Here is a 72089-nt window from a genome sequence, read left to right as displayed (position 1 = left end):
CCATGTGACATTATACACTATTGATTTTGTGTCAAATTAAGCATATTCATGGAAAGCCACAGAAATATTCTCAGAACTTCCATATCCCATCAGTCACTGAGAAACTATGTATTAGGTGCCATTTTAAGACTTATTATTTAGATTATTATTACTAATTGTCAACACATACATAACTCTCCATTTATAGATCCTATGCAGTGTTATGCTCAAGTCACGTAGGACAAACTAACTAAAAATATTCTGTACACATTGCAGCCATGAATAAGAATTATAAAACTTAGATAAAATCATGTTCCAGGAGTTACAGATGCTATTGATATACATAACAACTTGAACAATGATTTTTGTCGTAAATCATTTATATTATTCCTGTAGTACAAGACAGTCGTTTGCTTCATTTATATGCTTTATCAAAGCTCTGACACTTTAATAAAAGCATGTTATTATTTGGTCCTATTTTTGGAAGATTACAGTTTAGGTTCATATTTCACATACTACTTTTTAGAACGGATAAACAGAGTTGTAAGGATGGAGATATCATTAATAAAATTAAAACTGGTTCCCCTCAAAGTCCTGGACAAAAATAATTAGATACAAAACTAAATAACTAATTACAGTCATTTAAAGTTGAGCAAGTTCTTATAAAACATGCCATGCAATGGTTAATGGAGACTTGATCTATGATTATCACTTTTAAATACAAAAAGAAATCTGACCCTGTCAGATTAAGACAGCTGGTTAATTTGTCAACTTTATAATTGATTTTTTTCAAGAGAAAATTACTCATCGGATCGCGTGTGTCATACAAAATTAAGAAATTATAAATAATTTGTGGAGACTGCTATCTGAAGTATTAGTTCATTTTGTGGTTTTTGTATGACTTAGAGGAGGTATTGCAGTAAAATAAGGGTTTCCTTTTAAGACATTATTCCATGTCACATTAGATTTATTTTCCTCTTTTGGAGAATCTTATGATAACATGAGTTAGCTGAATGGAAAAAACTATGAAACGTGTGGGACTTAAAATGATTTTAATAATGTGATAAATGTACAGTACTGACATGTTTTCCGCAAAATATAGTATTATTGTCATTGAATGTACAGTGTGCTATGAGATGTATGGGTTCAGTCATAATGTTTGAGCAGCAATTGTGATTAAAATTTTGTGTGCCCAAAAGCTACTTTGTTTTATTATGGTGTTAATAATAAGTAAATCTTATAAAGTTAGATTTATATAACAAAATACCACTATAAAAAGCACATCATAAACACAAATATAATCCAAGGTATTCATAAGTATTTTATTGTAGGAAACAATTTTTGGGACATAAAATCCATTTTGTTCTGCATCATGGTGTAACTTGAATTAGAAAAAACGAAAAGAAAAGAAAATATATACATGTATTACAAATACACATTTTATTTTTGTTTCAAGGGTTGCCCGAAGGACTTCAATGAATATGTTGTCTATGAAAACAGGCGGGTGATGGTAGAGTACATCATATCATTTGAAGTTGATGAGGAAATGCAAAAGCTGGTAATGCCAATGGTGGATTCGTTCAGTCAGGAGGTTATGGAGCAGAAGACGTCTAGTGGAAATGGTTAGTTTTACTGCAACTTTGCCTGCTCATTAATATAGTAGTTTATGTAAAATGAGATATGTATTAAGGAACAAGTTCCAAAAAACACTGAGTGAATTCTCAGTCTTTAATAAGCATTTAATTAAAATATATAAAGAATTTCCATGTTATGTCACAGATAATTTGTGTTTGTTTTATGGTGGCAGTCGTGAAAGTGTCAGAGTTGCTCTGGCATGGCAGTTGTCAAATTTTCATGGTGGCTGTACTTACATAATACTCAGTCCTAGCTAGCGATTACAGTGCTAGTGGTAAGCGTAGCATTACTTGTTGTCATATGTTGACATTTGAGTGACCTGAGTGCAAAATCATTGATTTATCAATTGGCCCTTGATGGCCTATGCTTGTTGACAAACTATTACATACTAGGGGCTTAAACTATGTACAAGATAAGGTAAAACCCAACAAGCATTCAATTTTCCAGAATACAAATTTATTTCCTTAAAATATCAAATAAAAAAGTGAAAGAATTATCCTAAATGTAATATCAATTTCACAGTATTCTGGAAACTATCCAAAAGGTACTCTGAATGATGGTTTCAATTTGATTATGTGCTATGCAAGTTCCACCGAAGAAACACCATTCTAATATTCACATGTTTACACTTCAAGGTGAATTCTACTAAAGTAGAATGTCACAAATGTTCTTGACTATGTCACATAATCGAACAGAAATGAAATATCCAAGTTCTTGAATATCTCACTTAATCAAATAGAATTTATTTATTAAATATTCAAAGCCTTTGAATAGTTTCATAATAGTTCAGCAAGATGCTGTCTGTTTAAAATAAAGTTTTCTGCTCTGAACAAGTTATAAATAAATCAGATTTCTCTCATGACTCTTACAAGATTGAATATAAGTAAAGAATTATAATATTGCTCTAAGTATTTTACATAGTCACCTAATGTGTATCTAATAAACAAATCTGAATCACTGGAAAAGATTCCCAAACATGGATATCATCTGATTCTGAAATATGTTATCAGTTATGTTCTGGCATATTTTAGTTATTGAGCCAATCAGCAACTAGGGCATCAGTGCTCAAAGAATTTTTCTTTAGGCACAGGCCATGTGGCTTGTGACTTAAATAAACTCACAAGCCCTGACTGACATTCCACAAGTATGGACAGTTCATACCTGTCATCTCTCAAGTTGGGAGAAAAACCTCCCAATTTTGGGGGTGTTTCCACACCTACCTCCTGATCTCATAATAATCCCCAATTTTTCATAGAGAACTCCCAATTATTACATTATATCCATCAATTTTCATTTCTCAGAGGAAAACCCCCATACATAAATAGATATATCGTATGCAATTCACATATGCCATATTGTATTTTATCACTTGTGAATAATGTTGTGACAAAATAATTTATATCGCACAAGAAAGTTTTTTTTCTTCAGTAAATATAATGCTATGAATAAAGATTATTCATGTAAATTTCAGATATTTAAAATCTCTACAACAGTACTATAGTAATAAAAAAAATTTTTTAAAAATTAAAAAAATGGCACCAATGAGTTTCGTGCCCATGAATGAACACTATGAATGCTGTGTAGATTTTTCTGCAAACAAAATTGTATCTCCCTTTCTGCCAAAGAAACTTGTCCAGTTAACACCTGACATTCCTCTACGTGTATGTAACCTTTAATTACCATGATTAAATTTAAAAAAGGAATAAAACAAAATATACCACATCAGTATATGTGCCCCATAAAAAAAACTAATTCAGAGTAAAAATTGGATTTAGTAAACAGTGTTACATGCCTTAAGAGTTAAACCTAAGGAAATAAGGTGGGATATAAAACATAGACTGTTAAAATGAAGTCCTAGCCATCATAAGTTACAACAGAATAGGGCATTGTTTATTTGTCAATTCATTGCTGGTGCTTATATGCACACACTATATATATCATAATCTGCTTATGCTGATGTCTGGCTTTAGTACTCTATGCTTTAATATAACCCAAATAGTCATGCTACCTGATTAGCTACAATTGACCACCTCTGAAATCGCGAACGGTAATAATTACAGTCTACCAGATGATGGTAATATTTTTCCTTTCTGAAAAATGTACCAGAAATAATAGCCTTGCTGAAACTTCAAAGGAAACTGATTACCTTTGAGGTATTGATCATTCTATATATGATGTACTAAGCAAATGAAAAATAAAAGTTCTGTCTCCGTCAATGTTTTACAATTAGTTGATTTTGCCGAAGCAATAACAAACGGGCATTTGTTTGGTCCTTCAAAGAGCACCTTCAGCGGCGCCTTCAGTAACAGGTGAACCTTCATTAAAGCAAGCTGAAGAACTTTAATCAATCAAAAGTGGCAACAAACTTAAATAAAAGCATTGTTTCATTTCCATTAGTGATTGGAACATTTATTGTGCTGTGAAAGTTTCCTATTTGCAACAAAAATTTTTTTTATCCATTTTAAAATGGTTCCAGAGTTTTCTAAACTAACTTCTGACCATCTGCAACCCTGTTCTTCACTTTCCATTTTTTTATGGAAACCATAGAACACGGACCTTCATCAATGGCTCGTTGTATTATTTCTCATAAAATATTGATGACACTGGCCCTACATGATTTTGCTATAAAATTTTAATTGCTGATGACCCAACATTGTTTTCATAAAATGTTTCAAGACCAATGACCCAACAATTTTCAACATAAAACTAATGACCTAAGAATTTATACAATTTTAAGTCTTATTATTTGTAAAAATGTAAAAATAAAATAAAATTAGCTGTAAAATGAATTTATCATAAATGAACTTGTAAAACATACCTCTTTTAAAACCAGTGAATTATGATTAAACATGCCACTCACAAAGTGACGGGAGGCCACTATTCAGCAAGCAGAGCGATGCACCCAGCTTTTTGATACAGTGTTGAAATGCAGTAGCATATGGCTTTTCAAATTATTTGTAGACCATACACGTTACACATACACACACACTTGATATGTATTAATTTTTCGTGACCTAATCTTTAACAAGTATCCATATTAAACAATTAAAATTATGCACCATCTTTATTGATTTCAAATTAATGGCATCCAATCAGCCATCTAGTTAATTGCAGTTTTAGAAACACATGTCTTGGGTACAATGCATACAGTTTGCTACTGACCAAAACTAACAATATATTTAATTTGTGTTGTATGCTTGCCTTTTGTTTATGATTTTTCGCTGTGTGATAGGACTTAATTCCATAACTGAGGGTAGGAGTTTGGGCCTACCTGACTAATGTATTTTGAATTATAAACAACACATTACATAGGTGTTTTTAAGACTGTACATTATATATATATATTAAGATAATTAACACTTGTAGGTAAAGTGTTTATCTGGTCGTTTTACCTTTAACGTTTCTAGAAGTGATCTTATTTATTAATTTAATCAGAAAATGACACTCATCCTGGTTCTGCTGTTATGTCTTAGATTTTTATATTCAGTTTTGTGTAAATCAGAATTACTCATTTCTATCTTAACAGCCAAAGAAGAATCATTGTTTTAGCTGTGTTCAATTTTGAGAGGATTTATTTATGTCATTAACTGGAATTACAAAGTGTTCATTACTACTTTCGGGCTAAATTACTATTTTAGGATAATTAATTGTGAATTCGTTCAGAGACATTTTGGATCGTATCACTGTAAAACATTAAGATTTTTAGCTCATCAACACTACTCAAGGCTCTCTGGTACAGTAGCATATTTAGCAGTGGAATTCATTTAGAACACCACTGGAATTCATTCGGAATACTCCATATATTTGGACTTATGATATAACTTTTAGGACTCATTGGGATAATTTGCAATATAAGTTCTTTCTAATTTTCAGATTGTATTTTAGGAACATAAATTATATGTTGAATTTTACCTAAACGTATTGGTTTTCAATCTTTTCTGTTACTTAGTTGAAGACCATAGTATTGACGCTATGACAAAGCAACAAGTAAACAATAACGTTAGAAATTAGTAATATAAATTCCAGGTTTTTCTAAATACTGCTACCAGGTTAGAGATAATGTGTCCATACAAATACTATCAGGTTGCGCGTTGCATGATATTCACATACTTAACTGGGTTGACTTCAATACTGTCTGTAACTCAATATAAATGAAGGTCAGTGTGACCTCTGTTCCACCTTTACTGGTTTTTGTTCAGCTGGTTATGTTTTCTCATGAACATGTAGGTTGTGATATGCTAAAAATAAACTTTGCCACCTAGACTAATGAAATTTGATTAAGAAATGCATCTCAATAAATTTTTCACCTCACCTCATAAGGAAAAAGAAAGATTTATAAAGTTTTTTTACACATGTTATTTAAATATACATATGATACTCTAATAATTAAAATTACATAGGCTGATATCTGATGAATATCATTAGATATACAGACAAATAAAGCAGTGTAGTACTTCTATGCACTTGAAAGTGCATCTGTATTTAGATTACCTTTTTTCTTGATGTGCCTAATACCAGTGAAAAATCTGCAACATCAAATTTAACCTTAACACTCTGATATTTGATTTTCATTTTGTTAATGAAAGTTAAGGGGGTTGCGATCACTGAATACAATAATCGGAGGCGCTGAACTAATACACACCTAAAAATGTTGCAATGCCAATATCAAAGCCAAACATTCCTTCTTGATAGTTGAATAATTTCTCTGGTGTTTGTTAAAAAAAAATTTATAGAAAAATAATACACTGGCTGATCCACATCATTTTTTGTCTTCTTGAACAAATTCTCCACCAACCCCTACATCACTTTCATCAACAGACATTTTAATTTATTGACTGAAATTTATAACTGAACAGACCGTATGACGTTTAATTTATCAAAAGCCACCTGATGTACCAAGACTGAGCGGATGGTGTTATGTGGTTTTTGGATGACATTAACTGCATGCTTACAGAAGATTTTTTTGTAGTCTTTCAGAGCATCCTCCAATATATGGTAAAGGGCCACTTACACATCTTTCTCATTTTTCCATCTGCTGTTTTTCCCTTCTCTGATATTTTTCTGGAATCGCAAACATCTGGTCTTGTCAACCATTTGTCCCGAGTGCGTAGCTTTTGTTCAACCATCATCTAAAATGTCAACACAGATATCCCAAAAAGACAACTTCTCATCTTCTTATACTTCATAAGTGTTGAATAAAATTAATGTAACATATTTTGAAACAGAGCACAGATTCAGCGTCTCAGTGTAGTCACATGACTGATGTATGTTACTATCCTATGATGGAATGTGTAGTATGTACATGAAGACCTAATAAATGTTGTTTTGCTCTGAGAACAATGTCTGGTTTTATCTGCCTGTGAAGCAGCTCACTAGTATATCCCCTACTAGTGGACATATCAACAGTAAGTAAACTGAATTAAATATTTTCATCAATGGAATTGAGATGCTCCATGATGAAATATTCAGTAAGGAGGAAAATAAGGGAAGTCATTGAAATCATGGAGGGGCAGCCAGTGTTGAACTATATGTCTAAAACATTTTGCTACAGAAAGGTATAAAGATTTTAGTTTCTTACATTTAAACTAATATTTTGTCTCTCATATATGACTCAACTTATGATATGGAGAGGAATGCAGACCATCTAACCAAGTTATAATTCTTTCGTGAATATTTGTAATGCCTCTTAAAGTTGCGTTATAAATAACGAAAATGTCATCATTAGTCTTGTAAGAGGATGTCGTCATGGGATCCTTTTGCGCCTTATTTGTTTATTATGTGTTGAGATTTTAGCTATAAATTTGATGTCCGGGGTCTCGTTTTTGATGTGAGTGAGTATAAATTAGGTTATTATGCTGATGATGCTAGTAGTATATGGGGCCACCCTAGCGACAATGGGAATTAGCATTACAGAACCCCTTAGGCCACTCTAGCGACAAGGGAAATTTAACATGGAGAAAAACCCTGGGTCACTCTAGCGACAAGGGGAATTGAACATGGAAATTGAACATGGGAATGTCACCTGGGAATCAGTGGGAATTAAACATTGGTAACGTCAAAGGTTTATAGGGTCAAAACCTTTTATAGGGTGAAATGTATTTGTAGGGACAAAGGGTTGATAGGGACAAACATAGACATACAGAAACAAACAAATACACATTGAAACACACAGAAAAGAGGACAGAAATATTCTAAAGAAAGACTCACAGATAGAATAGAGACTCGATAAAGAAAAGTCTGTTGTATGGGTTCAAAACATTTATTCAAGTACATATATACATGGGCTCTCTGGCCTGTGCTTTGGTCTAAGCACTATCCATTAAATACATAAACATTTGAACATAAAAGAAACATATTTACGAGTTGTTTAGTTATTGACTCTAGTAAACTAATGTTTAAAATTAACGTTCACTCCTTTCTAAAATCACTTCATATGCAACGAATTTACATTAAATGTTCGTTTATAAGAAAAAGTTAAAACAAAACAAGTAACAAACAATCAAATAAGAGAAAGTTCGTGTTCGTCTCTCTATCCGTTACACACGTTGTTTAAAATCTGGTCAGCTACCACTTGTGTCCCAGCATAGATGTTTCCGATCTCGTATTCCCTGTCAGTCGTAAATCTGCTGTTACGTCCATCGTGCTAGGTACACTTATCGGTAAGCAGATCAAGAGCAGTGATCGTCTTCTTCCCATGGAGGTACAACATATGCCATATGAATAGTCACTTTTCCATCGGTGATGTCAAATTTTTCTCTCACCGACCGCACGTCTTCAATAGCCCTCAAAAGTTTGGAAGAAGTTATTTCTGCAGGTGTGCCAAATCCGAGACATACAGGCGAGTTCAAACTGTCGTGATACATAGATAGGCTCAAACGACCTTCATCTTTGACTTGGCAATGACATTTGAGTTCCTCTAACAGTGAGTCAAGTAGATCCGTAATGAAACCTGATACTTCCTCGGCTGGAACGTCAGACGCGAAGTCTTTAAATTTCACCGTGTAGGTGTAAGTTGTCGTTCTAAATTTTCTCGAGGTCGCTGTCTGGGTCATTTGGATGCTAAAATACTCCTTTAGGTCTATTGAATCCTTTCCCTTCTTGAACGCACTTTGCTGTGACGGTATGGTGGTGAAAGAGGTCAATGATGTTTGTTCCTTCTCTTTTTTCTTCTGCGTAGAGTTATTCATCTTTCTCGTCGCTTGTCCTCGCAATGAAGTGTCGTTCTTGGAAGTCGTCCCTTTTTATACTGGGTGATATCAGCATGTCCATAAGGTAAAGTTTTGTGGTCTGGAAGTTTCACTGGTTGCACGTAGTTTGTCATGGCATTAGTACATAACAACTAAGATGTGGTATTGCATTGGTGATGTGATCGTGAGGCATAGAATCACACCCGAGTTTCTCGTTGGACTTGAGTCTTACGCTCTATACTTGCTGTTTGAAAGGATTCATTTTTGTCGATTGGTCATGGTAGTGACAATGAACTATTGGTCTTGGACGTTGTCCCTTTTTATATGCTGACCAATATCGATGTGACCGTACGGCAACGTAGTGATTGGAAAGTCTCACTCGCTTCTGGTACACGATTTGATAGATTTTTTCCAGGGGTCGACTGACGATGTGGTGAGTGGGTAAACGTACAATCTTGTTCGGTTGGTGAGTGGTCACTATAAAGTTTCCATCCTCTCCCGATTGCAAGGCTTCTTTCAATACCCCAAAGTTGACCACTCGACTGATACGATAATTCAGAGTCAGTCCTTTCACTTTGCACTCAGTGTGCACTTCTCCTTGTTTGTCCCGGTATTGGTAGCCGTAATTTTTAGGACCGCCACTCGCGAAACTTAGAATCTTGTCGTCGGGGTGTTCGTCTGTCCAGGCTCCTAAACGGTTTTCTTCGATGTTAGGGTGTTGCTGACCCGGTCGATCGATGTAGATGCAACTGTCCGTGTCAAAGTACAGGACGCGTTCCCCTAACAGTTCTAAAGCTTCGTACAATTTTAAGCGAGCATGAGCTGTCACGTAAGCCGCAATGATGACATTTCCAAAAGGGTCGTCTTGTACAAACTCCAGATCTTCTTCGTAATTGACCAAGATCAAATTCTCTCGAACGACGTCCACGTGTTTCATGTATTTGGTTTTGTCGTGAATCATCTGGAAGTAGCGGGAAGGTTCTGTCAAATATTCCGTCTTGGGTAAACACGGTCGTTGTGCCATTTTACCCCACAAGCAATTTAACATCACTTTGGCAAACGATCGCCTGCCTTCGTTTTTCTCGATGTGGTCTAAAGAGATGCCTTCTTGTTCATAGTATTTCTCTTTGAATTGTATTTGGTCTTCGGGAGTGTGACACCAGGAAGGATAGCCGCTGGCTTCTTGTTTCAGTTTCAAAAAGCCATCCACGTAGTCAGCGAAAATGCCTTTCTGACTGGGATCACCCTTGTGGTATTGTTGTGTCTTGGGAAAGTGGCAAATTTCGTACACTTCTAACAGTTGGTATCCCATGTCCAGAGCTTTGAACAATTCTACGCTGACCCAGGTTCCCGTCAAGGCACGTTCTTCCTGGGTGTGCTGACAAGGTTGGTCTTGGTTGCACGTTTCGTCACAAGTACGGCACAATGGAAACATCAGTTTGCCTTGACAATGGTGAGGTAAGACGGGATGGTATAGGTTCGTGGGAGGCAAAACTTTACACTTGATCAAGCCTTCGTATTGTCGAATGTTTTTCAGGTCGATGTGTTCCGTTAACAATTGCGGGTGCCCTACAGGAAAGCGACAATATTTGCACACGTAGGGATACAGCGAACACACGTCCAAGTATTTCATTTCTTCTCCTTTCTCTTCGTCGGCTTGGTACAGCAAACAGGTGGCATTGGTCTTTCCTCCGTACAAACTATCCCTCGGGTTCAGCGGGTCCATGAACTGGTAACTTTCCACGAGGCGTTTAAACTCGGGATCGGTTTTCATACGGTGATCGTACTCGTGTTCCGACATTTCCACCACTTGGTGTCCTTCCTGTTCCAACTTTAGGCGCCGCTGACAAGTGTCCTGGTACAAGTCTTCCATGGTTCGTTGTAAAAACTGATTTTTAGTGCTACGATCAGGGTAACAGACGGGACATCCGTGAAATAAGCAACCGTTAAACTCGTACACGATCTTTGGGTTTTCTAAGTCCCAGCCATCTACCGAATACGTTCCGATGGTCTTTTCACCCCCTCCGTTGCGGGCATGCTGAATCCATTTGTTTTCCTTGTCGCACAAGTAATGTAACCAACGTAGGGCTTTGACCGAGTATTGACGTTTGACAAAGTTGGTCGTTTGAGGGCTGATGACAGCCACGGTGTTTTCAGGCATGAATCGTTGTCGATACACTAAGGAACACGCTTTGGCAATGGTGCAAGCTTCTTTCAAAGGATCGACCCCTCCGTGTTCCATGAACAGTTCTCGAAATTTTCCACAGCAACGCCGTAAAATGTCCACGTCGGAACGACAATACTTTAACATTTCTTCCTGAAAGTCGAAAGGGTCCGAGGCGTGAGCCTGGTACCAAGAGTAGAAAGCTTCTCGTTGTTCGGTACGCATGTTGTCAGGGTCGTAATAGTGAGCCTCAGGTAAATGGGTTAGAACGGCGTGTTGATTGGCTTCCGTCTTGAAAAAGTGTGGAAAGTACCCTTTAGCCATTTCTGTCATTCCAAACGTTTTAGGCATTCGACTCAAAGGCATGGCCAAATAGCTCATCGAATCTTTAAACTGTACTTGTCCCACTTGCATGAAAATGATTTTGGCTCCGTTCAAAGTCACTTTAGGACGTTCGGTGCCATGTTCCGTATAGTATCTGAGAAGAAACTGTCCATTGTATCCGGAGAAATTGTGAGCCATCACCGTGGCATGACGATGACAATCTCCGTAACGTTCCATGTCCTCTTGGTTCCACGTCTTGTCGATGGGGTCTAAGACCCATCGAGCGAAATCGGCTAGCGTGTTCGGTCCCCGACAGATTTTTTCACGTCCTCCAGGAATCTTGCTGCAGTGAGGGCAATGACTGAAGATAGGTTCTTGAATGCACTTCTCGCACGCTCGATGAGCCACGCAGAAATTAGGAATGTGAATGCCAGTCTCTTGCATGCATTCGAAATCGAAAAAGATGAAATTGCTTTTCTTCTTGTGACCATCCTCTTTCTCTGGTTGGGGTTGGTATTTTTGCACGTAGCATTGGTGTTTCAAGTCCACGATGTGATGACAAATGTGACCTTTTTTTTTCCTGAACATACGTGTGCCTTGGTACTATTGGTACGCATGCCTTGTCCACACGTAGGGCACAATCTCAGGAGTTGACAAGCACATTTCTGCTGTGAACCTTGCGTCTTCAGATGTTGTTGGTAACAGGCAGGGCTGACAAACGTGCGCAGACAAGCAGGACAATGCAATGGTTTTTGCCCTTCGCTCAGACAGGGTGGAGAGGCCAAACATCCTCGGCATTTCGATCCACAATGTTTGTGTTGCTCTCGATTATTATAACCACGGTCACATTTCTCACAGTAATATCTGTATCCCAGGAATCCGGGGATGGCGGTAATGGTATCGAAATGTTCATCGTGATAATAGACATGAATGTATTTTCCGTCCTTAAAGTCTTGGCCTCGAAACAACAGAGGTCCGCGCACTTCTTGAGGGTGCACTTTCAATGTGTATCGTGGAGCTAGGGCATCTTGCAATTTTTGCATCTCATGAATGCCACAGGGTGTGTCTTTGGACAGTCCGGCTTGTTGTAACAGGAGTTCTGCTTCATTTCGTTGTTTGGCTCGATCGGATCGTTGAATAGTTTTCCAGGTTCTTTTCCATTCTACCGTGTCGTTCTTGTTGGCATAGGTTCGTCCCACCACGATGGCACGGGCTAAACACATCTGGTCTTGAGGGTTGTTAATTCGGACGAGACTTGTTTTGGTGTTGCGAAGGTCGTCCACCAAAAAGACCTTTTTGCGTCCAGTCCCTTGAGGAGGAGAGACGTGGGCCATTTTCAGTGTGGCTTTACCATCGGTGATGTCAAACTGATCATTAGATTGTTGTACGTGTTGAATCTTGTCCATGACTTTGGAAGGGGTTAGTTCTGCGGGTCTGCTAAACTCGATCCAAACAGGGGATTTCAAGCTGTCGTGATCTATGGATAGTGTCAAGAAATCGTCTTCTTTGGGTTGACATTGTCGCTTTAGTGTGGTGAGCAAAGAATCCCACATCTCGGTGATAAACCCTTCTGCTTTCTCCAATGGTACGTCGGACTTGAAATCTTTAAACTTCACCGTGTAGGTGTAAGTCGTGGTTCTAAATTTTCTAGAGGGTCGCTTTTCCGTCTCTCGAATGTGATAGTACTTTTCAGGGTTAACTGGTGGACTTTGGTTTGGAGTGGGCTCTCTATGTCTGGTCGCAGACGTGGAAGGTGTTGGTTCAGGTTTGCTCATGTCTTCGTTTTGAGCGAACACTTCTTTTCGTGTGTGAGGCGATACGTCACTTCGCTGCCTCTTACGTTCTTCTTCTCTCTCACTGAAATCGTGCGATCATTTCATCTCGATTGCTGATTCAGAAATGATTTAACCAAGTTCATTCTCTCCATATATGCCCTCTCTACCTCTTGTTGTCACAATGACTTGGTATATTTCACAAGGGCAAGTGAAAGCCAAGCATATAGGAGCCCAACGACAGCGGTGCGTCTTAAACACCTCATGCATCTTGATGACCCTTCGATTCAAACCCTACCACGAAAGAAAAAAGTTGCAAGAAGAAAACCCAGACTGTTGGCGTCTTCAAGAGAGCTAGAGACGCCGGCACTGTGTCGCTGGGACACGTACGTACTCCAGAAAACTACGCCACTCGACAACGTTGTCGCCTTCTCTCAGTCACTTCTACTTTGTCGCTGAATACATTCTACCAACCCTGTTTTAACACACGTTTCTTCATCTGATATTTTTAAAAAAATATACTAAACGCATTTTTAAAAGAACTACCCTTTTTCGACAGCAGTGACGGCGTCTCCTCCTGCTGTTACCACTGTTGCTGCACAAAGATGATCTTTCCTTAAGATCAAAATATGAGACAGAGCAAGTAAGTTGTGAAGTTGAGCGGAGGTGTCTAAACAACAACTGTCAAGCCCCTATGTTCCATTTCTGTTTGTGATAATAACTTGTGATACTTCACATTTTCTAAAGTGGAAATCTTTACAAACCGTACAAACGTTATATGACTTTGGCTTCTGACAGTTGTACAGACTCTTCACTTTATAAGTGTCACGAGAAAATAGTGTATCCAAGTTTTACCATTTTCCAAAACACCCACACACTTGCAACGTGACCAGAATCTGTACTTCTTTATTTGTGGATATCCAACAGACCCGTCCCAGCATATATAGCTGGTTAAGAACTGTAGGAATATCACCTCATTTTTTTCAGAAATATCAAAGCTTTTATGTGTATCTTCCCTGTTCCACCCTTTATTAGTGCTTAGGTATATTCCCTAAAAAACACAAACAATTTGGAACAAAATTAAATTTTGAATTAAGGTTTCTCTCTGTTTATACATTTTTTTTCAAGTTGTTGGTACATGGCATATGACATCCAAATACTTTCTCAAACTGAGAGGCATTTCTACACATGTCATTGCCTTTGTTAAATTCGGTTTTGTTGGTTAGTCATCGTTAATCTTTAATTCTATTTTTATGATGTATTTCTTTTTTGCTAGAAGATTTAATTTATTTATGTTGTTTAGTCTGTTGCTGCAAAAAAGAAAATGCATATATCTATAGCAAAGTGTTTAAGTTTGTTCAGTTTTTTATTTCAAGCTCTACAAAAGGTACCAAGTTTGTCTTGCAAGGGGATTGAAACTTTAAGTTACGCGGACGTGAAGGAAAACATACCTTTGTTACTACAATTTGCTGTCTTTGTGTTCGTTCTAATCATGCTTGCCTTATATCTTTTTGTTTTAGGATCATATTTCTTCTGATGTAAATACATACATCAATGGATAGACAGCTTGGGTTATCATCCTTGAGGTTCACTGTACTTTTAGTTTCTTTACTTCATACAAACCCCAAAATCACTAGCTTGAAGGGAAAAAAATAACAAAAAACTGACACCTGGTACTGTAACACATCTGTCTCTGTTGATGTGAGTGTGCTTGACAAAATGTTTGAGTAAGATTAAAAATGTTTGTCAGTTTCAAAACTCGAACCAGTACTGTGGCCGTTTAATATTTTCATGTGGCAAGAAGAAATGGTACAATACGCAACAAAGGAATTGTACATTTACACTCCAATCTGTCTGCACTGCAACGGTAACAACGCTCTTGCGTTGACATTATTTTGCCACACTACCTAAGAAAAAACAATTCATCACTCATCATAAACGATTTCATTGGCTATACATATTTTCTTACCGCTTTCGCTTCGAATTGACTTCAGTACCTTTTCGCACAGTGACAAGATCGAACGTGTTTTTTGCTTTTTGTTTTTTTCTGCGGCTGGTCGCTACACTACTTGCTCTGAATTTACAACCAAACATTGTGTTACGCATTGTAAGTGACTTCATTGGGCCAACCGATATTTTACACTTCTGTCTCTATTCATGTGGGTGTGCTTGTCAAAATGTTTGAGTAAGATTAAAAATGTTTGTCAGTTTCAAAACGCGAACCAGTACTGTGGCCGTTTAGTATTTGATCTGGCAAGAAGAAATGGTACAATACGCAACAAAGGGTTTGTACGTTTACACTCTCCAATCTGTCTGCACTGCAATGGTAACAACGCTCTTGCGTTGGCATTATTTTGCCACACTACCTAAGAAAAAAACAATGCATCACTCATCATAAACGATTTCATTGGCTATACTTATTTTCTTACCGCTTTCGCTTCGAATTGACTTCAGTACCGTTTCGCACAGTGACAAGATCGGACGTGTTTTTTTTTTTTGTTTTTTTTTTTTTATTTATTCTGCGGCTGGTCGCTACTCTACTTGTCCTGAATTTACAACCAAACAATGTGTTGCACATTGTAAGTGACTTCATTGGTCAGTCGATATTTTCCACCGCCTTAGCTTCAAATTGGTTTCACTTGTTATTCGCACCGCGAGATGATCAGACGCGTTTTTCTGTACCTGACCATTAGTCACTTCACAAACAATAAAACTAACACACAAATGATCACGCCATGGGCGACTCATGGAAATTATGTTAGTCATGTTACGAAATATATCACGACTTGTTTGGATGTACTTTTCTGTGGTCACTCTTTAATCACATGCGTCTTCAGTTCACTCTTGTGATATTTTTTAAAGGGTGTATTTTTTCTATGGATGTGATTGTTATGTTCTATATGTTCTTTTATGTTTTCAGTGATTTTACTTTATATCTGTATTTTAATTTAGATGTATAGACTATGTAGTCTGAAATAAAGAATTCTTATCTTATCTTATGTAAGTGGAATGAGAGAGAGAGAGAGAGAGAGAGAAAGCATGTATTCCTACTTTAAAAATATCACGACACGTACGTTTGTTTTTTTACGTTATATTTTCCTTATGAAAGTTTCAAAGAAACACTCATTCAACTTACATAAGAAAAAATACACCCTTTAAAAAATATCACAAGAGTGAACTGAAGACGCATGTGATTAAAGAGTGACCACAGAAAAGTACATCCAAACAAGTCGTGATATATTTCGTAACATGACTAACATAATTTCCAGGAGTCGCCCATGGCGTGATCATTTGTGTGTTAGTTTTATTGTTTGTGAAATGACTAATGGTCAGGTACAGAAAAACGCGTCTGATCATCTCGCGGTGCGAATAACAAGTGAAACCAATTTGAAGCTAAGGCGGTGGAAAATATCGACTGACCAATGAAGTCACTTACAATGTGCAACACATTGTTTGGTTGTAAATTCAGGACAAGTAGAGTAGCGACCAGCCGCAGAATAAATAAAAAAAAAAACAAAAAAAAAAAACACGTCCGATCTTGTCACTGTGCGAAACGGTACTGAAGTCAATTCGAAGCGAAAGCGGTAAGAAAATAAGTATAGCCAATGAAATCGTTTATGATGAGTGATGCATTGTTTTTTTCTTAGGTAGTGTGGCAAAATACTGCCAACGCAAGAGCGTTGTTACCATTGCAGTGCAGACAGATTGGAGAGTGTAAACGTACAAACCCTTTGTTGCGTATTGTACCATTTCTTCTTGCCAGATCAAATACTAAACGGCCACAGTACTGGTTCGCGTTTTGAAACTGACAAACATTTTTAATCTTACTCAAACATTTTGACAAGCACACCCACATGAATAGAGACAGAAGTGTAAAATATCGGTTGGCCCAATGAAGTCACTTACAATGCGTAACACAATGTTTGGTTGTAAATTCAGAGCAAGTAGTGTAGCGACCAGCCGCAGAATAAAACAAAAAGCAAAAAACACGTCCGATCTTGTCACTGTGCGAAAAGGTACTGAAGTCAATTCGAAGCGAAAGCGGTAAGAAAATATGTATAGCCAATGAAATCGTTTATGATGAGTGATGAATTGTTTTTTCTTAGGTAGTGTGGCAAAATAATGTCAACGCAAGAGCGTTGTTACCATTGCAGTGCAGACAGATTGGAGTGTAAATGTAAATCCCTTTGTTGCGTATTGTACCATTTCTTCTTGCCACATGAAAATATTAAACGGCCACAGTACTGGTTCGAGTTTTGAAACTGACAAACATTTTTAATCTTACTCAAACATTTTGTCAAGCACACTCACATCAACAGAGACAGATGTGTTACAGTACCAGGTGTCAGTTTTTTATTTTTTTCCCTTCAAGCTAGTGATTTTGGGGTTTGTATGAAGTAAAGAAACTAAAAGTACAGTGAACCTCAAGGATGATAACCCAAGCTGTCTATCCATTGATGTATGTATTTACATCAGAAGAAATATGATCCTAAAACAAAAAGATATAAGGCAAGCATGATTAGAACGAACACAAAGACAGCAAATTGTAGTAACAAAGGTATGTTTTCCTTCACGTCCGCGTAACTTAAAGTTTCAATCCCCTTGCAAAACAAACTTGGTACCTTTTGTAGAGCTTGAAATAAAAAAACTGAACAAACTTAAACACTTTGCTATAGATATATGCATTTTCTTTTTTGCAGCAACAGACTAAACAACATAAATAAATTAAATCTTCTAGCAAAAAAGAAATACATCATAAAAATAGAATTAAAGATTAACGATGACTAACCAACAAAACCGAATTTAACAAAGGCAATGACATGTGTAGAAATGCCTCTCAGTTTGAGAAAGTATTTGGATGTCATATGCCATGTACCAACAACTTGAAAAAAAATGTATAAACAGAGAGAAACCTTAATTCAAAATTTAATTTTGTTCCAAATTGTTTGTGTTTTTTAGGGAATATACCTAAGCACTAATAAAGGGTGGAACAGGGAAGATACACATAAAAGCTTTGATATTTCTGAAAAAAATGAGGTGATATTCCTACAGTTCTTAACCAGCTATATATGCTGGGACGGGTCTGTTGGATATCCACAAATAAAGAAGTACAGATTCTGGTCACGTTGCAAGTGTGTGGGTGTTTTGGAAAATGGTAAAACTTGGATACACTATTTTCTCGTGACACTTATAAAGTGAAGAGTCTGTACAACTGTCAGAAGCCAAAGTCATATAACGTTTGTACGGTTTGTAAAGATTTCCACTTTAGAAAATGTGAAGTATCACAAGTTATTATCACAAACAGAAATGGAACATAGGGGCTTGACAGTTGTTGTTTAGACACCTCCGCTCAACTTCACAACTTACTTGCTCTGTCTCATATTTTGATCTTAAGGAAAGATCATCTTTGTGCAGCAACAGTGGTAACAGCAGGAGGAGACGCCGTCACTGCTGTCGAAAAAGGGTAGTTCTTTTAAAAATGCGTTTAGTATATTTTTTAAAAATATCAGATGAAGAAACGTGTGTTAAAACAGGGTTGGTAGAATGTATTCAGCGACAAAGTAGAAGTGACTGAGAGAAGGCGACAACGTTGTCGAGTGGCGTAGTTTTCTGGAGTACGTACGTGTCCCAGCGACACAGTGCCGGCGTCTCTAGCTCTCTTGAAGACACCAACAGTCTGGGTTTTCTTCTTGCAACTTTTTTCTTTCGTGGTAGGGTTTGAATCGAAGGGTCATCAAGATGCATGAGGTGTTTAAGACGCACCGCTGTCGTTGGGCTCCTATATGCTTGGCCTTCACTTGCCCTTGTGAAATATACCAAGTCATTGTGACAACAAGAGGTAGAGAGGGTATATATGGAGAGAATGAACTTGGTTAAATCATTTCTGAATCAGCAATCGAGATGAAACGATCGCACGATTTCAGTGAGAGAGAAGAAGAACGTAAGAGGCAGCGAAGTGACGTATCGCCTCACACACGAAAAGAAGTGTTCGCTCAAAACGAAGACATGAGCAAACCTGAACCAACACCTTCCACGTCTGCGACCAGACATAGAGAGCCCACTCCAAACCAAAGTCCACCAGTTAACCCTGAAAAGTACTATCACATTCGAGAGACGGAAAAGCGACCCTCTAGAAAATTTAGAACCACGACTTACACCTACACGGTGAAGTTTAAAGATTTCAAGTCCGACGTACCATTGGAGAAAGCAGAAGGGTTTATCATCGAGATGTGGGATTCTTTGCTCACCACACTAAAGCGACAATGTCAACCCAAAGAAGACGATTTCTTGACACTATCCATAGATCACGACAGCTTGAAATCCCCTGTTTGGATCGAGTTTAGCAGACCCGCAGAACTAACCCCTTCCAAAGTCATGGACAAGATTCAACACGTACAACAATCTAATGATCAGTTTGACATCACCGATGGTAAAGCCACACTGAAAATGGCCCACGTCTCTCCTCCTCAAGGGACTGGACGCAAAAAGGTCTTTTTGGTGGACGACCTTCGCAACACCAAAACAAGTCTCGTCCGAATTAACAACCCTCAAGACCAGATGTGTTTAGCCCGTGCCATCGTGGTGGGACGAACCTATGCCAACAAGAACGACACGGTAGAATGGAAAAGAACCTGGAAAACTATTCAACGATCCGATCGAGCCAAACAACGAAATGAAGCAGAACTCCTGTTACAACAAGCCGGACTGTCCAAAGACACACCCTGTGGCATTCATGAGATGCAAAAATTGCAAGATGCCCTAGCTCCACGATACACATTGAAAGTGCACCCTCAAGAAGTGCGCGGACCTCTGTTGTTTCGAGGCCAAGACTTTAAGGACGGAAAATACATTCATGTCTATTATCACGATGAACATTTCGATACCATTACCGCCATCCCCGGATTCCTGGGATACAGATATTACTGTGAGAAATGTGACCGTGGTTATAATAATCGAGAGCAACACAAACATTGTGGATCGAAATGCCGAGGATGTTTGGCCTCTCCACCCTGTCTGAGCGAAGGGCAAAAACCATTGCATTGTCCTGCTTGTCTGCGCACGTTTGTCAGCCCTGCCTGTTACCAACAACATCTGAAGACGCAAGGTTCACAGCAGAAATGTGCTTGTCAACTCCTGAGATTGTGCCCTACGTGTGGACAAGGCATGCGTACCAATAGTACCAAGGCACACGTATGTTCAGGAAAAAAAAAGGTCACATTTGTCATCACATCGTGGACTTGAAACACCAATGCTACGTGCAAAAATACCAACCCCAACCAGAGAAAGAGGATGGTCACAAGAAGAAAAGCAATTTCATCTTTTTCGATTTCGAATGCATGCAAGAGACTGGCATTCACATTCCTAATTTCTGCGTGGCTCATCGAGCGTGCGAGAAGTGCATTCAAGAACCTATCTTCAGTCATTGCCCTCACTGCAGCAAGATTCCTGGAGGACGTGAAAAAATCTGTCGGGGACCGAACACGCTAGCCGATTTCGCTCGATGGGTCTTAGACCCCATCGACAAGACGTGGAACCAAGAGGACATGGAACGTTACGGAGATTGTCATCGTCATGCCACGGTGATGGCTCACAATTTCTCCGGATACAATGGACAGTTTCTTCTCAGATACTATACGGAACATGGCACCGAACGTCCTAAAGTGACTTTGAACGGAGCCAAAATCATTTTCATGCAAGTGGGACAAGTACAGTTTAAAGATTCGATGAGCTATTTGGCCATGCCTTTGAGTCGAATGCCTAAAACGTTTGGAATGACAGAAATGGCTAAAGGGTACTTTCCACACTTTTTCAAGACGGAAGCCAATCAACACGCCGTTCTAACCCATTTACCTGAGGCTCACTATTACGACCCTGACAACATGCGTACCGAACAACGAGAAGCTTTCTACTCTTGGTACCAGGCTCACGCCTCGGACCCTTTCGACTTTCAGGAAGAAATGTTAAAGTATTGTCGTTCCGACGTGGACATTTTACGGCGTTGCTGTGGAAAATTTCGAGAACTGTTCATGGAACACGGAGGGGTCGATCCTTTGAAAGAAGCTTGCACCATTGCCAAAGCGTGTTCCTTAGTGTATCGACAACGATTCATGCCTGAAAACACCGTGGCTGTCATCAGCCCTCAAACGACCAACTTTGTCAAACGTCAATACTCGGTCAAAGCCCTACGTTGGTTACATTACTTGTGCGACAAGGAAAACAAATGGATTCAGCATGCCCGCAACGGAGGGGGTGAAAAGACCATCGGAACGTATTCGGTAGATGGCTGGGACTTAGAAAACCCAAAGATCGTGTACGAGTTTAACGGTTGCTTATTTCACGGATGTCCCGTCTGTTACCCTGATCGTAGCACTAAAAATCAGTTTTTACAACGAACCATGGAAGACTTGTACCAGGACACTTGTCAGCGGCGCCTAAAGTTGGAACAGGAAGGACACCAAGTGGTGGAAATGTCGGAACACGAGTACGATCACCGTATGAAAACCGATCCCGAGTTTAAACGCCTCGTGGAAAGTTACCAGTTCATGGACCCGCTGAACCCGAGGGATAGTTTGTACGGAGGAAGGACCAATGCCACCTGTTTGCTGTACCAAGCCGACGAAGAGAAAGGAGAAGAAATGAAATACTTGGACGTGTGTTCGCTGTATCCCTACGTGTGCAAATATTGTCGCTTTCCTGTAGGGCACCCGCAATTGTTAACGGAACACATCGACCTGAAAAACATTCGACAATACGAAGGCTTGATCAAGTGTAAAGTTTTGCCTCCCACGAACCTATACCATCCCGTCTTACCTCACCATTGTCAAGGCAAACTGATGTTTCCATTGTGCCGTACTTGTGACGAAACGTGCAACCAAGACCAACCTTGTCAGCACACCCAGGAAGAACGTGCCTTGACGGGAACCTGGGTCAGCGTAGAATTGTTCAAAGCTCTGGACATGGGATACCAACTGTTAGAAGTGTACGAAATTTGCCACTTTCCCAAGACACAACAATACCACAAGGGTGATCCCAGTCAGAAAGGCATTTTCGCTGACTACGTGGATGGCTTTTTGAAACTGAAACAAGAAGCCAGTGGCTATCCTTCCTGGTGTCACACTCCCGAAGACCAAATACAATTCAAAGAGAAATACTATGAACAAGAAGGCATCTCTTTAGACCACATCGAGAAAAACGAAGGCAGGCGATCGTTTGCCAAAGTGATGTTAAATTGCTTGTGGGGTAAAATGGCACAACGACCGTGTTTACCCAAGATGGAATATTTGACAGAACCTTCCCGCTACTTCCAGATGATTCACGACAAAACCAAATACATGAAACACGTGGACGTCGTTCGAGAGAATTTGATCTTGGTCAATTACGAAGAAGATCTGGAGTTTGTACAAGACGACCCTTTTGGAAATGTCATCATTGCGGCTTACGTGACAGCTCATGCTCGCTTAAAATTGTACGAAGCTTTAGAACTGTTAGGGGAACGCGTCCTGTACTTTGACACGGACAGTTGCATCTACATCGATCGACCGGGTCAGCAACACCCTAACATCGAAGAAAACCGTTTAGGAGCCTGGACAGACGAACACCCCGACGACAAGATTCTAAGTTTCGCGAGTGGCGGTCCTAAAAATTACGGCTACCAATACCGGGACAAACAAGGAGAAGTGCACACGGAGTGCAAAGTGAAAGGACTGACTCTGAATTATTGTATCAGTCTAGTGGTCAACTTTGGGGTATTGAAAGAAGCCTTGCAATCGGGAGAGGATGGAAACTTTATAGTGACCACTCACCAACCGAACAAGATTGTACGTTTACCCACTCACCACATCGTTAGTCGACCCCTGGAAAAAATCTATCAAATCGTGTACCAGAAGCGAGTGAGACTTCCCAATCACTTTACGTTGCCGTACGGTCACATCGATATTGGTCAGCATATAAAAAGGGACAACGTCCAAGACCAATAGTTCATTGTCACTACCATGACCAATCGACAAAAATGAATCCTTTCAAACAGCAAGTATAGAGCGTAAGACTCAAGTCCAACGAGAAACTCGGGTGTGATTCTATGCCTCACGATCACATCACCAATGCAATACCACATCTTAGTTGTTATGTACTAATGCCATGACAAACTACGTGCAACCAGTGAAACTTCCAGACCACAAAACTTTACCTTATGGACATGCTGATATCACCCAGTATAAAAAGGGACGACTTCCAAGAACGACACTTCATTGCGAGGACAAGCGACGAGAAAGATGAATAACTCTACGCAGAAGAAAAAAGAGAAGGAACAAACATCATTGACCTCTTTCACCACCATACCGTCACAGCAAAGTGCGTTCAAGAAGGGAAAGGATTCAATAGACCTAAAGGAGTATTTTAGCATCCAAATGACCCAGACAGCGACCTCGAGAAAATTTAGAACGACAACTTACACCTACACGGTGAAATTTAAAGACTTCGCGTCTGACGTTCCAGCCGAGGAAGTATCAGGTTTCATTACGGATCTACTTGACTCACTGTTAGAGGAACTCAAATGTCATTGCCAAGTCAAAGATGAAGGTCGTTTGAGCCTATCTATGTATCACGACAGTTTGAACTCGCCTGTATGTCTCGGATTTGGCACACCTGCAGAAATAACTTCTTCCAAACTTTTGAGGGCTATTGAAGACGTGCGGTCGGTGAGAGAAAAATTTGACATCACCGATGGAAAAGTGACTATTCATATGGCATATGTTGTACCTCCATGGGAAGAAGACGATCACTGCTCTTGATCTGCTTACCGATAAGTGTACCTAGCACGATGGACGTAACAGCAGATTTACGACTGACAGGGAATACGAGATCGGAAACATCTATGCTGGGACACAAGTGGTAGCTGACCAGATTTTAAACAACGTGTGTAACGGATAGAGAGACGAACACGAACTTTCTCTTATTTGATTGTTTGTTACTTGTTTTGTTTTAACTTTTTCTTATAAACGAACATTTAATGTAAATTCGTTGCATATGAAGTGATTTTAGAAAGGAGTGAACGTTAATTTTAAACATTAGTTTACTAGAGTCAATAACTAAACAACTCGTAAATATGTTTCTTTTATGTTCAAATGTTTATGTATTTAATGGATAGTGCTTAGACCAAAGCACAGGCCAGAGAGCCCATGTATATATGTACTTGAATAAATGTTTTGAACCCATACAACAGACTTTTCTTTATCGAGTCTCTATTCTATCTGTGAGTCTTTCTTTAGAATATTTCTGTCCTCTTTTCTGTGTGTTTCAATGTGTATTTGTTTGTTTCTGTATGTCTATGTTTGTCCCTATCAACCCTTTGTCCCTACAAATACATTTCACCCTATAAAAGGTTTTGACCCTATAAACCTTTGACGTTACCAATGTTTAATTCCCACTGATTCCCAGGTGACATTCCCATGTTCAATTTCCATGTTCAATTCCCCTTGTCGCTAGAGTGACCCAGGGTTTTTCTCCATGTTAAATTTCCCTTGTCGCTAGAGTGGCCCAAGGGGTTCTGTAATGCTAATTCGCATTGTCGCTAGGGTGGCCCCATATACTACTGATGCTTTTATAAGTCTCAACATTCTCTTAAAGCATCCACGAATATCTTCCAATACCCTTTTCTATTATCTTAAATATAACCTAACAAAAACAAATGCTATTTGGACTGGAAACAAGAAATTTTCTAATGAAAGAATATGTTCCGATATGGAACTAAACTGATCTTCTTCCAACTTTACACTTCCTGGCATCAACTTTTCTGTAGACTTACAACAAATGGTGGAAATTATTTATATGAAGAAACTAATAAAGGCAAAAAGAATTCTGGTAAGCTGGAGTCAAAGACCTCTTTCATTAGCAGGTAAAGTAATTGTTGTAAAAACTCTTTATTCTGCCCATATTCATACAACTTTTTTCAGCAATCCCAAATCCATCAGCACAAACGGAAACATAACTAAAATGTACCTTATTTAAGTTTTTGTGGGGTGGAAAATTAGAGAGAATTAAACGTGATATACTGGTAGTCCCGGACAATGATGTAGGATTAAATATGATACACATTTATTCATTCATTAGGCATATAAAGATAAGATGGGTTAAAAGATTACTGGAAAAGGAGGATGGAGCGTGGCAGAACCTAGTCAGTGCAATCATATTAAGAAATATAAAGGATATTTGTAATTTAGGTTGGAGAAAATTAGACTGTTTAAGTTCATTAAAAACAGTTTTTGGAGAGATGTAATACTGGCAGTATTGAATTGGAACAATGATCTGCAAAATCAAATGAGTATTTATCCCAGAGTGTTTTAAATTTTGTTCCACATAGAAAGTTCACTCAGTACAAATCCTAGAAAGATGTTGGAATTGAAATTCTTAATGATTTAGTTGATGATCACAATAATTTAATACCCTTTTTAATGATTTAAAAAAATGGATGCGACAATTTTTTGAAATACTTTTCATTAATATCCGAAATCAAAATCTTAGAAAGATGCAATCAAAAACCATTTGGCTTACAACATGTTTGATTAGCAGGAGGATAAAAAAAAATGAACTTGCAAGAACAAAACTCATTGAAGTTTTTTTTACAAAGATTTCTTAAGAAGGTAAAGAGGCAGCACACTGCAAAGCAAGAAACGTGGATGCAATTACTAAATAAGAATATAGTGAAGAGTGGTCTAAGATTTATAGCTGGGCAAAACTTTGTACTAAGGATACAAAGTTGATCTGTTTTAAATTAATTCAAAGAATAATTGTTACTAATACCTACTTGATAAGAATTAAAATATTAGATGACAACAAATGAACTTTCTGTAAGAGTGAGAACAAAAGCAATGAACATTCCACAACTGCTATATTATATCAAAGTTTTGGTACTCTTTTACAAAACATGTTGCACCTTGATATCAAAATATTGTCCATTTGTCCAAACAAATAAATATTTTAAAAAGTGAAAAATTGGACATTTTGTATAATCTCTTGCTTATTTTGGATAAATATTATATTTATACTTGCACAATTAACATGAAAAATGCTTCCATTTATGGTTTTAAGCAAATAGTTCAAGCGCACAAGAACATTCGAAAAAACATGCTGCTAACTTCAACAAAAGAGAGAACCAATTTCTTCAAAAACGGGCCTCAGCCATGAAATTGTAACTTGTGCAAATGCTGAAAACAGGAATTAATACTGTAATATAGCAAGGTCAATGTCACCTATACACTGTTACTTTTGTCAGCCTATCTAATTTGTGTCAAATGAGATTGCATGCAATATGCATATGTGCCTGCTTGTATGTGTCCTTTACTTGTTTATGTATTATTTATTGTCCCTAGATTAATTGATAACCAGAAATGTTTTGATCGTAAGTTAACCTTGGGATGGTGTTCCCTGACCCAGCGATCAACCTATTAGGGGGATAATAAAGAATTCATAAAAAAAAAAGAATATCTATGTGGGTGGTAAAACTGATGTATGGGTTATGGACCTTGTTTAAGTAATATTCTTCTCTGAACAAGTTTTTTTTTTCTCCAAGAATACTAATATGGCAGGTAACTCAGTCAACATAATATGACGTGTCCATACCATATTTATTTCCCTTATATTAAATTTTTTCAGATAGTTTCAAATTGTTATTCATGAAAGTTTAACTTCAGCTGTAAGAAAGGAAGACTTGAAACACACTGCTTAAACACATCAAACGTTATTTGAGAAATATGAAGAAAAGTGAAGGTGAGAAGGTATTCTGTGTTATATACATGTATATCATTATGTCGTGGATATCAGATTACTCCTGTTTTACACTATCATGCAGCCATTATGCTTTAGCAAAGGAAAGGTTGTTTAAGGTTCACAAGATTAAGAGACGTCTTACAACTTCTTCGACGCGACGGTAGGAGGACTATATCCAGTGTGGAACTATATTCACATCATCTTTGAGCACTTTAAAGGCAGCATCATACACATTATATGTGATTGCATAAACTAACTATGATACAGTAATTTGGTTTTCCCGAAATGGAGGCGATGGAATTCGGTAAATAAGAAACTGTCCAAATCGGTGAGCTCATCTGGAATAAACCTTTTTGTCCATTTATGATGAGCAGTGCCTATGACCAATAGTGGAAATATTAATTAGTTAAGTCAGCTACGAGTGCCTCATGTTACGTACTTTCATTTGGGACTTACTCCAACTTTATGAACCACTATTTGGGGAATATATATTGTTATGTATTTAGGCTCGAATAAACAGTAACATAAGAAAGCGTGAAAACAGCAAGCTTTAAAAAATTAACCTAATTTATTTCCCTAGAAAAGTACTGTAAAAAATATAAAAAATGAGAACTTACGGTTTCCAGAATCAAATCCAAAAATAATACAAAAATAATCCACGAATAAAACTTTTGAAGTCCTAATATTGAAATGTTCTAATCATTCCAAGTTCGAATCCCGACGAAGAATCCAAGAAGTAAGGCGATGACGTATGTTGTAGCATATACTGTGTTGACGTCTACAGTTTCTTGTAGAAACATAATACTTAATCCTCCGGTCATAGAAATCCAAATAAAATTTTCAAGAAAGGTCCTTGTTCAAGAATTCTGTATGAATACAATAATATTTCCAGAGAAACGAATTAATCTTTTAGAGTCCAAATAATCTGAAGAAAAATTAACAAATAACTCAAAAACTCAAATTTTAATACTGGTCACAACAGAAGAAAACAACTTGACATCAAGACTCTGAGATCTCTCTCTCTCGATCTCTCTCTGTCTCTCTCTCTCTCTCTCAACATCACTATTAATACTAAGTATTACGCAATTTCGGAAATGCCAAATTGCGAAAAAGAGGATGACGTGATCATGTTTACATGTAAAAGTCACGTAGCTCCTGTATGTTCTTGATAATAACCAATCATTTTACTCCTAGAAAATAGTTGTTTACTTGACTATCCAATCAACGCCAGGAACTAAATCAAAATTAGAAACTGTTTTTGACACAGTAGAAACGAGTTCTCTGTCACTTTCTAGATCATCGTTTGAGGTATATGGCCAATCATAGAGGCATGAAATCGTAATATTTGGTCACATACTTCGAATAGGCATGTTGCTCTTCACTTTGACTATAACGTTTTATGTTTGCTTCCGTTTTACTGACGCATATGGTCATAAACTAAGCAACAGAAAAAAGCAAAACCAGTAAGGTTTTGTAAAACTTAACAAACAATTGAATTATCAAAGTTATAATTGAAAATTTGTGGTGTGAGAGGAGCTTACAGTAACTTAAAGCATTAGGAAATGAATACAAAATAATCCTGGAAAAGGAATAATAATTTAAAAAATCATGAAATGTTCTATATAAATCTCAGAACCGAAAATATACTGGTTCGCCAAGAATCGTGGCTTGGTCAACATTTTACAATAGTACCAGAATAATATAATAGTCCAAAAGTGACCACTTTCAATTTCAACTGAACAGACCAAACAAATGTTTTTTCCTCTCAAAATATATCCAAGTACAACACAAAACACGTCTGCAGACTTGATGCTATGACAGGAAAATAATTAATAAGAATTACTCAAAAATAGTAATGTGAGTGCTCAGTTTCCTCCTTGTATATGCCTTTATTATGACTATATTTCACAACAAAACCACGTGACAGATCACATTATTCAATAAGTATCGTATATCTTTATTTTTTTAACTCTTGGTACATGATTTTATCTAAGTTTTGTCATTTTTATTTATGGCTGAAAATCGTACTGCTTATTTGTACTTAGATGTTGCCTAAGTGACATAAAGTATGTTTAAGGAGTATTAAGAGCGTAAAATTAAATAGGATCTATAAATAGATGCTTACTTATATATTGAGAACTATTAATATTTATCTTAATAATTAGACTTGCTGGTGACTTTGGGTTAATGTCTCATTGGTTGGCGGAGTTTGGACGGTTTTCGAAGAAATGAGTAATTTCCCATTGAATGGGCTAGGTCACATGAATTTGCATTTTTCGAAATATTTATTGAGAGCATGCTCAGCTAATACAAATGGTGCGTCACTCATATTACATTCCCAATAATGTGCAGATAATTGTCTCACAGTAATATTTACACCCGGAATATAAATGTAGACCTGGAAGTCTGGCGTATATGATTTATATTGCTATCTGCATGTCTGACAATAGAACTGTATGTACACAGATGTATAGTTAGTTACTTACTAAATAAGTTAAGTAGTCGGATCGTTAGATAGGCAGGTGGGTAGTCATTGTAGGCGCTTGGTGCTTGGTCTGTTAAGGTATAATAGATTCGCCAATATCATTAGACTAGACACATTCATCATAAAATTAAAATAATATTATATATGTTATCTATAAGTAGCCTTATTTTTTTATTAAAACAGATTTGTAATTTGAGAGCTGTCACATTTCGCAACCACTTGCATTTCAGCTATTCAAAGATGTTTGCCGATAATAAAGAAACGTAATGAACCAATCGCAAAATCAATCCAAATAATGTTTATTTTCTTACGAACGAATATTCTATTGTTTCATATACATATTTGTTAAAAAAGTATAAATATCGCCGTGTTTGTGGTGTCCGCTACAAAAACTAATCATGCAGTTACTATACCAGTATAGTTTCTTAACTCGTTTATATTGTATCAAAGACTTTTTTTCCAGGAGAATTTAAAGTAGTGAAAAATGTTACTTGCCTTTGATAAAAAAATTACCGTTAAAGAAAAACAAATCTAATCAAATCTAAATTAAATGTGTACTGAGCTTCTTGATTTTTGCGTTGGATGACAAAGAAAACAAGTGCGACCTGGCAATTTGAAATAAACACATTTTTGATATTTGAGTATGTAAGTTAATGCAGTAAACGCATCTGTTTTGGGTCCCATTTTGAAGACTGTAATTATGAACAATATTGCATCATACTTAACCTAGATTTTGTTCTTACAAATGCACGCACTCCACACATCAATAGGTCCCATGACTGCATCATTTTACATATATTTAAAAGCTTCACCTGGATGGAAACAGATCATATTTGAATACTTCTTACTTTAATGTGTACAATTCTTCACTGTTGAGGTATTGTGACATGGTGAATATGACACAAGATGGATAATCAGCTTTAATTTTATCTGATTTGTTCATTAAAGATGACAGAGAATCGTAATAAAATATACAGTGTCGATCTGGACATTTGCGTAGAATATGTTTGGATCTGAAGGAACCACATTTTAAGAACGTTTACTATTCTCAGTAGTTTCATTATATTCTGACAATTGGAAATGAATATGATGCACATTGGGTTTGTAAAGTATGTATATAAATGTTAACGTAACTAACATCGATGCAGATTTAAATACCCATAAATGGCCCATGGTGGCATATTTCATCTTAGATGTACATTAGTGTTATGCTTTATTTAGATTCATTGACTGAGAGAAAATAGAAGTATCATTTTACAATGTATTGAGGAGTTTTCTTCAAAATCTACTATATGAGATGTTATCCAAAATGTGTGACATTCTTCATTTTTAAAACTTATATATTTGAAAATAGTCCAAAATTGAAGAAAATCGGTCTTTACAAATAAAATAATGACTTATTGGTAGAACTTTATTCACATTAGCTCAAATCATATCAAAGATAATTATAGATAAAACATTTTAGACACTGTGTTCGGACCTCACACCACTTGACATTCCAAGTTAGAGACATAATATAATAGACCTGGAACATTAATAATGATATATCATGCAAAGAGCTTTTTCAAAAACATGTTAACGTGAAGGAGATATGTAGGATATTTAGTTAGGGTAGTGATAACTTTCACATTTTGTATCCTTAAACGAAGTGACACAACGGACATGCATGCAGATGATTTCTTGGGTGTCTTATTTCAAACGGTAATGATATGTTAATAATTTATAGCAAAAATATATTATTTCTTTATAACAACCTTAACCAATATTTTTTATGACAATAATTTTAATTGTTCACTGAAAGGTATCTGCTATATATGCTAGCTGACGGTTCTTGTCGATTCAAGTAGAGAAAAAGAATCACCCACCGTTCTAAAACGTTTGGTTAATACCTCTTCAGTAGGTACAGGCGGAGAAAGAAATATGATACTTGTATGAAGGTTACCCGTGTGGCAACATAAACCTTCAAATTATGCTACTTTGGACCATATTTCATAACGTTTCACAAATTTCAATTATTTTGGTCGGTTTCTATAATTAGAATCCAATCTGATGCATTTTAAAGCTTTAATCATGGCAGGATCAATCTCTTGGTATAAGTCGAATATATTTCGGCTTTAATTTATACACCCAAAACTACCCGCGAAATATTTTGACCACTTGATACATTTGCATTAAGGTCGAGGAGGCTGGGGAGGGGAATCGAAAGCAGATGTTTGACTCATTTAGAGTATCATTTTTGAAATAATAATAATAATGATAATAACAATAATAATGAGGACTTTGTATAGCGCCTAATCTTTAGAGGCTCTAAGCGATTTACAACATTAGACAACACCTATAAGATAAAAAAAACATATATAATAATATGATTACAAAAACAAACACCATGAAATTAGAAACATAAAAACATGCCGAAAATATTTAAGGTAGGAACCATTATTAGGTGTTTAAGTTTGTTCTTGCAGTCAAAATAAGTAAATTTTGAGAGCACTCTTGAATGTGATCACTGTGTCTTTGTGGCTAAGTTCAGTGTGAAATTCATTCCACGTTGCTGGGCCCTTGTATACAAGGTTTCATAGTGGGAATAATGAATATACGATTGTCAGAAGAGGAGCATAAGTATCTTGCTGGCGTGTACACATGAGTGAGGCCGGACAGATATCAGTGAAACGTAGCACAGAGAACACATTTTGTGTTTGATTCTGGATCGAATGGATAGCCAATGTAGGGTACAGAGCAGCGGGGAGGTGTGCTCTGATCGTGTTACTCTAAGTATGATCTGAGCAGCTGTGTTTTGAACTTTTTGAAGTTCTGGAGTAGATATTGAGATGAACCAGAAAGAATTGAGTTACAATAGTCCAGTCTTGAAAGTACTAATGAACACACAAGTGTCTTAGTGGCATCAACTGAAAGATATTTGCGAATGGAGCTAATGCGTCTCGCCTCAAAATATGCAGCCTTGCATATGTTCATGACATGTTGGTGCAATGTGAGAGTACTGTCCAGAGTAACACCTAGGTTTCGTACTGATAGTGTTAATTTAATGTTGGCGTTGCTGATATTTATTGTTTGAGGTAAAGGATGTGAATGAGAAAGTCTTTGTGTTGTGATCAGAATGGATTTAGTTTTATCATCATTCATCTGCAGCTTGTTACATGTCATCCATGATTTCATCATTTCACAGCAGAAATGCACCTCTCTACACCTTGGATGGTAGCATCAACTTCAGTTGTGTGGCTAGATTTGTATATGTGGGTGTCATCAGCGAACAATTGGTGAGACACTTGAGAGCGGCTGAGTGTATAGAATGAAGAGAACAGGTCCAAGAACAGACCCCTGTGGAACACCACAACATAGATCAACTGGGCTCGAGTGTACTCCATTTGCATACACAATTTGTGTCCTGTTGACCAAGTATGACTTGAACCACAGTAAGGCTGTATCATGAATGCCAAATGCATTCTGGAGACGGTGAAGTAATATATCATAGTCTGTTGTGTCAAATGCTGCAGACTACGCAATCGAGTCTCGGATTCAGGTAATGTGGGTATGTGAGAAAGCTTGCCAGTAGCTTCTCGTGGGTCGGTGGTTCTTTCCGGGTCTTCCCGGGTTCTTCCTCCACCATTAATACTGGCCGCCATGTATAGCCTATCGTGTGCTAAAAAATGGCGTTAAACCCCACAACAACAACAACAGCAGACTACTCAAGGAGGGTGAGGACTGTAATCATTCCGCTATCCAAAGCAGAGAGAATGTCATTAACTACTTTTAGAAGAGTAGTTTCAGTACTGTGGCAAGGGCGATATGCAGATTGTACATTGCTAAATAGACTGTTTGAATTCAGATACGATACAAGCTGGGATAGAACAACCTTTTCTAAGATTATTGATATGAATGGGAGATTAGAAACTGGGCGGTAGTTCTTTAAATCGTTATGGTCTAGTGTTGGTTTCTTCAGCAGATGCTTTACAATTGCAGATTTGAAAAATGATGGGAATTCCCCTGATGAGAGATAGGTATTAATAACATCAGTTAATGAAGGCAATACTGGATCTAAGCACTTAAGCAACAGTGATGTTGGAATTGGGTCAGTTTCACATGACTTTGGCGCACTTCTTCATCAGGATTGTACGTACGAAATCCATAGAGGCAGGTTCAAATGCTGCTAATGGTTGCCGCTCAAAAAGTCTGTATCCCAACTGTATGGTGACGACGAGTCAATTGAAATTGTGGTATCAAGCTTATTTCTAATGGTTTGTACTTTGTCACAGAAGAAATTCGCAAACATGTCCGGAAGGTCGACTGGAGAGAAAGTAGTTGGAAGTGGTGTAGATGTGTTCCTCCACATTAGCTTGTTAGTAATCTCGAAGAGCTCTTTGCAGGTGGAACTTTCCATGATCTTAGTAGTGTAGTGGGCTGATTTCGCTGCATGGACTATATTTGTGACATTCTTCTTAGCGACTTCATAGATTTGCTTATGAATAGTAAGTCTGGTGGAAAGCCAGAGCCTCTTAACTTTACGGCGGTCTCTTTTTGCAGGGCGAAGCTGGTCCCTAACACTGCTATACCATGGAGAACACTTTTGACTTGATACTCTGCACTTGGTAACTGGGGCATGTTTGTCAAGCAATGAATGCAGGCAGTTATCGAATTGTTCTACGGTAGGAGGTAAGCAAGTTGTTAGGTTAGCTTGGATGTCGTGCATTAGTTTGGTTCTATTTATCATACGGAGGTTTCTCTTAGTAGGAGATAAAGGTGGAGGGTTAGGGACTGATACGTCAAGATGGTATATAATGCAGAGGTGATCTGATGCAAGTTCATGGGATACTAGGGAGGACCGTAGAATGTTATCATCAGGTCTATGAAGATTCCAGTCTAAAATGTTGCCATGTTTATGGGTGGGTTGGTTAACTGTTTGAGGTTGAAAACATTAATGGAATCTAGGAGTTTTGATGTGTTTGGGTTTCCGGGACAGTGAAAATTGAAATCTCCAAGAATAATCAGGTTGCCACCTATCGAATTTTCATACTCCAGGAGATTCGGAAACTGCTCCAAAAAGAGAGATTTAGTCAGCTGATTTTTTTTTTTACTAGGAGGAGGGTGGTATAGGCAGAAAATATGGACTGACCTTTGCTCGAGTGTGAGTGTAGTTTGGACTAGTTCAAACGATGTGTGGTCGAAATTGAATGTTGTGGTGTGGTAAAGACGTTTGATCATGGAGTTCTTTGTGATGACAACAACTCCACCTCCGCGAGAGTTACGGGGGAACGACTTGATGGAGTAACCAGTGGATGTTAGATCTGCGCACCTGGGTTAATCGCCTGTTTTTAGCCATGTTTCTGCCAACATTGGGCATTGACTAATGCAATAGGCAGAGGTATCTCTTGGATAGTTGACACAAAGGTTGACGAATTAATAGGGATTTGAATTAGGTTATCTAATTTAACTGTCGAATGTTTAAACTGTTGGGTCGGAAAGGACATAAGGGAGATAACTGGAATTCCTCTTCCTGTTCTACGCCGGCCAGCTTTGAAACAACGTTTCTTTTTTCACTTCTGTTTACATTTAGGTAATGATGAATATAGTCCAGGTTCGTTTAGCTTAGAGCAGATTGTAGTGTGGAGAGCCAAGGAGTGGTCATTTAAAGCAATTAATGATGGTCCATCATAGCATAAACAGGTTGACTGGAGAGTATCACGTGATGGCGGTTTGTTAAAAAACAAAAGAAGTTGTAGCACTGGAGCAGGACAGCTGAGAGAAAGTCTAATTGTTCTCGTTTCCAAAACAAGGAGATGAAGAAACACATACAAACTGAACAGCCAATACATAATGAACACAATAACATAGACGAAGACAGGCAACAGCGGCCATCTTGAATCGTCTTGAAACACTGTTATAACTTTATGGAATTCTTCATGCAAAATGTAATACAATGAAAACCTCAGAACCGAATAATTAAGTGGTATTAATGTATCGATCCAGAGGAAATAATATCATCCCTTGATTCTCGGAAAAAAGCGGTAATTCCGATTGGGTTATGTTCGCAGTCAAAACCAGAGATTTGTCACACGACATTGAACACAAATAAGTTTTAACAGAACTCCCAATTTTCAGTAGCTTTGAGCTTCAAAATCTTAATAAAGTTAAAGTCTCATATCAAATCTTTAGCATCTCGATTTAGAAACGAAATTGTATTTTAAAAAAATTAGAGATTCCAAGTCTGGTGTTAATATCAATATTGAGGATGCATTCAAATTGCGAATATCACAACATGATTTTAGAACTTTGGATCCGATTTATTATTTTTCATTGGAGCATCTTGATCTATCAAAACAATCTGTCGTTGATATACATCTTAAAGCAGCATTAAATACAGGAGGTGGTGTTGATTATAGAGCAATCGCGGTCATACTCAGCGATAAATCCATGTTACTTGAAGGGTGGTAGTGGTCGAATGAGAGTCGTTGATGCGCCAGTGGAAAATCTTTAATCATGTTATTTAGAAAAATATATTTATATAAAAATGTCATTTAGTCATGTTAATGTTACTCTGACTCCTGGTCAGGTAAAAAAGCTTCAATCAAAAAACGCCAGCAAATGCGGAACTAAAATATCACTAAAATGAGATCAGATTGGTGGTGGTCCAAACAAATTATCGTTGACAAATAATCAGATTAAACATTTCAATAAAGCCCTAGAATCAAAAACCGGAGTTCAATTCCATCTTTCTCCGAGCGCCATCAAGGACATGGTTAAAACCGGTGGTATATTTCCACTTCTTGCGGTATTCCAGCGTTAATAGCTGCTGCTGCTCCAGCCGTAGCAAAAGCAGCCGCATTAGGTACTGTTGGAACAGCTGCTGGAATGACTCTAAAAGAATCAACAGGAAAGGGATACAAAAAAGGGACGTGGCATAAGATTACGGGATCTCGTTGGGGAAGAGGTCTGAGGCTTCCACGTTAGATGTTCCAGCATCAAATTTTGATTTGATAAAAGTTGCTAAAAAAAATTAAAAGTAAAAGCCTTTAGAGGTGTTTTTATGCGAGATCAATTGCCGGACCGACCAAACAAACTCGAAACAGGTATTATTAATCTAGACTCGAATTCAGGACCCGGTACTAATTGGGTATCATACGCGGTTGATCCACGTGGAATCGTTTATTTTGATTCATACGGGTTAGCTCCACCTGTTGAATTTATCAAGTATGTCGAACCACTTCACGCGCAACTTTGGTATTCAACGCTACCCACACAAACAATGACAGATCCGCCAATATGTGGCCGTGAGGCAATTAATGTACTTAACGCTATATCAAAATCATCCAAACCGCCACATAAAGTCGTGCATGATTATACAAGCAACCGATTCGTTAAACGCAAGGCGTTTTAAACAGATCTTAAAATGTAATGGTTGATATTTACGGAAGAAGATCTTCACGCGTTAAGAAAAAACCCGGCGACGTTGATCTGTCAAAGTACGCGACTAAAGATGAACTTGCTGATATCATGAATCTTGCTGGAGTTGACCCAGATGAGGTTGTTATTTTTCAGGATCGATATGGTAAACTAAAAACGAGCAAAATCAGATGGAATGATATAGTTCGACGAGTACTCGGTGCAGTTACGGATAATATTCCTATATTTACTGACAGCGGCAAAATCAGGGATTCAAGTATATCGTTTACAACCATCAGAGATGAAATTGCAAGAAGCGTTGCTAATCGTGTAAGAAACACTGGTGACACAATGACGGGTGAACTCAGCATGAGCGGAAATAAAATAGTAGTTTTAAGAGATCCAACATCCGACGAAGACGCAGCAACAAAAAAAATACGTCGACACCGTAGATGGTAAACTATCCACGTTGCGGGCCGAGTATGATGTTCATGTAAGCGCTTTTGCAAGATTTCGCAGAAACCATCAAAAAACCGCAGATGAATTCTTCGGCACTCCGCACGCCATTGACATAAAACTTTCTGATATCAAAACTAACCTAGACACGATCAAACGAACACAGCAAGACATCGTAGCGGGGATTCCTGAGATCGTCAATAAAATCAATTTGATTAAAATTGCAGCCGGAATAACTCCTGTGCATATTACCAACATCGTGAACACAGTATCATCGGGATTCGCAACATGGTCGCAGCAAAATAAAACTATCAAATATACCGCAACAGTCACTGGCGTGTACAGGCTATCTGTGTTGAAATACTTACAACATATCCATGGCGTCATTCAACGGATAAATTTTCCGGGGTTGTATCTGTTATATTAAATAGCGGAACCGAATAAATTTTTATTCTGGAAGCAGCTGATAAGAAATTAACCGCAACATCTTACTGGTGGTGTTTGGAATTTGTAGCTGTAACAGTAGTGAATGGGGCCACCCTAGCGTCAAGGGGAATTAGCATTATAGAACCCCTTGGGCCACTCTAGCGTCAAGGGAAATTTAACATGGGGAAAACTCATGGGCCACTCTAACGTCAAGGGAAATTTAAAATGGAGAAAAATCGTGGGACTGCATAGGGACAATGAGGTCGGGACCTTATTTTAATATGGTCCCGACCTGATGGGTCTCTATTGTTTTTTTTTTTTTTAAAAAAAATTTTAAAAAATGGGGTAGGTAATTGAAAGTCTATCTCTTTTCGAGAGATTGGAGTGGCCCTGAAAAGGGCCTTTGGGTTTCTTCTTCTTCTTCTTCTTCTTCTTCTAACTCCTTAACTTCTTTATCCATTCCCTTATTTTTTCCATCATTCCTTTCTTCTTCTTCTTTTCTGTTTCCTGTATCCAGTCCGGGTGACCCATGGCTCGGAACTTTTCCTGGACTTTGATCCAATTTTGATTGAGTCTCTCAAACTCTGCCTGTTTCTTTTTGTTTTCCTTATCTTTTCTTTCTTTATTCCATCTCTCTTTAATCTTCTTTACCTCTACCTCCATCACTTTTCTCATTAACTCCTCTCCTTTCTTCAGTCTGTCCAGACCTCTTTCCACAAAAGAGCACTCTGTCCCATGCGACATATTTTCAAGAAAGCACCTGACTTTGCTTGTATTGTCAAGTGCTTCCTTTAGGCTTCCCACTCTGACATAGGTGGGTTTTATCATACCTCTTAATCTCTTTTCCTCCTCTTCTATCATTCCTGCTATCACTTCTTTTGCTACGTTTAGACATTTAGCGTAGTCCAGGTACTCTGCTATCTTCCATTCTTTTTCTAGTCTCTCCACTACATAGATACCATCCATTATCCAATAGTATGTATGTACCAAGTTGTTGAACAACTCACTTGCAACCACCATCTTCGTTTTTATTATTCCTTAGAATGGTTCGAACATCAAACCTTGTGGGTTCTTATAGTTAAAGCGAGGACGTGAAGGAAAACATCCCCCTATAAACAAATTTGATATTACCTAGATCACGACCAAACAACGCGCGGACGTGAAGGAAAACATCCCCTACTTTTCTCATTTCATATTATCTACTATCCACATAAGTGAAGCAGCAATTAACAAACCCCAAATCTACTATCCACACACGCAAAGCATTATAATTAAACCCAAATCTACTATCCACACAACCCAACTTAAGCTCATACAAAACCCAATAATTTACTATCCACACAAACGTACGTGAGCGCTTACAAACACACACACACACACACACACACACACACACACACACACACTCACACACACACACACACACGCGCACACACACACAAGGAAAAAAGAGTCAGTGTTTATATTCACACTATTCTACATACACACATTGGCAAATCGATTACTATTTCTTTTCTAAAGGTTTGGGGTAGCCCTGAAAAGGGCTGTTTTTTTAACTCCAGTGACACCTGGTTAATGATGGCACCTTCCAGGCCTGGCACCACACACACATCTTCTTCCCCAGTCTCCTTTTACTTTTTTTCTTGAGAGCGCAGAGGGAGGATGATTTGCTTCAGCACCCCAATCCTCTGTCTCTGGTATCTTGTAAGCCATCCTCTCTCCTATTTTCTTTTCCTCCTCTTCCCTCTGTCTTCTCTCCTCCTCTTCCTTCTTTATTCTTTCCTCTTCTACTATGGCTTCCGCAGCCAGTTCGTTTACTATGCGCCTGGCATATTCCAGGTACATCTGGAGTTCTAGCAGTTTCACAATCCTTGTATTCATTGTCTTGCTGATAACAGGTCGACGATGGGTAGCCCCAAGTGACGATTAGTTTTCAATTTATACTAAAAGCGAGGACGTAAAGGAAAACATCCCCTAAAACAAAATTGATATTACCTAGATCATGACCAAACAACGCGCGGACCTAAAAGAAACAGTCACTCACTTTTTTTATACTACCCATTACTAATTTAAAAATTTTCATTAATCACTTCAATATACTATCCACCTACGCAAACCAATCAAATCAAATCCCAAATCTACTCTCCCCACACGTCAAACAGCAAAAAAATCATCATAAGCTACTATCCACAGAAACGTACGTGAGTGCTTACAAACACACAATCATATACACAAACACATACACTCACACTATAAAAAAAAGAGTCAGTGTTTATATTCACACTACTCTACATACACACATTGGCATGGATTGTTATTTCTTTTCTAGAGTATTGGGTAGCCCTGAAAAGGGCTGTTTTTTTTTTTATTTGCTATGGCAATCTTTTAGTTTCTAAGAATGCGACGTCCTCTGACGATAGACTTTCTGACGATAGGTCTGCTTCTTCGGAAAGAGAAGAAGAACTCTTTGGTGTCGATAGAACAATCGACAAAGCCTCTGTCAGGTTCAGGTTGCTGCTGCTGCTGTTGCTGCTCTCTCTGCTGTTTCTGAAGTCTGTACTTCTCTGTCCATTCTTCTTTCTCCCTGTTCACTTCTTCTCTGAAGAGCTCTCCAATCAGGTCTTCAGTGACTTTTAACATTCTCACATTCTCTATCTCTTCTGGCTTCGGTATCAGACTGTGTCTGACCCTGTGCAAATTCACGTAGGCTTCGTTTAGCTTAGCTAGTTTGGAGCACATCTTCGTAGGAGGATGAGTCGACAATGGATGGTTAGACTGGAGGCTACCCCGGCTTCAAAGTCAAAGCGCGGACGTGAAGGTAAACATCCCTCCACGGTTTTCGAGCCAGAACTTTCAATGAGTGCCATGAGAGGGATAGTAAGAAGTCAAAGAGCATGAATCAAGATTTCTATATCAAACAAACCACAAAGGCATTTTTTCAAAACACAACATTTTTTATTCAAAATCACTTAACACTAACAAACAAGTCTAACATTTTTAACAATAATCCAACAATATAACATCAACCATTTTGTTTCAAATGACAAACATTTTTTTTTCCAACTCACACATTATTTTGGACTAGGCTGACAACGTTGTGAATGAAATTGTGATTTCCACTGTTGGAAGTCATTAGGCCATTGATGGACACTACGTTTCCTAGCTTGAGACAAAAGATAAGCATAATGGTCACAAACCATTGATCTACTTTCACATAGTTTCTAGAAGAAGAACGAGGATCAAAATGAGTCACTAAATGTTCTAAGGAATAACCCAGGCTGCGATGATGCAGAAAATACACACAATATTGTCCACACACCAAGGAATCTGTGCCTTGTAATTTCACATTATTGAATCGGGTGGTCTGAGCATTTCTTCTCATAAAGTCTATGATATTGTCTTCCAAAGGAGGCAATCCGTACGAATCGAAATATTCCACACATCCTTCTTGAGGAAAGTAGACGGCTACCCAGTGGGTTCCTGGGAGATGACTGTCGTCCGTGTTGATCACATAAACTAGATGGTCTTGAGGTGTGCGATGAGGGAGTTCATCTTTAGCACAGACGACAGGATTCCAAGAAGCCGTGTACGAGCTGTGGTTCAAAAGGTAATAAAGTTCCCAGGTATCCATTGATTTGTGTGGTTTTCTTCTTCACAGATAATAATAAGTCATCAATTCGATCCTGACATTTTGCTTGAAAATGTCTGACAAATAACCGTTTCTTCGCTTCGTCTCCCCACTTTGATTCAGGAGAGCTTCGATACGATGGATCTCTTGAGTGGTTAATGGTGGACAAGAATGTTCACGCAAGTCTTTATACCACTGATGCAACACGACTTCGTCCGAGATGAGACTCCAAGCTTCGTCCAGATACTCGTTCAATTTTTCTTCTTGACTCAGCATTAGGCATTTATCGTGTTGAATTTGACTGGGATGATCGTTTTGACATCCATGGTAATCTTTCTTGATCAATTCCGTCATTTTTTCGACCAAGTGTTTGGCAAAACAGGAGACTAAATGGGCTTCTTGTTCTGGCCATCTTGACTTCATCATGATAACTTCTTCATCTTTGTCTTGAGATTCTTCTTCCCCGGTCTCCTCACATTCCATCTTCAAAGTTTCTTCACTAGGCAAAGAGGGATAACAATCTTCCATGGCTTCTAATAGTCTAGAATGACTTCTCTCAAACTGTTGATTTCTATGGTATTGTCAAATTCTGCATACAGGAGGACGTTCACTGTGTGATCTGGAGGTGGATTTGCAAACTGAAGTTCCACACGAATCTGACCCGATTTTATAGGGTGGAAATGTCCCTTGTCGCTGCCTTGGTCTGGAGTGAAATCAAAACTTCACAAAGCATAGCCTCTTGCATAATCGTCGTACGAAATACCGTGACTGGTGTTGGTTCCTAACTGTCCGGTGGCTTCGTACAGGGACAAGTACGATCTCAAATAATTCTTCGCGACACCAAAGTTGGGCTGAAAGGGTCGGGTACACAAGGTCTTACCGTCGCGACTGACTTCGATCTTGGACACATTGTAATGTTGAAACTCAAAAGGATTTTGATCGTGGGTTCCGTTGAAGGCTGAATTCCTGACGATACCAACAATCAAAAGCTTGGGTAACTGTCCTTGGAACAGATGATCTTCGATCATAGATCGCTGTCCAGCGGGAATGGTGAACGTTTTCACTTTTACGCGTCGTATCGGATACTTGGCGGTCGTTCTGCTCAACGTCTGACTGACGTCGTTTCCCACTTTAGGTAACACTTCCACACGACGCACGTAAAGTCGGGCTTCTTGAATGATAGTTTTGTATTCATTGGCATGGGCCATCAAATGGAAAGCGGCACTGCTACGATTCAGTCTCAGACGGATATCCACACCGTTCAGCAAATACTTTTCTTGTAACCACATGTCCAAATGCAAACGATCCATCAGTTCTAAACTTCGCCCTTGCAGAATTTCTTACGACGGTCGTTAAACCCCACATTGTGAGGATTGTCATCTTCTGTCAGGACTGTGTCGCTAAACGTGCCTACACCTGCCGTGTCAGGTTTCCATACCACGCAAGCATCCAGATGAGTATTCTTGGCTTCTTTTCCGTACGTCAAGAGATTTTCCAAATAGGCACGATATGGGTAAGTATCCATGCTGCTGCTGACCAGTTTGTTATTCAAGTACAAGTCCACTTCGCTGAACAAGGAATGCATGAAATTGTTGACAGGAGCTACTCTAGCATCGCCTCCTGGATTGGTGTTGTCCGTTTTGATCACTTTCACTTTCAAATACAGGTAACTGCTATTCAGATCGATGTAATCTTCGGGTTGTCCTTTGATTTCAAACTCGATGGGAGCGGAATCCGTCAAAGAGGAGACGGGATGAAATTCCACCCACTGGGATTCTTGCATGGTCATCATGGTGGGGGGCATGGCAAACAGATCCAGTTCCGACTTGGAACAGGCGCAAGACTCTCGGTGCATCATTTTTTTCTCTTTCTCAATAATCGAAAACGTCTAAGTCTCGAACGGTTCTTCTTTTCTTTGCCTTTCTAGCTTTAGACGTGTGAAATCTGGTGAAAGGGTGTTTTCTTCGTCGTCTCTTTCTGCCTTGTCCTTGCTGAATGGTTGACTCGGTAGCGTGCACGGCATTTATAGGTGTGTCTCGTCGGCCCAAAAGGTCTTTGCCCGTTTGCAGCAAGACATTTTTGCCTGCCCTCATGAAGGCTTCTTTATGATTTTGTTTGTCGATGATGACATTTTGGAGAAATTCTTTGCCTTGCGTCAGTGCCGCATCTTTCAAGGCGTGCAATCCTCGTGTCACCATCGGTTTCAACACCGGGGCCACCGAACGAAAGGCCGATTTTAACGTATCTCCTAAACCGTGTCCTCGCTGTCGAGCAACCCCTCGGTACACTGGATACATGACTTACGAATCGTGAAAGAACCGTTTTCGAAAATGGAGTTTCACCGTGACTTTTCCTTTGGTGAATGGAATATTTTGTCCCAGATCTCCTTTTATAGCAATGTTGACCATGTCCAAATACGACTTGCTGACAGGCAAATAGTGAGGATGTACAATTTCGCGGTGAACGTGGTAAGTGTTTCCACCTTCCTGGTCAGCGACCATGGCAGAATCCACTTTGAAAGGAATGACACGCAGTAACGGCACAGAGGTGTGTCCCACCACGTTATACTCCACCACATCGGAGTACACAAACATCAAATTCAGTCCTTGGTTCAGTTCTACCGGGGCACGAAATAACTTGGTAAAAGACTCGTTGTCGTAAATGATTGGTAATTCGTTTTTCTTGAGCATGGCCTTTCTCATGTCCATGTCTCCGCCCAACATGTCAAACAATTCAGGACAAAATAAAATGGACACGATTTTACCCCCGTCAAATTTCATCAAGAAGCGACGAGCTGCATTGTGGTATTCCATGGTGACACTTTTTTTTTGACACTTTCCAAAGCTTTCAGAAACACGACATTAAACCTGGAGGCTATGGTGCTCACCAAATGTTGACCACTAAAATAATAGCCTGGGGGAACGAACAAGTGATAGGTGGTGTACTTTTGATTATTTGTGCCAGGGGTTTTCTTGTCATATTTGCCATGGTATCCAAGTACAGTTGCAATTGTTCGTCATGAACTTCCACATCAAAAAAGTTTTGATTGGGAAGGACATTGAGGACTTGAGTCGGGTGAATGATTTCTACTAAAGCCACTTCCCATTGGGCTTCGTGATCTAATGGGATGGTCTGAGGTAATTTGGCCGTGTAACAGCACAACGTGTTCTTGGGAAACACCTCCATGGAACTGTCACTGGGTAAGGTTAAGTAAAATTGGTTTTGGTGACTCATAATTCCAGAGTTCTGTGGCTGTCCGAGGGGTTACTGGACGTCAGAGGCGTGTCTCCGCCCAAAATAGGGTTGTTGTTATTGGAGTGGTGACTGACACTGGCACTGGACACAAGGTTCCCGTGGTTCCCGTTGGAAGAGAATTTCAGGGAGGGATTGGGAAGCAGGTAACCGATGCAGCTGCTCAATAAAATGGTCCACAATTGTTTGTCTCCTTGTTGCAAACTTAAATTGGCGATGGCTGCCCCGATGACACAATACACCACGAAGATTTGGCAGAAAAAGACGATTTGTGTTTTAGGCACACGTTCTCCACACCACACCCACAAGGGTTGTTTTTGCAAATCTTGCAGAGAAGAACTGGGTGAAGGAGTGGTAGCAGTAGTAGCTGCGTCTGTGTGAAAGGGCATGATGGTCACTTCTTTTTATAGTCGATGACTTGCGAAGCGTCGATCCAAGAATCAAAACTGGGTGGATATCCTTTCCAACGTACTTTGACTTCTTTGACACGTCGTTTGCCCACTTTACGGGTTCTGCGTTCGAGAATGCTTTCGATGTCGTACACGTCGTCTTCTTTTTTGGTGACACGTTGTAACTCGGGTAAGTAAAACGTTCCTTTGAGCACTTCTCCGTTCATGTCTTCCAATTTATAGACGGCAGGATGACGGCCATGCACTCGTTCAGTGACACGAAACAATTCGGTCGTCCAGTTAGGTAAGTAACCTTTGTCGAAAGTGCGTTTGGTTTTGCCAATGCGCACCCAATCTCCTACGGTCAACACTCCACTTTTCTTGGGGGCAGCCCTCGTCGGGGACGTACCAAACAGGCGCTCAAACACCAACACTTTGTTTTCGGGAGTCACCTCTTGCGGGGCACGTCCGATGGTTGTACGCTTGCACCAGGTGCGGTAAGATGTCGATGTACTTCAGAGTGTGGTGATGCGTAAAATATTTCCACATGCGTTCTTTCAAAGTGCGTTGAAAACGTTCCACGATGCTGGCTTTGGTTTTGGGATTCTCGGTGGTAAAAAAATGAATGTCGCGTTTCTTTAATTGTTTTTGGAAAGCTTGGTTCAGAAATTCGGTGCCTTTGTCCGTTTGCCATCGAAGAGGGTGACGACCGCTTTGTTTCAACACTCGTTGCAGGGTTCGCACTAACTCGCTGCTCGATTTGGAAGTCAAGGGTACGACCCAGGCAAATTTGGAAAAGACGTCGATGACACAAAACAAATATTTGTAGCCGCGATTGTAGCTGGCCAAATGAGAGACATCGGCTACATCGGCTTGCCATTGATGATCGATGCCTTCCACTTGGGTGCGACTTCTGGAAAACTTGCGTCGAATGGGTTTGTGTAAAGTGTAGGTAGCTTGTTCTTGTAACCATCGTTGCACTTGAGGTAAACGGAGACTTTTCAGTCGCGTTTGGCAGCACGATACAATGTTTGAACTCCTGCGTAACCTGCAGGATGGGACGGATCGTAGTAAATGCTGGCTAAGACTTTTTCCATTTGTTGGTTTGTGTGTTAATAAGGCACCCACTCTTGGAAGATGCTACTCTTTTTCTCTTGGGGTACTTTCTTGGATTGTAATGCTTTGCGTGTGCGACCAGCAATAGGTGTCGCAGAGGAGGATGTCGGAACAGGGGATATCGGTTCTTGTTTCACTTCTATCTTTACTTCTGTCTTCGCTTTCTTTTTCTCTTGTGATGAAGAAGGGGTGGTCATCATCTTTTTAATCCATCCAATTCTGGAGGTAGGTGGTGTTGTTAACTTGCGTATTTTTTCTGGTGGAGTTTGAAACCCTTCTTCTTCTTCTCCTTTTTCTGTCTTGGTCACTGGTAGTGGTGGTGGTGGTACTGGTGATGGTGCTGGACTTTTCATCAAGGTCTTAAAATCTTTCAGAGTGGGAAAAGCTGTTTCGTCTGAGGCTTTCTGGTGAAAGAGTTGCAGTCGTTGCAAGAGTTGACCGTACTGTTTTCTGTTTCAGATAAATCTTGGCGATCCATCAAGGACTGCAATTCGTGTTGTAACTAGGACATTTCACTCAAATGGGGATTAGGAGGTAAATGCGGGGTGCGTTGTTCTTGCCAACGATGGTATTCCATCCATCGTTTGTAAGGCACTAAAGCTAGTTTTCGTCCTTCCATGGGGTTGTCAAGGGTCGATTCTGAGATCTTGGGACTTCCGAGGGCCTTTTTATCTTGCTCCCACCAGTCCTCCCAACATGGTTCCCAAGACTCCTTTCAGCAATGGGCCTAACAAGAGGGGTAAAATGCCTCCACGTTGGACCAACATCTTCTTCTTTTGACGAAGGGGAATTCTTTTTTGAACCATTTGGCGAAGAACGTGACGATGTTTGCCTAAGCATTGTTTCTGGTGTTTGGACAAAGGGATCGTGCCTTTCAACAAGTTCAAACAACATTCGCAAACGGTATCGATGACCTCTTTGGAAGCTGATTGAATGAGTTTTTTTCGTAGGGGTGGAGAAGCTTTTGACAGGACAGATAACATGTCCCCATGTTTGACTAAACGAGGCTGCAGTCCCTTCCTTTTTTTTCCTTGGGGTTGTTTAGAAGAGGGATGTTTTCTGGAGGGTGACATCTTCAGGAGCACCAAAACACTGATACCCTTACTCGGTCACACACCTTTTTTATACTGGAACGCGTCGCCACTGATTGTCTTTACGTCGTATTAACTTCAGGACAGGCATGACACGTCGTGCCGGGGTACGTAACGAGCCAGTTCTTGCTTGGACAAATCCATTAAACTTTGTAACATGCCCGATCTCTCTTGGACTTTGATTTTGGGAGAAGGTACTTTGTGAGCAGCGCCCACTGCCACTAAATCGGAGGGTCCTGCCACTGGAGAAGTTCTTCGGGTCATCAACGGAGAAGTTCTTGGTGTGATCAACGTCTCCAAGTACTCTTCAGTTCTTGGTGACATCAACGGAGAAGTGAGTGAACCTGAGGCTACCGGAGACGCGGTCACCGCCTTTGCAGGTCGTGCTTTGCGAGTGTAAGGTTGCGTCCTGGCCGAAGTGCCTCTCTTGCGACTAGTTTTCTTCTGTGGACTTTTCTTTTTCTCGGGACTTTTTCTAAGTTTCTTTTTCTCGGGGCTTCTTTTCTTTTTCCGGGGTGGTGTCTGGTAAGAGGAGGGTCCCGCCACTGAAGAAGTTCTTGGAGACACGGGTCTCCTTGGGGACATGGTCTTTTTCTTCTTCTTGGAGCTTCGTTTGACTTTTTTCTTGGGGAGAACTTTGGGGGCATTAGGATCCCATCTTAAGAGAGAGCGAATGATGACCCCTCCTAGAGTACCGCTCCCTCCAGGTTTCAAAATGATTTGTTTTTTGGTTTAAGTGTCGATGCGAGGATCGGCCAGTTGGGTCAAAGCGACTTTGTTTCGATCAAAAAAGCGTTTGGTTTGATGAGGAATCTGAATGATCCCTTGGAGTAATTGACGTGCCGTCACCGTGAACCATCGTAAGACTTCTTTGAGACTAGCTTCTAAGACACGAGCTCGTGTTTGCGGATTTTTTTGTCGACTGATGCCATACAAGGCACGAATCAATTTGACGGGAAGATGTGACTGAAGGACGTCATGTTGACGCTGTGTGAGACAGAGGCAAAGGGTCTCAGGTTTTTATAGATTTTTTTGTGGAGTGAAGTTAAGTCGAGGACGGAGACGTGTACAAGACAGGCCCTCCGTCTTGGCACCAGTGGTGAAACAAGTGGGTACGAAATCGCAAATCATCGGGGGTCGTAGGTTTCAAATCGACGAGTAAATAGGCGTGTGGAGTTTGAGTGGGATCGTCGTCCGCCTCAGTCAGCCAATAATCCGAACCTATTAAAATCCTACTTCTGATATTTATTTCTTGAAACCTAAAGCGCGATTCCCTGAATTAGAAATTGTATCAACATACAAATTCCAAAGTGCATGTTGCCATCGAATTTTATGTCAAACGATGATATAATAGCCAGTGTCGCCCTACAAAAGTGATTATCTTGTCAAAACTTGTAAATATGCATGAATGTGTATAGTGAGGTTTCTGATATGTTGTTTTGAACTTGAGGGTTTAAAGTTCTGATCACGGTATATGCTTATTTATATCTCATGGAGAGATCCAAAGAGGAAATACCCAGATCTGCCGTTATAAAATGCGCCTGCATATTAGGATCGATGCTGATGATTGCAGTAATTCGTATAACAACAGACGTATCGTCAATATTACACTGAGCAGATCAAGAACGTGCCCGTCTTGAAGACAAGAGTAAAACGAATATGTATCAAACGATTATCATGAGCCGGAAGATACAAAGGTGTTGCGGGCGTCATCTGTATTAAATCACATGGTTCAACGGTTGGTAAAAACACAAACAGTATATACCCCTCAACATCTACGCCCGTCGGTTCAAACCAGCTTTCATAACTAACAGTGACAGCGTCACAAGTTAAATTCATCTGCGTTGTTGAGGTAATCGGTACCTGGTCAGAACTGATATCCCACATGCAAAAGTCGCGTCGTACCACAAATGCTTTTCATGTCAACCTAAAATTGATTTTTGTTCACTATCGTGCAATGTTAACCACATACGGTTTCGATTCTATTGCAATGATAGATCTGAGCGTAGAGTAATTTGCACGTATATAACTTTTAGAGTCTTTTCCGGTCTTAGTCTAGTATGTTCTTTGGTCGATTTTATGTTGTAGGCACCTGCAGAGGGTTTATTAGTATTCCAGATGGCACCGTTGTCTGATAAAAATACAAATAAGTTATTCACTGGCAGACCAGCTAACGGTTGTGATAGGATATTAGTAAACGCGCAGTGAAGCAAACGCGATCTCTAGTGTGCGTGATTACCCAGCGGTAAGAGTTGCAGAAATATCACACTGAATTATGGCTTCGTTGATCAGATTGTAATGAAATTAGGTAACGCTCTGCGTTGTATTTATTACAAAATGTTGCATGGCGGCAGATATTTTGCGTAAAACGTACACTCAATCGTTTCAGAATTCGCCATTGGTGTACGAACTTCGTTCGTCGTACACATCATCAATATGTTCAACAAGTTCGTGATCAGTAATGTCTCTTTCCATGAGGCCATATGTAGCCAGTATCTGACAAATCGTTAATAATTTCGGGTGCGTTTATCAGCAAGGTCGTTAACGTCACATAGTCCCTTCCCTTTGGTTACTGCTCTGGTGTGAATGTAGCAGGTCTTTGGTCTGGCTGTGCTTTCCGTGCAATTTATTTCATGTAACTTTTCGTAAGTTCAGCAACTTGCTTTATGGGGATAATTAGCGGTGTAAATGTTTGTTTTAAACTGGCTGTGATGTCTTCTTATGCAGTCTCTTGTAACTATAATATATATTTGACGTTTGTCGACATACTATATCATTCTAAATGAATTCATGGTGTTCACAAGGCGCTTCACTGCATCGCTTTCCAAAGGCTTTTTTGACATCCTGGAAGATGTCATTAATTGATTTTTATTGTTAAATTGCTGTGTCAGACTCATTCGTGTCCAACCAGCTCGGTATGTACCTCTACATATTTCAGTTACCTTGACGGTGAGAAAAGTGTATGGATCCTTTGTGATCCGCGCAAACATATCACGAAATTCATTCATCTGCTGCAGAGTTGGGTGGAATAATACCAAGTCCAACGAATATTTCCAGGACTATGCGCGTCGATGCCAGAATATATCATCAACATACAGTTGTCACGATTAAGTTATGTAGATGTGCGTATCGCTGAATCAAACAAATCAAGTCTGTGCTTTTATGCCGACAACTTGTGCAGGAGTGACCTGGTGCACAAGCATCACATTGTCATATTACTGTAAGACTGGTTTGTATTATATTCAAATCGTCAATGGTAGATGCTTCAGCAATGCTGTGAACGGCACCACGTCCACCATGAATGATCTTTCTAGATTCAAAGGCCTAGTCAAAAATGGATATTTCAAACCTGTCTTGCTCATTATCACGGACAAGGTCGACTGGAATTCTTTTGCTCAGATTCCCGTGGTTATTCCCAACAATGAATTGTTCAAGAGCTTGACAAAGCCCTTCTCAATGTCATTAGTGTCCATTCCTATCAGATCCCTTTTCTGGATATACAGCTCCACGTAGGGATACAGCGAACACACGTCCAAGTATTTCATTTCTTCTCCTTTCTCTTCGTCGGCTTGGTACAGCAAACAGGTGGCATTGGTCCTTCCTCCGTACAAACTATCCCTCGGGTTCAGCGGGTCCATGAACTGGTAACTGTCCACGAGGCGTTTAAACTCGGGATCGGTTTTCAAACGGTGATCGTATTCGTGTTCCCACATTTCCACCACTTGGTATCCTTCCTGTTCTAACTTTAGGCGTCGCTGACAAGTGGCCTGGTACAAGTCTTCCATGGTTCGTTGTAAAAACTGATTTTTAGTGCCACGGTCAGGGTAACAGACGGGACATCCGTGAAACAAGCAACCGTTAAACTCGTACACGATCTTGGGGTTTTCTAAGTCCCAGCCATCGACCGAATGCGTTCCGATGGTCTTTTCGCCTCCTCCGTTGCGGGCATGCTGAATCCATTTGTCTTCCTTGTCGCACAAGTAATGTAACCAGCGTAGGGCTTTGACCGAGTATTGACGTTTGACATAGTTGCTCGTTTGAGGACTGATGACAGCCACGGTGTTTTCAGGCATGAATCGTTGCCGGTACACTAAGGAACACGCTTTGGCAATGGTGCAAGCTTCTTTCAAAGGATCGACCCCTCCGTGTTCCATGAACAGTTCTCGAAATTTTCCACAGCAACGTCGTAAAATGTCCACGTTGGAACGACAATACTTTAACATTTCTTCCTGAAAGTCGAAGGGGTCCGAGGCGTGAGCCTGATACCAAGCGTAGAAAGCTTCTCGTTGTTCGGTACGCATGTTGTCAGGGTCGTAATAGTGAGCCTCAGGCAAATGGGGTAGAACGGCGTGTTGACTGGCTTCCGTATTGAAAAAGTGTGGAAAGTACCCTTTAGCGTAATTATTGTGACTACCAATCACATTTCTGGAGAAGTTCCCTATAACAGGAATACATAAAACATTTTTCAGCACAAGAGAGGACATATTTGGCGGCCAGCATACAAGGTGGAGGAAGAACCCGTGAAAAAAACCTACCCACGAGAAGCTACTTGTAACCTGTCTCACATATCCACATTGGTTGAATCGGAGACTCGAACCCACGAAAACAGAGTTGAGGCGGCAGTGATCCGTAACGATGAGCAGTTTAGACCACTCGGCCACTCTGGGCCCAGAGAGAGAGAGAGAGAGAGAGTGTGTGTGTGTGTGTGTGTGTTATACCATTTTTAAACACATCACGACATTTAGGTTAGTGTGTTTTCGTTTCTCCTTACGAAATTAGACAAACATCTATAATTACTCCTAGGGGAAAAACACGATTGTAAAGTATCACAAGAATGAAGTGGAGACTAATTTGATTACAAAATGTCCGCAGAATAGTACACTCAAGCATGCAGTAATGTAATTTGCAATTAGGTTGACGCAATTTCCATGCGATCGCCCATGGTACGATTATTCGTGCGTTAGTTGTATTGTTTGAAAAGGGACTAGTGTCAAATACAGAAATGCGTTTGATTTTCACTCTCCGCGAATAACAACTGAAACAACTGGAAAATATCGATCAGACAATGAAGTCAAGAAGGAATGCATTGCTCAACTAGGCGAAATTTTGTCAGGCCTATGTGTTACCAACAACATCTGACGCAAGGTTCACAGCAGAAAAGTGATTGCCAACTGCTGAGAGTGTGCTCTACTCGTGGACAAGTTATACGTACCAATATTACCAAAGCACACGTTTGTGGAAGAACGAAATGATCTGACATTTGTCTTCAAATAGTGGTCTTGGAACATAAATGTTACATTCAAAATTACCATTCGAGAACTTAGTGCGAATGCAAACGACCGGCATTCACATTCCTAATTTCTGCGTGGCTGATCAAGCGTACGAGAAGTGTATCAAAGAATCACTCTTTTGTCATTGCCTTCACTGTAGCAAGATTCCTGGATGATGTGAAAAATCTACTGATGAATTATTATTACCCTATCGATGAAACCTAGAGTCAAACATGCATCGATCGGTATGGAGATTGACATCGCTATGCCATGGTGATGGCTCACATTTTCTACGGATAAGATGTATAATTTCCTCTGAATACTATACAGAATAAGGTGCCGATTGCTCTAAAGTCCTCTTGAACGGAGTCAAAATCATCTTCATGCAATTGGGACATGTACAGTTTAAAGATCACATGAGATATTTAGCAGTGCCTTTGAGTCGAATGCCTAAAACCTTTGGAATGACAGAAAAAGCCAATCAACACGCCGTCCGGCCACATTTCTCTCATGATCACTATTACGAACCCGACAATATCCGCACTGAACAACGACAAGCTTTCTACGCTTGGCACTGCTCATACGCTTTGGACGCCTTTGAAAGTTCAGGAAGAAATGTTAAAGTATTGTCGCTACGATCTGGACATTGTAGGGCGTTGCTCTGGAAAATTTCGAGAACTCTTCGTGGAGCACGGTGGGATCGACCCCTTCGCGGAAGCCTATACCATCGACAAAGCGTGATTCTTAGTGTAAGAAACTCAGTTATCATGGTCGAATAATACCGCAAAGAAATTACAGAACCAAATAAATGGTGTCCTACATTTGTATCGTTTACCATGCTTTCTTTATCTGTATGCGTTGTAACCTTAATTCTCTGTCTACCCATCTCTCAAAACGCAAGTGTCTCAAGGTGAAAGTATTACCCGTTTCTTCTATCACCCAATGCGGACGTGCATGCTTATGTGTGTGTGTCAGATTTCACTTATACACATATCGTTTGTGCGAAAATTTAATAAGGACAATACATACAAAGACACAGAAACCATTGTTCTCAGTATTTCTGGAAGTCACATTGGGGCTACTAGATTGTAAAACATAATCTTCATGAGGTACCAAACCAATTACTTTCTTCGATGGTCTTGTTGGTTCTGTCATCCTATCAGATTTACCACCAGTTCGTTTTCTTTCAACGTCTCGGTATCACTCTATAGTGGATGCAAATGGTGTTGGATATGAAAAATGGACAATCATGTCATCTTTGACATCCCTAGGCAAATCTTCTACCAACGCATTTTGAAAAGTATTGAGTCACACGAATCGCTATCGTTGCTTGGTGTCTGCTTTCTGCTTGGAAAAGTGTAATCGTTTTATACACTACTTGAACTCTATACATTTCACGGCTTAGGTGTAAGCCTCCAATTTCAATTGCATGGAAGTCAACATTTGCGTATCTATAATGTGACAATAATATTAGGGACCGAGCAAATTAATTTTGGGCTGAATCAGGACTATGTGTGTGTGTGAGGCGATACGGTATGATGTTGGCCCTTTCTTTCTTCTAGTTCCTCACCGGAACAAATTCATCTTGATTGCAAAACTTTCGTTTGACTAGGTTTATTACGCAGCAGTTCCATATATCGGGTCAGTGTCTTAGAGTTCGAATATTCATTCAGTTTTCAAAGAGGCAAGAAGACAGAAGTATAACAGCAGATCGACCTGCTGGTCAACGATTTGCCAAGAGTAATACGAAAACCTAATTCACAGGCAAAAGTGTTAAGAAAACTTAACCCTTCTGGACAATGACTTGATTAGGCTCATATGAATACACATGGCATTTCGATTTCCAACAGATCTGCTTAGGTAGAGAAGTTAGGACACAATCACATGATGCACTGATTGGATGACAAAACGAGAGACAGAGAGAACGAGAAAGAAAGCGAGTATAGACCCATTGGAAAATTGATATTGGTAAAGAAAGTGCATTCTATTAGATTTTTCTCTTATTAGTATGGCATTCTCTTATATTTCTGGCATAGTTGTACCCCGAAACGTTGTTTAATTATATACATTGCCACATCGGCTATTGCCGAACGACTATATACATCTTTGTAAATTAGAACTAAGCTGCCTCCCGTCAAGAGTATGCCAGCCAAGGTTACCAAAAAATTATATTCACTGAGTAATGTGAACTATCATTCACAACGAAGTATGCTGCATTTATCTTCTTCAGATTTGTTAATAACTTAGGTAAAATTTTAATGAACAATATTCCAGTTTTTGTTAGACTAAAGTAAGAAAATAATCCGAACCTATTAAAATCCTACTTCTGATATTTATTTCTTGAAACCTAAAACGCGATTCCCTGAATTAGAAATTGTATCAACATACAAATTCCAAAGTGCATGTTGCCATCGAATTTTATGTCAAACGATGATATAATAGCCATTGTCGCCCTACAAAAGTGATTATCTTGTCAAAACTTGTAAATATGCATGAATGTGTATAGTGAGGTTTCTGATATGTTGTTTTGAACTTGAGGGTTTAAAGTTCTGATCACGGTATATGCTTATTTATATCTCATGGAGAGGTCCAAAGAGGAAATACCCAGATCTGCCGTTATAAAATGCGCCTGCATATTAGGATCGATGCTGATGATTGCAGTAATTCGTATAACAACAGACGTATCGTCAATATTACACTGAGCAGATCAAGAACGTGCCCGTCTTGAAGACAAGAGTAAAACGAATATGTATCAAACGATTATCATGAGCCGGAAGATACAAAGGTGTTGCGGGCGTCATCTGTATTAAATCACATGGTTCAACGGTTGGTAAAAACACAAACAGTATATACCCCTCAACATCTACGCCCGTCGGTTCAAACCAGCTTTCATAACTAACAGTGACAGCGTCACAAGTTAAATTCATCTGCGTTGTTGAGGTAATCGGTACCTGGTCAGAACTGATATCCCACATGCAAAAGTCGCGTCGTACCACAAATGCTTTTCATGTCAACCTAAAATTGATTTTTGTTCACTATCGTGCAATGTTAACCACATACGGTTTCGATTCTATTGCAATGATAGATCTGAGTGTAGAGTAATTTGCACGTATATAACTTTTAGAGTCTTTTCCGGTCTTAGTCTAGTATGTTCTTTGGTCGATTTTATGTTGTAGGCACCTGCAGAGGGTTTATTAGTATTCCAGATGGCACCGTTGTCTGATAAAAATACAAATAAGTTATTCACTGGCAGACCAGCTAACGGTTGTGATAGGATATTAGTAAACGCGCAGTGAAGCAAACGCGATCTCTAGTGTGCGTGATTACCCAGCGGTAAGAGTTGCAGAAATATCACACTGAATTATGGCTTCGTTGATCAGATTGTAATGAAATTAGGTAACGCTCTGCGTTGTATTTATTACAAAATGTTGCATGGCGGCAGATATTTTGCGTAAAACGTACACTCAATCGTTTCAGAATTCGCCATTGGTGTACGAACTTCGTTCGTCGTACACATCATCAATATGTTCAACAAGTTCGTGATCAGTAATGTCTCTCTCCATGAGGCCATATGTAGCCAGTATCTGACAAATCGTTAATAATTTCGGGTGCGTTTATCAGCAAGGTCGTTAACGTCACATAGTCCCTTCCCTTTGGTTACTGCTCTGGTGTGAATGTAGCAGGTCTTTGGTCTGGCTGTGCTTTCCGTGCAATTTATTTCATGTAACTTTTCGTAAGTTCAGCAACTTGCTTTATGGGGATAATTAGCGGTGTAAATGTTTGTTTTAAACTGGCTGTGATGTCTTCTTATGCAGTCTCTTGTAACTATAATATATATTTGACGTTTGTCGACATACTATATCATTCTAAATGAATTCATGGTGTTCACAAGGCGCTTCACTGCATCGCTTTCCAAAGGCTTTTTTGACATCCTGGAAGATGTCATTAATTGATTTTTATTGTTAAATTGCTGTGTCAGACTCATTCGTGTCCAACCAGCTCGGTATGTACCTCTACATATTTCAGTTACCTTGACGGTGAGAAAAGTGTATGGATCCTTTGTGATCCGCGCAAACATATCACGAAATTCATTCATCTGCTGCAGAGTTGGGTGGAATAATACCAAGTCCAACGAATATTTCCAGGACTATGCGCGTCGATGCCAGAATATATCATCAACATACAGTTGTCACGATTAAGTTATGTAGATGTGCGTATCGCTGAATCAAACAAATCAAGTCTGTGCTTTTATGCCGACAACTTGTGCAGGAGTGACCTGGTGCACAAGCATCACATTGTCATATTACTGTAAGACTGGTTTGTATTATATTCAAATCGTCAATGGTAGATGCTTCAGCAATGCTGTGAACGGCACCACGTCCACCATGAATGATCTTTCTAGATTCAAAGGCCTAGTCAAAAATGGATATTTCAAACCTGTCTTGCTCATTATCACGGACAAGGTCGACTGGAATTCTTTTGCTCAGATTCCCGTGGTTATTCCCAACAATGAATTGTTCAAGAGCTTGACAAAGCCCTTCTCAATGTCATTAGTGTCCATTCCTATCAGATCCCTTTTCTGGATATACAGCTCCACGTAGGGATACAGCGAACACACGTCCAAGTATTTCATTTCTTCTCCTTTCTCTTCGTCGGCTTGGTACAGCAAACAGGTGGCATTGGTCCTTCCTCCGTACAAACTATCCCTCGGGTTCAGCGGGTCCATGAACTGGTAACTTTCCACGAGGCGTTTAAACTCGGGATCGGTTTTCAAACGGTGATCGTATTCGTGTTCCCACATTTCCACCACTTGGTATCCTTCCTGTTCTAACTTTAGGCGTCGCTGACAAGTGGCCTGGTACAAGTCTTCCATGGTTCGTTGTAAAAACTGATTTTTAGTGCCACGGTCAGGGTAACAGACGGGACATCCGTGAAACAAGCAACCGTTAAACTCGTACACGATCTTGGGGTTTTCTAAGTCCCAGCCATCGACCGAATGCGTTCCGATGGTCTTTTCGCCTCCTCCGTTGCGGGCATGCTGAATCCATTTGTCTTCCTTGTCGCACAAGTAATGTAACCAGCGTAGGGCTTTGACCGAGTATTGACGTTTGACATAGTTGCTCGTTTGAGGACTGATGACAGCCACGGTGTTTTCAGGCATGAATCGTTGCCGGTACACTAAGGAACACGCTTTGGCAATGGTGCAAGCTTCTTTCAAAGGATCGACCCCTCCGTGTTCCATGAACAGTTCTCGAAATTTTCCACAGCAACGTCGTAAAATGTCCACGTTGGAACGACAATACTTTAACATTTCTTCCTGAAAGTCGAAGGGGTCCGAGGCGTGAGCCTGATACCAAGCGTAGAAAGCTTCTCGTTGTTCGGTACGCATGTTGTCAGGGTCGTAATAGTGAGCCTCAGGCAAATGGGGTAGAACGGCGTGTTGACTGGCTTCCGTATTGAAAAAGTGTGGAAAGTACCCTTTAGCGTAATTATTGTGACTACCAATCACATTTCTGGAGAAGTTCCCTATAACAGGAATACATAAAACATTTTTCAGCACAAGAGAGGACATATTTGGCGGCCAGCATACAAGGTGGAGGAAGAACCCGTGAAAAAAACCTACCCACGAGAAGCTACTTGTAACCTGTCTCACATATCCACATTGGTTGAATCGGAGACTCGAACCCACGAAAACAGAGTTGAGGCGGCAGTGATCCGTAACGATGAGCAGTTTAGACCACTCGGCCACTCTGGGCCCAGAGAGAGAGAGAGAGAGAGTGTGTGTGTGTGTGTGTGTGTGTGTGTTATACCATTTTTAAACACATCACGACATTTAGGTTAGTGTGTTTTCGTTTCTCCTTACGAAATTAGACAAACATCTATAATTACTCCTAGGGGAAAAACACGATTGTAAAGTATCACAAGAATGAAGTGGAGACTAATTTGATTACAAAATGTCCGCAGAATAGTACACTCAAGCATGCAGTAATGTAATTTGCAATTAGGTTGACGCAATTTCCATGCGATCGCCCATGGTACGATTATTCGTGCGTTAGTTGTATTGTTTGAAAAGGGACTAGTGTCAAATACAGAAATGCGTTTGATTTTCACTCTCCGCGAATAACAACTGAAACAACTGGAAAATATCGATCAGACAATGAAGTCAAGAAGGAATGCATTGCTCAACTAGGCGAAATTTTGTCAGGCCTATGTGTTACCAACAACATCTGACGCAAGGTTCACAGCAGAAAAGTGATTGCCAACTGCTGAGAGTGTGCTCTACTCGTGGACAAGTTATACGTACCAATATTACCAAAGCACACGTTTGTGGAAGAACGAAATGATCTGACATTTGTCTTCAAATAGTGGTCTTGGAACATAAATGTTACATTCAAAATTACCATTCGAGAACTTAGTGCGAATGCAAACGACCGGCATTCACATTCCTAATTTCTGCGTGGCTGATCAAGCGTACGAGAAGTGTATCAAAGAATCACTCTTTTGTCATTGCCTTCACTGTAGCAAGATTCCTGGATGATGTGAAAAATCTACTGATGAATTATTATTACCCTATCGATGAAACCTAGAGTCAAACATGCATCGATCGGTACGGAGATTGACATCGCTATGCCATGGTGATGGCTCACATTTTCTACGGATAAGATGTATAATTTCCTCTGAATACTATACAGAATAAGGTGCCGATTGCTCTAAAATCCTCTTGAACGGAGTCAAAATCATCTTCATGCAATTGGGACATGTACAGTTTAAAGATCACATGAGATATTTAGCAGTGCCTTTGAGTCGAATGCCTAAAACCTTTGGAATGACAGAAAAAGCCAATCAACACGCCGTCCGGCCACATTTCTCTCATGATCACTATTACGAACCCGACAATATCCGCACTGAACAACGACAAGCTTTCTACGCTTGGCACTGCTCATACGCTTTGGACGCCTTTGAAAGCTCAGGAAGAAATGTTAAAGTATTGTCGCTACGATCTGGACATTGTAGGGCGTTGCTCTGGAAAATTTCGAGAACTCTTCGTGGAGCACGGTGGGATCGACCCCTTCGCGGAAGCCTATACCATCGACAAAGCGTGATTCTTAGTGTAAGAAACTCAGTTATCATGGTCGAATAATACCGCAAAGAAATTACAGAACCAAATAAATGGTGTCCTACATTTGTATCGTTTACCATGCTTTCTTTATCTGTATGCGTTGTAACCTTAATTCTCTGTCTACCCATCTCTCAAAACGCAAGTGTCTCAAGGTGAAAGTATTACCCGTTTCTTCTATCACCCAATGCGGACGTGCATGCTTATGTGTGTGAGTCAGATTTCACTTATACACATATCGTTTGTGCGAAAATTTAATAAGGACAATACATACAAAGACACAGAAACCATTGTTCTCAGTATTTCTGGAAGTCACATTGGGGCTACTAGATTGTAAAACATAATCTTCATGAGGTACCAAACCAATTACTTTCTTCGATGGTCTTGTTGGTTCTGTCATCCTATCAGATTTACCACCAGTTCGTTTTCTTTCAACGTCTCGGTATCACTCTATAGTGGATGCAAATGGTGTTGGATATGAAAAATGGACAATCATGTCATCTTTGACATCCCTAGGCAAATCTTCTACCAACGCATTTTGAAAAGTATTGAGTCACACGAATCGCTATCGTTGCTTGGTGTCTGCTTTCTGCTTGGAAAAGTGTAATCGTTTTATACACTACTTGAACTCTATACATTTCACGGCTTAGGTGTAAGCCTCCAATTTCAATTGCATGGAAGTCAACATTTGCGTATCTATAATGTGACAATAATATTAGGGACCGAGCAAATTAATTTTGGGCTGAATCAGGACTATGTGTGTGTGTGAGGCGATACGGTATGATGTTGGCCCTTTCTTTCTTCTAGTTCCTCACCGGAACAAATTCATCTTGATTGCAAAACTTTCGTTTGACTAGGTTTATTACGCAGCAGTTCCATATATCGGGTCAGTGTCTTAGAGTTCGAATATTCATTCAGTTTTCAAAGAGGCAAGAAGACAGAAGTATAACAGCAGATCGACCTGCTGGTCAACGATTTGCCAAGAGTAATACGAAAACCTAATTCACAGGCAAAAGTGTTAAGAAAACTTAACCCTTCTGGACAATGACTTGATTAGGCTCATATGAATACACATGGCATTTCGATTTCCAACAGATCTGCTTAGGTAGAGAAGTTAGGACACAATCACATGATGCACTGATTGGATGACAAAACGAGAGACAGAGAGAACGAGAAAGAAAGCGAGTATAGACCCATTGGAAAATTGATATTGGTAAAGAAAGTGCATTCTATTAGATTTTTCTCTTATTAGTATGGCATTCTCTTATATTTCTGGCATAGTTGTACCCCGAAACGTTGTTTAATTATATACATTGCCACATCGGCTATTGCCGAACGACTATATACATCTTTGTAAATTAGAACTAAGCTGCCTCCCGTCAAGAGTATGCCAGCCAAGGTTACCAAAAAATTATATTCACTGAGTAATGTGAACTATCATTCACAACGAAGTATGCTGCATTTATCTTCTTCAGATTTGTTAATAACTTAGGTAAAATTTTAATGAACAATATTCCAGTTTTTGTTAGACTAAAGTAAGAAAATAATCCGAACCTATTAAAATCCTACTTCTGATATTTATTTCTTGAAACCTAAAACGCGATTCCCTGAATTAGAAATTGTATCAACATACAAATTCCAAAGTGCATGTTGCCATCGAATTTTATGTCAAACGATGATATAATAGCCATTGTCGCCCTACAAAAGTGATTATCTTGTCAAAACTTGTAAATATGCATGAATGTGTATAGTGAGGTTTCTGATATGTTGTTTTGAACTTGAGGGTTTAAAGTTCTGATCACGGTATATGCTTATTTATATCTCATGGAGAGGTCCAAAGAGGAAATACCCAGATCTGCCGTTATAAAATGCGCCTGCATATTAGGATCGATGCTGATGATTGCAGTAATTCGTATAACAACAGACGTATCGTCAATATTACACTGAGCAGATCAAGAACGTGCCCGTCTTGAAGACAAGAGTAAAACGAATATGTATCAAACGATTATCATGAGCCGGAAGATACAAAGGTGTTGCGGGCGTCATCTGTATTAAATCACATGGTTCAACGGTTGGTAAAAACACAAACAGTATATACCCCTCAACATCTACGCCCGTCGGTTCAAACCAGCTTTCATAACTAACAGTGACAGCGTCACAAGTTAAATTCATCTGCGTTGTTGAGGTAATCGGTACCTGGTCAGAACTGATATCCCACATGCAAAAGTCGCGTCGTACCACAAATGCTTTTCATGTCAACCTAAAATTGATTTTTGTTCACTATCGTGCAATGTTAACCACATACGGTTTCGATTCTATTGCAATGATAGATCTGAGTGTAGAGTAATTTGCACGTATATAACTTTTAGAGTCTTTTCCGGTCTTAGTCTAGTATGTTCTTTGGTCGATTTTATGTTGTAGGCACCTGCAGAGGGTTTATTAGTATTCCAGATGGCACCGTTGTCTGATAAAAATACAAATAAGTTATTCACTGGCAGACCAGCTAACGGTTGTGATAGGATATTAGTAAACGCGCAGTGAAGCAAACGCGATCTCTAGTGTGCGTGATTACCCAGCGGTAAGAGTTGCAGAAATATCACACTGAATTATGGCTTCGTTGATCAGATTGTAATGAAATTAGGTAACGCTCTGCGTTGTATTTATTACAAAATGTTGCATGGCGGCAGATATTTTGCGTAAAACGTACACTCAATCGTTTCAGAATTCGCCATTGGTGTACGAACTTCGTTCGTCGTACACATCATCAATATGTTCAACAAGTTCGTGATCAGTAATGTCTCTCTCCATGAGGCCATATGTAGCCAGTATCTGACAAATCGTTAATAATTTCGGGTGCGTTTATCAGCAAGGTCGTTAACGTCACATAGTCCCTTCCCTTTGGTTACTGCTCTGGTGTGAATGTAGCAGGTCTTTGGTCTGGCTGTGCTTTCCGTGCAATTTATTTCATGTAACTTTTCGTAAGTTCAGCAACTTGCTTTATGGGGATAATTAGCGGTGTAAATGTTTGTTTTAAACTGGCTGTGATGTCTTCTTATGCAGTCTCTTGTAACTATAATATATATTTGACGTTTGTCGACATACTATATCATTCTAAATGAATTCATGGTGTTCACAAGGCGCTTCACTGCATCGCTTTCCAAAGGCTTTTTTGACATCCTGGAAGATGTCATTAATTGATTTTTATTGTTAAATTGCTGTGTCAGACTCATTCGTGTCCAACCAGCTCGGTATGTACCTCTACATATTTCAGTTACCTTGACGGTGAGAAAAGTGTATGGATCCTTTGTGATCCGCGCAAACATATCACGAAATTCATTCATCTGCTGCAGAGTTGGGTGGAATAATACCAAGTCCAACGAATATTTCCAGGACTATGCGCGTCGATGCCAGAATATATCATCAACATACAGTTGTCACGATTAAGTTATGTAGATGTGCGTATCGCTGAATCAAACAAATCAAGTCTGTGCTTTTATGCCGACAACTTGTGCAGGAGTGACCTGGTGCACAAGCATCACATTGTCATATTACTGTAAGACTGGTTTGTATTATATTCAAATCGTCAATGGTAGATGCTTCAGCAATGCTGTGAACGGCACCACGTCCACCATGAATGATCTTTCTAGATTCAAAGGCCTAGTCAAAAATGGATATTTCAAACCTGTCTTGCTCATTATCACGGACAAGGTCGACTGGAATTCTTTTGCTCAGATTCCCGTGGTTATTCCCAACAATGAATTGTTCAAGAGCTTGACAAAGCCCTTCTCAATGTCATTAGTGTCCATTCCTATCAGATCCCTTTTCTGGATATACAGCTCCACGTAGGGATACAGCGAACACACGTCCAAGTATTTCATTTCTTCTCCTTTCTCTTCGTCGGCTTGGTACAGCAAACAGGTGGCATTGGTCCTTCCTCCGTACAAACTATCCCTCGGGTTCAGCGGGTCCATGAACTGGTAACTTTCCACGAGGCGTTTAAACTCGGGATCGGTTTTCAAACGGTGATCGTATTCGTGTTCCCACATTTCCACCACTTGGTATCCTTCCTGTTCTAACTTTAGGCGTCGCTGACAAGTGGCCTGGTACAAGTCTTCCATGGTTCGTTGTAAAAACTGATTTTTAGTGCCACGGTCAGGGTAACAGACGGGACATCCGTGAAACAAGCAACCGTTAAACTCGTACACGATCTTGGGGTTTTCTAAGTCCCAGCCATCGACCGAATGCGTTCCGATGGTCTTTTCGCCTCCTCCGTTGCGGGCATGCTGAATCCATTTGTCTTCCTTGTCGCACAAGTAATGTAACCAGCGTAGGGCTTTGACCGAGTATTGACGTTTGACATAGTTGCTCGTTTGAGGACTGATGACAGCCACGGTGTTTTCAGGCATGAATCGTTGCCGGTACACTAAGGAACACGCTTTGGCAATGGTGCAAGCTTCTTTCAAAGGATCGACCCCTCCGTGTTCCATGAACAGTTCTCGAAATTTTCCACAGCAACGTCGTAAAATGTCCACGTTGGAACGACAATACTTTAACATTTCTTCCTGAAAGTCGAAGGGGTCCGAGGCGTGAGCCTGATACCAAGCGTAGAAAGCTTCTCGTTGTTCGGTACGCATGTTGTCAGGGTCGTAATAGTGAGCCTCAGGCAAATGGGGTAGAACGGCGTGTTGACTGGCTTTCGTATTGAAAAAGTGTGGAAAGTACCCTTTAGCGTAATTATTGTGACTACCAATCACATTTCTGGAGAAGTTCCCTATAACAGGAATACATAAAACATTTTTCAGCACAAGAGAGGACATATTTGGCGGCCAGCATACAAGGTGGAGGAAGAACCCGTGAAAAAAACCTACCCACGAGAAGCTACTTGTAACCTGTCTCACATATCCACATTGGTTGAATCGGAGACTCGAACCCACGAAAACAGAGTTGAGGCGGCAGTGATCCGTAACGATGAGCAGTTTAGACCACTCGGCCACTCTGGGCCCAGAGAGAGAGAGAGAGAGAGTGTGTGTGTGTGTGTGTGTGTGTTATACCATTTTTAAACACATCACGACATTTAGGTTAGTGTGTTTTCGTTTCTCCTTACGAAATTAGACAAACATCTATAATTACTCCTAGGGGAAAAACACGATTGTAAAGTATCACAAGAATGAAGTGGAGACTAATTTGATTACAAAATGTCCGCAGAATAGTACACTCAAGCATGCAGTAATGTAATTTGCAATTAGGTTGACGCAATTTCCATGCGATCGCCCATGGTACGATTATTCGTGCGTTAGTTGTATTGTTTGAAAAGGGACTAGTGTCAAATACAGAAATGCGTTTGATTTTCACTCTCCGCGAATAACAACTGAAACAACTGGAAAATATCGATCAGACAATGAAGTCAAGAAGGAATGCATTGCTCAACTAGGCGAAATTTTGTCAGGCCTATGTGTTACCAACAACATCTGACGCAAGGTTCACAGCAGAAAAGTGATTGCCAACTGCTGAGAGTGTGCTCTACTCGTGGACAAGTTATACGTACCAATATTACCAAAGCACACGTTTGTGGAAGAACGAAATGATCTGACATTTGTCTTCAAATAGTGGTCTTGGAACATAAATGTTACATTCAAAATTACCATTCGAGAACTTAGTGCGAATGCAAACGACCGGCATTCACATTCCTAATTTCTGCGTGGCTGATCAAGCGTACGAGAAGTGTATCAAAGAATCACTCTTTTGTCATTGCCTTCACTGTAGCAAGATTCCTGGATGATGTGAAAAATCTACTGATGAATTATTATTACCCTATCGATGAAACCTAGAGTCAAACATGCATCGATCGGTACGGAGATTGACATCGCTATGCCATGGTGATGGCTCACATTTTCTACGGATAAGATGTATAATTTCCTCTGAATACTATACAGAATAAGGTGCCGATTGCTCTAAAATCCTCTTGAACGGAGTCAAAATCATCTTCATGCAATTGGGACATGTACAGTTTAAAGATCACATGAGATATTTAGCAGTGCCTTTGAGTCGAATGCCTAAAACCTTTGGAATGACAGAAAAAGCCAATCAACACGCCGTCCGGCCACATTTCTCTCATGATCACTATTACGAACCCGACAATATCCGCACTGAACAACGACAAGCTTTCTACGCTTGGCACTGCTCATACGCTTTGGACGCCTTTGAAAGTTCAGGAAGAAATGTTAAAGTATTGTCGCTACGATCTGGACATTGTAGGGCGTTGCTCTGGAAAATTTCGAGAACTCTTCGTGGAGCACGGTGGGATCGACCCCTTCGCGGAAGCCTATACCATCGACAAAGCGTGATTCTTAGTGTAAGAAACTCAGTTATCATGGTCGAATAATACCGCAAAGAAATTACAGAACCAAATAAATGGTGTCCTACATTTGTATCGTTTACCATGCTTTCTTTATCTGTATGCGTTGTAACCTTAATTCTCTGTCTACCCATCTCTCAAAACGCAAGTGTCTCAAGGTGAAAGTATTACCCGTTTCTTCTATCACCCAATGCGGACGTGCATGCTTATGTGTGTGAGTCAGATTTCACTTATACACATATCGTTTGTGCGAAAATTTAATAAGGACAATACATACAAAGACACAGAAACCATTGTTCTCAGTATTTCTGGAAGTCACATTGGGGCTACTAGATTGTAAAACATAATCTTCATGAGGTACCAAACCAATTACTTTCTTCGATGGTCTTGTTGGTTCTGTCATCCTATCAGATTTACCACCAGTTCGTTTTCTTTCAACGTCTCGGTATCACTCTATAGTGGATGCAAATGGTGTTGGATATGAAAAATGGACAATCATGTCATCTTTGACATCCCTAGGCAAATCTTCTACCAACGCATTTTGAAAAGTATTGAGTCACACGAATCGCTATCGTTGCTTGGTGTCTGCTTTCTGCTTGGAAAAGTGTAATCGTTTTATACACTACTTGAACTCTATACATTTCACGGCTTAGGTGTAAGCCTCCAATTTCAATTGCATGGAAGTCAACATTTGCGTATCTATAATGTGACAATAATATTAGGGACCGAGCAAATTAATTTTGGGCTGAATCAGGACTATGTGTGTGTGTGAGGCGATACGGTATGATGTTGGCCCTTTCTTTCTTCTAGTTCCTCACCGGAACAAATTCATCTTGATTGCAAAACTTTCGTTTGACTAGGTTTATTACGCAGCAGTTCCATATATCGGGTCAGTGTCTTAGAGTTCGAATATTCATTCAGTTTTCAAAGAGGCAAGAAGACAGAAGTATAACAGCAGATCGACCTGCTGGTCAACGATTTGCCAAGAGTAATACGAAAACCTAATTCACAGGCAAAAGTGTTAAGAAAACTTAACCCTTCTGGACAATGACTTGATTAGGCTCATATGAATACACATGGCATTTCGATTTCCAACAGATCTGCTTAGGTAGAGAAGTTAGGACACAATCACATGATGCACTGATTGGATGACAAAACGAGAGACAGAGAGAACGAGAAAGAAAGCGAGTATAGACCCATTGGAAAATTGATATTGGTAAAGAAAGTGCATTCTATTAGATTTTTCTCTTATTAGTATGGCATTCTCTTATATTTCTGGCATAGTTGTACCCCGAAACGTTGTTTAATTATATACATTGCCACATCGGCTATTGCCGAACGACTATATACATCTTTGTAAATTAGAACTAAGCTGCCTCCCGTCAAGAGTATGCCAGCCAAGGTTACCAAAAAATTATATTCACTGAGTAATGTGAACTATCATTCACAACGAAGTATGCTGCATTTATCTTCTTCAGATTTGTTAATAACTTAGGTAAAATTTTAATGAACAATATTCCAGTTTTTGTTAGACTAAAGTAAGAAAATAATCCGAACCTATTAAAATCCTACTTCTGATATTTATTTCTTGAAACCTAAAACGCGATTCCCTGAATTAGAAATTGTATCAACATACAAATTCCAAAGTGCATGTTGCCATCGAATTTTATGTCAAACGATGATATAATAGCCATTGTCGCCCTACAAAAGTGATTATCTTGTCAAAACTTGTAAATATGCATGAATGTGTATAGTGAGGTTTCTGATATGTTGTTTTGAACTTGAGGGTTTAAAGTTCTGATCACGGTATATGCTTATTTATATCTCATGGAGAGGTCCAAAGAGGAAATACCCAGATCTGCCGTTATAAAATGCGCCTGCATATTAGGATCGATGCTGATGATTGCAGTAATTCGTATAACAACAGACGTATCGTCAATATTACACTGAGCAGATCAAGAACGTGCCCGTCTTGAAGACAAGAGTAAAACGAATATGTATCAAACGATTATCATGAGCCGGAAGATACAAAGGTGTTGCGGGCGTCATCTGTATTAAATCACATGGTTCAACGGTTGGTAAAAACACAAACAGTATATACCCCTCAACATCTACGCCCGTCGGTTCAAACCAGCTTTCATAACTAACAGTGACAGCGTCACAAGTTAAATTCATCTGCGTTGTTGAGGTAATCGGTACCTGGTCAGAACTGATATCCCACATGCAAAAGTCGCGTCGTACCACAAATGCTTTTCATGTCAACCTAAAATTGATTTTTGTTCACTATCGTGCAATGTTAACCACATACGGTTTCGATTCTATTGCAATGATAGATCTGAGTGTAGAGTAATTTGCACGTATATAACTTTTAGAGTCTTTTCCGGTCTTAGTCTAGTATGTTCTTTGGTCGATTTTATGTTGTAGGCACCTGCAGAGGGTTTATTAGTATTCCAGATGGCACCGTTGTCTGATAAAAATACAAATAAGTTATTCACTGGCAGACCAGCTAACGGTTGTGATAGGATATTAGTAAACGCGCAGTGAAGCAAACGCGATCTCTAGTGTGCGTGATTACCCAGCGGTAAGAGTTGCAGAAATATCACACTGAATTATGGCTTCGTTGATCAGATTGTAATGAAATTAGGTAACGCTCTGCGTTGTATTTATTACAAAATGTTGCATGGCGGCAGATATTTTGCGTAAAACGTACACTCAATCGTTTCAGAATTCGCCATTGGTGTACGAACTTCGTTCGTCGTACACATCATCAATATGTTCAACAAGTTCGTGATCAGTAATGTCTCTCTCCATGAGGCCATATGTAGCCAGTATCTGACAAATCGTTAATAATTTCGGGTGCGTTTATCAGCAAGGTCGTTAACGTCACATAGTCCCTTCCCTTTGGTTACTGCTCTGGTGTGAATGCAGCAGGTCTTTGGTCTGGCTGTGCTTTCCGTGCAATTTATTTCATGTAACTTTTCGTAAGTTCAGCAACTTGCTTTATGGGGATAATTAGCGGTGTAAATGTTTGTTTTAAACTGGCTGTGATGTCTTCTTATGCAGTCTCTTGTAACTATAATATATATTTGACGTTTGTCGACATACTATATCATTCTAAATGAATTCATGGTGTTCACAAGGCGCTTCACTGCATCGCTTTCCAAAGGCTTTTTTGACATCCTGGAAGATGTCATTAATTGATTTTTATTGTTAAATTGCTGTGTCAGACTCATTCGTGTCCAACCAGCTCGGTATGTACCTCTACATATTTCAGTTACCTTGACGGTGAGAAAAGTGTATGGATCCTTTGTGATCCGCGCAAACATATCACGAAATTCATTCATCTGCTGCAGAGTTGGGTGGAATAATACCAAGTCCAACGAATATTTCCAGGACTATGCGCGTCGATGCCAGAATATATCATCAACATACAGTTGTCACGATTAAGTTATGTAGATGTGCGTATCGCTGAATCAAACAAATCAAGTCTGTGCTTTTATGCCGACAACTTGTGCAGGAGTGACCTGGTGCACAAGCATCACATTGTCATATTACTGTAAGACTGGTTTGTATTATATTCAAATCGTCAATGGTAGATGCTTCAGCAATGCTGTGAACGGCACCACGTCCACCATGAATGATCTTTCTAGATTCAAAGGCCTAGTCAAAAATGGATATTTCAAACCTGTCTTGCTCATTATCACGGACAAGGTCGACTGGAATTCTTTTGCTCAGATTCCCGTGGTTATTCCCAACAATGAATTGTTCAAGAGCTTGACAAAGCCCTTCTCAATGTCATTAGTGTCCATTCCTATCAGATCCCTTTTCTGGATATACAGCTCCACGTAGGGATACAGCGAACACACGTCCAAGTATTTCATTTCTTCTCCTTTCTCTTCGTCGGCTTGGTACAGCAAACAGGTGGCATTGGTCCTTCCTCCGTACAAACTATCCCTCGGGTTCAGCGGGTCCATGAACTGGTAACTTTCCACGAGGCGTTTAAACTCGGGATCGGTTTTCAAACGGTGATCGTATTCGTGTTCCCACATTTCCACCACTTGGTATCCTTCCTGTTCTAACTTTAGGCGTCGCTGACAAGTGGCCTGGTACAAGTCTTCCATGGTTCGTTGTAAAAACTGATTTTTAGTGCCACGGTCAGGGTAACAGACGGGACATCCGTGAAATAAGCAACCGTTAAACTCGTACACGATCTTGGGGTTTTCTAAGTCCCAGCCATCGACCGAATGCGTTCCGATGGTCTTTTCGCCTCCTCCGTTGCGGGCATGCTGAATCCATTTGTCTTCCTTGTCGCACAAGTAATGTAACCAGCGTAGGGCTTTGACCGAGTATTGACGTTTGACATAGTTGCTCGTTTGAGGACTGATGACAGCCACGGTGTTTTCAGGCATGAATCGTTGCCGGTACACTAAGGAACACGCTTTGGCAATGGTGCAAGCTTCTTTCAAAGGATCGACCCCTCCGTGTTCCATGAACAGTTCTCGAAATTTTCCACAGCAACGTCGTAAAATGTCCACGTTGGAACGACAATACTTTAACATTTCTTCCTGAAAGTCGAAGGGGTCCGAGGCGTGAGCCTGATACCAAGCGTAGAAAGCTTCTCGTTGTTCGGTACGCATGTTGTCAGGGTCGTAATAGTGAGCCTCAGGCAAATGGGGTAGAACGGCGTGTTGACTGGCTTCCGTATTGAAAAAGTGTGGAAAGTACCCTTTAGCGTAATTATTGTGACTACCAATCACATTTCTGGAGAAGTTCCCTATAACAGGAATACATAAAACATTTTTCAGCACAAGAGAGGACATATTTGGCGGCCAGCATACAAGGTGGAGGAAGAACCCGTGAAAAAAACCTACCCACGAGAAGCTACTTGTAACCTGTCTCACATATCCACATTGGTTGAATCGGAGACTCGAACCCACGAAAACAGAGTTGAGGCGGCAGTGATCCGTAACGATGAGCAGTTTAGACCACTCGGCCACTCTGGGCCCAGAGAGAGAGAGAGAGAGAGTGTGTGTGTGTGTGTGTGTGTGTGTGTTATACCGTTTTTAAACACATCACGACATTTAGGTTAGTGTGTTTTCGTTTCTCCTTACGAAATTAGACAAACATCTATAATTACTCCTAGGGGAAAAACACGATTGTAAAGTATCACAAGAATGAAGTGGAGACTAATTTGATTACAAAATGTCCGCAGAATAGTACACTCAAGCATGCAGTAATGTAATTTGCAATTAGGTTGACGCAATTTCCATGCGATCGCCCATGGTACGATTATTCGTGCGTTAGTTGTATTGTTTGAAAAGGGACTAGTGTCAAATACAGAAATGCGTTTGATTTTCACTCTCCGCGAATAACAACTGAAACAACTGGAAAATATCGATCAGACAATGAAGTCAAGAAGGAATGCATTGCTCAACTAGGCGAAATTTTGTCAGGCCTATGTGTTACCAACAACATCTGACGCAAGGTTCACAGCAGAAAAGTGATTGCCAACTGCTGAGAGTGTGCTCTACTCGTGGACAAGTTATACGTACCAATATTACCAAAGCACACGTTTGTGGAAGAACGAAATGATCTGACATTTGTCTTCAAATAGTGGTCTTGGAACATAAATGTTACATTCAAAATTACCATTCGAGAACTTAGTGCGAATGCAAACGACCGGCATTCACATTCCTAATTTCTGCGTGGCTGATCAAGCGTACGAGAAGTGTATCAAAGAATCACTCTTTTGTCATTGCCTTCACTGTAGCAAGATTCCTGGATGATGTGAAAAATCTACTGATGAATTATTATTACCCTATCGATGAAACCTAGAGTCAAACATGCATCGATCGGTACGGAGATTGACATCGCTATGCCATGGTGATGGCTCACATTTTCTACGGATAAGATGTATAATTTCCTCTGAATACTATACAGAATAAGGTGCCGATTGCTCTAAAATCCTCTTGAACGGAGTCAAAATCATCTTCATGCAATTGGGACATGTACAGTTTAAAGATCACATGAGATATTTAGCAGTGCCTTTGAGTCGAATGCCTAAAACCTTTGGAATGACAGAAAAAGCCAATCAACACGCCGTCCGGCCACATTTCTCTCATGATCACTATTACGAACCCGACAATATCCGCACTGAACAACGACAAGCTTTCTACGCTTGGCACTGCTCATACGCTTTGGACGCCTTTGAAAGTTCAGGAAGAAATGTTAAAGTATTGTCGCTACGATCTGGACATTGTAGGGCGTTGCTCTGGAAAATTTCG

This window comes from Sinohyriopsis cumingii, chromosome 17, assembly GCF_028554795.1.
Source record: "Sinohyriopsis cumingii isolate HCF-2022 chromosome 17, ASM2855479v2, whole genome shotgun sequence".
In the NCBI taxonomy this organism is placed as follows: domain Eukaryota; kingdom Metazoa; phylum Mollusca; class Bivalvia; order Unionida; family Unionidae; genus Sinohyriopsis; species Sinohyriopsis cumingii.
This window is presented reverse-complemented; position numbering follows the sequence as displayed.